Genomic DNA, 72,089 nt, shown 5'->3' with positions numbered 1-72,089 from the left:
ATCACTGTCAGAAGTTTCTGAGTCATAATCCTCTTGATTCAGTTATGCTGAGTAAGGTGGTTTCCTAGTGCAAGTAGATCAGTCTAAAATTCATTCTAACCCTGACTTTCTGCAATCATTCCTTGTGACATATTTTACTTCAGAACTTTTTAGTGCAGATAGCTTGCATTATTTGAGAGTATGGCCTCATTAGGAAACTGTTAATGTCTTCTTCTTGGAAGTGGGAGACTCAGTCTTCATTGCACAAGGATGGGGTAAGTTTCTGAAAACAAAATATTAGATCAGACACTTGGGAAATAGTTTCAGGGTGCATCTTCATCCACTGAATGAGTAAAAGTTTCCATGAAACTTTGGTCAAATGTGGCCTTTCTAAGATCATCCACTCTGGAGTCAGTTCTCTTTGAATCCCAGCTCTAATTCTTGCTTTGATAAGCCACTTAAAACTCCATTGCTCAGTGTTTAATCTGTAATCATGGGGTAATAAAGGAACCTTAATCATAGGTTTTTAATCAAGATTAAATGCTTAAACATGTCAAAAGCCCAAGAATTGTGCTTGCACATATTGAACATTATTTTTATTGTTGTTTCTTCTAAGAAAATAAACCACCCCAGGTCCTCCATCCTCTAAATGGGCATTTGCTTTGTGCCCTAGAGGGTTTGAACGGACTCAATAATGCTGTTTCATTCCAGGACATTTGGGAGGAAGTTAGGGTTAGTTAGGGCTATTGTTGGTGACCAAGAAGCTGAGAAAACTTACTGTAACGCTTGATGGATTATATCAGGTCTTACCTGTTCCCTTATGCCTCTCCTTACAGCTGAATCCTGTCAAGAGGCTCTGTATTATTCCAGGACTGATGCTGATCTTGGGCAAAAGGAACTTGACCAGTTCCTGTATGACATGCTATTCTTGAATAAGACATCTCACAAATAACCTGTCCTGACTATCCACACTTGTGCTCTGTTCCCCATGTCTGTGATCTTTCCAGAGTGTGGGTTATTCCATCCCAGCTCCTGCTTTACCCTGTTTCTATTTCCCACTCCTACTCCAAACCTTCCTAAATACCTATTGGGTCACTAGGTCTCCACTAGTTGTGATGGATTCCCAAAACTCCTCCTTCCTCCATGCCTAAAACTCTGAGCACTTTGCTCATAGGTTGTAATGTCACTGTGACCATCCTGTCCTTTGTACATTTTCCTATTCTTATAAGCCTGCCTACTCTGCCTCATCTGTGGACTATCTTGTCTGCCTATGACATTGGACTTTATTTTGGTGTTTAAAGCAGAGTGTCTTTTTTTTACCTCCAGCTGCTTCCTGATACTGTTGTTTCATTTAAGTGGGTAGAGATGCTATGTGTTAACCAAAACTCATTTCTTCTGCTTTGTGAGGGTAGAGTTAGACTACATGTTCTAACTTCCCTTACAGTTAGATTTGCTCCAGCAGCCACAGGAAGCAGAGGCTGCCAGCGTGGCCATTTGCAGTGCCCAGGCTGGCCAAAGGTGGAGGTATGGCCGCCCGAGGGTGGACCCCAAGGATTACATGCAAGAAAATCACCTATGGGAATCTGGGAGCTGCTAGGATTCTGAACCGATTACCTGAGACTTTCATGAAAACCGCCCCCAGCCAGCCCCACTGAGTGGCGCCCAGCGGTGACTGAGAAGAGCCTGGATATGGAGGCAGGAGTGGAGGGTCATACTGAGGTCCACGGGCACTAAGCAATGTGGCCTTGTCTTTTGTCTTCCCTGGTTCCTTTGGCATGCAGGACCTCTGCCTGGCTGAGTGTTTGGCTCAGCAGTTTCCAGGGCAATTGGCAGCCATGTTCTCAGTGTTCCTTTGCCTGCACACCTTGGCCACACGGGTTGGCTCTTGAGGAATCCCCTGGCGCATGCCACAGTTGCTGTGGCACTTCCAGGTCTGCAGATCCTCGTGAGTGATGCAGGTGGAAATCAAGGAAGAGATGCTCTGCTTTGGGTTTTGCTTTGAAGTTTGAATTTTGCTTTTTAAATTTTTTCTTTATTAGTGAATCAGAGTAAAATACATCAGTGGGCTTTGTTTTGAAATAATCCCACAAGCAAGGAAGATAATGTGCTCCACCTCAGGCCCTCAGCCTCCCCTCTTCTCCCTCCTCCCACCCTGCCCTCCCTGCTTCTCTTCCGTCTGTTTATTTATAGTTTATTTATAGTTTGTTTCAACCTTTAATAGGAAGCGGCACATGCTCATATTTAGAAATCGCTTTTTTCATCTCCTTCCCACATCTGTATTTCTGAATATTGGCCTTTTCAAAAGCAAAGGATGCTCAAACATTTCAGATTTTTTTAAAAGAGTTCCACCTGCTCTGTGCGCTCTCTGCTCTCTCCTCTGTGTTCATGGTCCTCCAGGCCCACATGGGCATCCTCTGTGGACCCGAGGGGCCAGAGCTTTGGGTTTGTCTCTGCACCTGCAGCTGCTGTACATTTCCTGGGAGAAGCAGGATCTGGCAGGGGCCGTACGGTGGCTTTTCTGTGTGTCCAAACCCTCGAAAAGCCCAGTTCTCAGGGGTAAGTCATGGCCATGGTCCTTGCCTTCAGACTTGGTCTCCTCGTGGCTGGAGAGTCCCTGTGCTGGGCGGCAGCCCTTCGTCCTGGACCACAGGTGGCATGTTAGGTGTTTTAGAAAGGGGTTTCCAGCGAACCAGTTTGGAACAACCTGGTTTATCAAAGACCACTGGTCTGTCTAATTTCCCCTCTAACTAAAATGACTTAAATTACTGTCTTTCAAAATAGTAAGATTTTTAAAGGTGGTTATTTAATTAGAGGGCCGTGGAGAGACAGATGAGCCTAATAGCCCACTGTATTTCATGAGTGATCCCACCTGGAGAGAAGGCGGCCATTCTTTGTGGCACGGTGAGATCATTGATGTCTGTCCTTCCCTTCTCAGGCTGAGTGCTCAGCTAGAACCTTTTATCCGATACTCACTCTTTCTTCTTCTTCCTCCCTTCCTTCCTTCTTTTCTTCAGGGAGAGGGATGCTATTCTACATAGTAGAAAAACCAAACATTGCAATAAAAATGGTCCTGAGTTTATGAAATGTATCAGTTTGTTATCTTCCTTTTGTAAATCACAGAGAATCCAATTAAAACAGGTTTAAACAAACAAGCTGAAGTATTCAGGGGAAGAGTGGACTGCAGGTGCAGTAGCATCCAGGGGTTCATCAGGTACAGTCCATCTTATTTTATTTTTGCCTTCTGCTGTGTGTGTCCCATGGTTAGACAGGCTCTTCCCCCACGGAAGCGGCTCCAGCCTCACGTCCCTCTTGGTTTAGAGCCAGAAGAACAGAACTGTCCTCAGGGAGTTGTCAAGCCCTGGATGTGTTCTAATTGCATCCTGGGTGGAAGTGGAGGGGCCTGGGTCTTCTGGACTCAGTCCTTCTTATGCCTTGATCTGCAGAAACGGCAGTGCACACAGCTGCAGGCGGCCAGCAGGTCCAGTGTAGCACTCATGGACACGGGCAGGCTGTCCCTGCCATCCTGGGAAGCATCGGGTGTGGGGAGGAGGCGCTGTGTCCAGCTGACGGCAGGTTTTTCAGATGTCACAGGAAACCATTTCAGGGCTTTAGACTGACAGCACTGGGGAGAACAGGAAAGGGTGAAGCCTCACTCACAGACCCTTGGGCAACGGGCAGAGCCACCACCAGACCCCAGCCTCATGTCTTCCGAAGCACGTGTGCTGTGTACTCCTGCCGTGAGTGTCACCTTCCATAGGATTTGGGCATGGCAGTGCCACTCTCCGAGGCCACTGAGCTTATTTTCTGTGGGCTCCAAGATCGCACACCCATCCCCCTAACAACTCCTCTGGTTGGAAGGGTGTGGCTGACTCACAGCCTTCCCCCTCCTCGATTCCCATGAAGCTTTACTCACTGAGGATTTGCAAATGTGCAAATGTGTGCAGACACCATGGAGAGCAGTGTGGAGGTTCCTTGGAAGAATAAAAATAGAGCGACCATATGGCCCAGCAAACTCTCTTCTGTGTATATTCAAAAGAATGAAATCAGCATGTGGAAGAGACATCTATACTCACGGGTTTGCTGCAACACCCTTCACGACAGCCAAGGGACGAATGGAATCCGTTTTAATGTCCTGTGGATGGATGGATGAATGGATGAATGGATAGATGGATGGATGCCTAAGCAAATTGGCAGGTGTACTGTGGAATATTATTAAACCCTGAAAAGGAAGGAGATGCCGGCACTTGCAAAAACTTGGATGAACCTAGAGGACGTTGTGCTGAATTCCATAAGCCAGGCACAGAAAAATCTGGCACTACCTCACTTACATGGGCAATCTAAAAACGTGAACTTAAGAGGCTGAGAATAAACAGTGGTCACCAGGGATGAGGGGCGAGGAATAGGTGCTGGTCAAAGCTACATGGGCACGTGTATGCAAGGTGAGTGAGACCTGGAGATCTGCACCCTAACTGCCTATAGTGAGAAATGTGGTATTTTGCCCTTTAAATCCTGTTAAGAGGACGGCTGTCTCTGGTTAAGTATTTTTGTAAAACAAAGCAAAGCACACAGGGGAGCCCAAGGGACTGGCAGGAGGCGGTGAGGGTGGCCAGGGTATTCCAGGTGTGTGCAGTGGCCAGCCCATGTCAGATAAGAGCAATTATTTGCTTCAATTGTGCCTAGCAGCTAGGGGGAAAGTCTGTGTTCCAGAGACTACTGCACCTTGGAGGGAGTCCAGCCATGAAGGCAGGGGTCATGGATTGGCAGTGCAGGTGGCTTTTCTGGGGTCCAGGAGGCACGGCTTGGGCCTGAGCTCTTAATTGGACTCAGCTGCTCAGGCCTGAGCCTTTCCACCTGATGGGAGCCCTACATTTGGGAGATGTGCTACACATATGCACAGAGACCTCTGGCCCAGGGTGAGAGCTGGGAATTTGGCCCCGCCCTGTCCCTCAGGCCCAATATAAGGTGCAAGGAGGGCTGGTAGCTCTCCTCTTTGATCTGCTCAACTTGTTTTTATGGTAAGTAGATTAGTAACAAATCCCCTGTTTTTTTTTTTGTTTTTTTTTTTTTGGTGTGGGGGTGGTACTGGGGATTGAGCCCAGTGGTGCTTAATCCCTGAGCCACATCCCTGGACCTTTTTACTTTTTTATTTTGAGACAGGCTTTTGCTAAGTTGCTTAGGGCCTCCCTAAATTGCTGAGGCTCACTTTGAAATTGTGATCCATCCTCAGCCTCCTGAGTCTCTGTGACTATAGCATGACTCTCTTTCTCATGAAGAGGGCTAGAAAGTTGATTGTGGTGGGTTTCCTTTTTATTTGTAACTTCGCTATCGAGATCTCTCTTTTTACCACAAACTGTTTTCTCCAAGACACACTCACTGGGCATAGGCATGGATCAGAGCCTTAGGTACTTTGGGGATGGTGGGGACAGCCCAGTGGGTGTTTCTGCAGAGCTGTGCTGTGAGCTCCATCCCCCTCCACACAAGGGGCAAGTGTAGGGAGGAGGATGTGACCTTCCAGAGCCACCCACAGAGCTTCAGGTGAATCTGCCCATTAGGTGGACATGGCCTCAGGGCTGCTGGCCTGGATTCACCCTGAAGACAGCGAGGCCTTGGTGGCCTCACAGTGGGCGGCTGCACTGGAGGGGCAGTGGAATGAGGCATTCCACTGCTGCAACCACAGGGGATGTGTTGGCCTGGATGGGGAGCTGACCGGGCAAGAAAACCTGAGTAGTGTGAGGTCCTGCTCTTCTGCAAGGACAGATGCCAAGGGAATTGGAGCAGGAAGCAGGAGAGGTGGCCTTCTCTGAGCAAGGCTGTGCTTTTGGATGGTCACTGAAATGTCCACTAGAGAGCCACATTCGCATACCCGTCAGGCCCTCCGAGAGCGAGCCATGAGCCATCGAACATCAGTGCCGATCAGGTGAGACCCACTGCTTCCCTGACTGCCCTAAGGTCAGGACACTAGGGATGGGGAAAACTGCTCAAGGTCGGGGACAGAGGATTTAGAGTCTGACCCCTTGCAGAGCCCATGAGGACGGCAAGCCCCTCAGGTCCTCAGGCGCGCAAGGCGGACTGTGAGTCAAATCAATGTGAATATTTAGGATGTTGGCAGTTGTTTAAATTTATTTTTAAAAGCAGCTTTACTGAGGTGAAATTGATATACAAGAAGCTGCACATGTTGAATACAGACAGTTTGGGGAGTTCGGGTGTGTCAAGCACCTGTTGACGCCATCCCCACCTCCAAGCAACAGATGCATCTCCAGCACCTGTGCGGGCGGCACACCTGTGCAGGTGTGGGTGTTGAAGGCTACTTGACAGGAGAGCAACGCTCCTGATGGTTTCTAAGTGAATGATCCCCTGTTGTTTACTGCAGGCATGATCCTGTGGGGTGGATCTCTAGAACTTGGCCATCTAAGTTAGCTGAAACTTTGTACATTAGTAGGCTTTATTTTTACAGAAGTTTTGGATTTATGGAAAAAGGGAGAAAACTCCACCATTCTGATAGAGTCACTTCCCCTGCAATTTCCCCATTATTAACGTTTTGCTTGGTTGTTGTGCATTTGATACAAGTAACAGACCAATATTGACACATTATTGTTAGCTAAAGTACATAATCTATTCAGGTTTCTTTAGGTTTTACCTAATGCCCTTTTTCTGTTCTGGGATCCCATCCAGGAGACTGCCTTACATTGATTTGTCATGTCTAGTCAAAGTAATTTGAATTTGAAATTGAGACTGATTATCTTGAAGATATCATAAGATTATAATTATCTCGCTCTTAAGGTAAAGGTAGCTATTGTCATGAAGAAATCCCAGATCTCAAGAGTAGAACAAGATAATTAGGGTCAGCAGACTTATTTCTTTGTGGTGCCAGGGTCTGGCTCTCTTTCCTGGTCCCTGGGAGCCCTTGGAATTCAGCCAAAAGAGCAGGAAGCACTGGAAGGTGCCTCAATCCCCAGTCCCCCAGGCCAGGGCACGACAGCTGTCCACTCCTTCACTCACTCATATGCATGAGAGAACCAGTGCATGGTGGAGCCTGGCGGTGGGGAGCCGTGTGCCCCAGGGTGGGGAATGGGCCTGTGGCAAGTCCTCTCTGCCACATAGTGTGGGTTAAAAGTCCAAGGGGCTGGCTGAGCTTTTACTCAGAGGAGAGCACGGGGAAGGGGTTAGACAAATCTAGGCAGGCTCCTGGAAATTTTGGAAGGGGGAGAGCATGTTGCATTGTGACACAGTGAGGGGATGGGCCATGGGTTTGGGCAGGGTTGACATGGCGCCTGGTATGACTGGAGAATTGGCCAGATTCCAGATCATGGTGTCTTGTTTCCAATTTAACCTCAGGGTGATAATGTGACATTGGAGTGTTTTAACCTGTGAGTGATGTCATTAGTTTTATAATTAAGAAATATACTGACCAGGTATAAGATAAACACATACTGGGGACCTCATGTCCAGCAATGTGGCTGTAGAATTGATATTGTCCCTGTTTGTCTGAAATAAACTGAGTAGTTCCCAAGTACTCTCACCACCCTGCAAAAAAGAGGAAGTGATGTGTGTGCTAATTAGTTTGATCACAGAAATCATTCCACAGTGGAAACTTCTAGGATGTAATTTCTATTTGTCCTTCATAGTCAATAAAATGCACAAAAATGCAGAATATGAGGGTCACAGGGTGGAGAATAGACTGGGCAGAAAGGGCTGGACGAGCTCAGCCAGGCAGTGCAGGGCATCTGGGAAGGAAGAGGTGGCAGAGAACAAATTAGACACCACGGCTGTAGAGGGAAGAGGGGGCTCGAATGTACTCCTCTGTCGCAGCACCAGGGAGGAACTGGCCCAAGTTCCACCCCTCAAGGAGCCTCTCCCTTTGTGCTCCCAGGGATTGGGATGGACTAATTCAGCCTTCCATCCCCCTCTCAATGGAAGCTAAAAGCCCCTCAATGAACAATGCACAACTGTTACCTTGCACCACTGAGAAAGAATGATGCCAATTGCAATTTTGAGACCCCATCGAAAGCACGACGCATCCCATTATTAGTAACATTGTAAAGTGAAGGAATTCTCGCTAGGTAACTTACTAGAATGGAGAATGGAATTCCCTGGTCATTGTGTCTTTGGCTGTGTCTCTTTACCTAGCCTGTGAGTTCTGCAAGGGCGCAGACAATGCCTTCATACTTCTGTAAACATCTCGGGCCAGCTTTAAACCAGGAGCATGGTAGTTGTTGCATAAAGATAAACTGAGCTACAAGGAGACAGTGTGGTGGGGAGGAGCTACTGTTTCAGTGTTAGGAGAGCATTTTATATTTTGGAAATGAGGAATCTGTATATTGTGGAGAAAAAGTGGCAAAAATATCAGTACCAACTTGCATTTAAAAATAAAATTGAGATGACTTTAGAATTCTGGAAGAGTTGCCATGTTCCCATACATCCCACACACAGCTTGCTATGTTAGCATCTTATAAAACCAGAGAACAATAGTCAAAGAAATTCATCGAGGTGCGCTAATAGTGACTGAATGACGAGATTTATTTGGAATTGCTTTTCCCACTGTGTGCCTTTACGTTCTAGTAGGAGCTGAGTCTCCTTAGGCTCCTGTGATATAATGTGCCATACTTCTGCCATTCTGATTCTGGGAGGGGCTGAGTGCTTTCCTGGGGCTTTGAGGGTTCCTAATTTTGCAGCTGGGTGGCTGGTGGTAACCTCTCTTGGTCTACTGCAACTCTGTGTCCAGAAGTTCCTGTCTTCAGTGGGTCTGCTGAGTGCTGGATAGATTTGTGCTTTGTTAGCTCTGTCTTAGGAAGGAGTCAAAGTCCCTGCTTCTGAGCAACCTGTGAAATTAACAAATAAAGATTCACTGAATTTTCAAATGTTCCTTTGCAAACTTCCATTTTATATAGATAATATCAGAATCTTGGATAAAATCTAAACTTGGGCACTAATGGATTAAATTTAGAGTTTTGCTTAACTCCTTCAGTTATTCTCTGGCTTTTGATGCCTCTAGTCACTTCAGGCAAAGAAACGTAAATTGTAAAGACAAACGCCCCCCTCCCCCCATGTTATTCTAGTTTGAGGGAAAGCTAAGTACCTTGTGGAATCAGAGGGTGGAGAAAGCAAGCAAGACAGCAAGGAACTGTCTGGTGCTTCTTCATTTGCTGCTTTTGGCCATTCAATATTTCAAATTAACAGAGCAAAACAAATAGAAGCTCAAGGCTGGTGCACACCCTGGTACCCTGGGGAGCAGGCAAAGGTGCCAACATATTTGTAAGTTTGTTTCCCTTTTAAAGTGATGTGTATTGAACCAGTGGATTTCTGAGCCACAAATATTGATGACCATTCAAGGTTTTAGATTCATGACACCATAGTTAATGACCCCGATGATCAATAGGCATTACTTGCATTTTAATTTTCTTATAAAGTCAACCCAGGAGGAAAATAATAGAAGAAGCCTCCTGTTTAGCCTGACCAGTGAATACAAGGATCTTTTTACATTGACAACTCAAATGATTACTCTGTGCCTAAATTCTCTTTGCATTTGATCTTTATTACAATGATGATCAGATTAGCTGACAGTCACTGCATAGAAAATGATAGATTCTCTGCAACCAGGCAGGATTTGGGGTGCAGTTTGCAACTCAAAAACTAAATCAATTCATCCTAAAGGATTATATCCTTTCTATTTACAAAATTGAGATGAAACTATTTTTATAAAGTAGTTCTCAATTGCCTGGTTTAGCATACACTTCCAAATTTGTGCTCTTTGGTAATGAGAAAGGGGAGAAAGGAGGAGGAAGAGAACAGAGTGAAACTGAAGCTCTGAGTGTGGGTCCCCCACCCTTGAGTTGCAGGTGCCCCTGGGCTTACCTCCACCTCCTGTATTTTAACCCTTTCGGGTTGTGCAGAGCATTGCAGTCTCCACTTGAACCTCTTCCTGCTGTTAATAACCTAAACTCCATTTTTTAAAAATTCACATTTTTGTGTTTTACTGGAGGGTCAAACTTTTTCCTCCTTTTACAGTGATTGTCCATAAAGACAAAGGAATGAAGGAGATCACCAGATGTCTAAGAAAAGATGAAGGATTTAGGTAATGAGATTGAGAACAGAGAGTTACTGCCAGGCTTCAGAGCTTAGGTGGCCTGTGAGACCCTCTCAGCCTCCAGAATGCAGGGGCCAGAAACAGCCCCGCTGGCCCCTGTCTCCAGGGTGTTGGTCAGCACCCTCGCTGTTGCGGGTGGTGAGGTGCAGACCCACCCTGTGGGCCTCTGGCTGAAATGTGCACTTTTTAGGTGGATGTTGAAGTGTGCTTGAAGGAGACCTCATTCTCTCACTTCATGATTTTTAGGAGCAGGAGATGTTGAGGACGCTCCGTGGTGATGGTGTGGTGTAAATTGTGGTGGTGTGTCTTGTCCTGCTCCATCATTGTCCATGGGTCTTAGGCCCAGAACTCATTCATGGACTTTAAATGTTGACATTTAACTCTAGGCTGATAGTTTTTCTTTTTAAAATAAAGATTTCATGCTGTAAAGTAATGATTCATTTTTAGAAATATAGTGATCTCAGTTTCCAAACAGATCCCTTGGCTGCGAAGGTCATGAGAGCTTTGGTACAATTTTAGAGAGAGGATGCTTCCAAATGGCATCTTCCTCTGACCTCAGAGGAAGGGTGATGAGTGGGTGGGAATGGTGGATTCCATTTGTCAGGGCAAACTGCGGTGTAAGCCTCCCTGTGCTGCCTCTGAGGGCAGGCACAGCTCAGGGACCGAGAAGAAAGGTGGGTGGTAGCAGAGGGGTCATGCAGGTTTATTGAAACTTAGTTCCTCTGGCCCACATAGAGCTCTCAAATTTAAGCATCAAAACTTAAGTCATGTTTAACAGGACCTTCTATAAACCTGTCTCATCTGAGCAGAACACCGTGCGTACTTGTGTATGTGTGTGTGTGTGGGGGGGCATTCAGTGGTCACTGGTGATTTTACTGTGAAAGTACTGGCTGCATTTCTAAGTGTCTGGCCTCCTGTGAGCAAGTTTTTTGAAAGCTCCTTTTCCATTGTTACTGATCTCCCCTTCACGGTTTCTACTTTCCATGCTCATGGAGGGGCTTCTATTGGGACAGTGCCTCAGGTAGCTTCCTGGGGAAGGTAGAAGCAAACCTCTGCCTGAGAAACTGTTGTAACCTGTGAGCCGGAGTAGTCGCAGCCACCTGTGGCCTTTAAATCCAAATTAATGAAAATTAAAAATCTTTCCCTCATTTGCACCAGTGCCGTGATTCCTAGAGAGGCCAGAAGGCTCTGCTCATCTGGCTCTGTGACTGGCACCTGCTGCCAAGCTGGCAAATAATCAAGCAATTTGCACTTGTAAGTGTGTCCACAGAAGTAAAAATTGGTTCTGAGGCTTAAAGGACTGCTTGTTGTGTTTTATCCGAAGTGCGTGAGAGTGAATCCTCAGGCCTAGTAGGTCTGTTCTGGCTTCTAGGTTTTGAAAAAATGGCTTTTAGTCATTCTATTGCATAGAGTGGTCCATCTCTTCTCACTGGATATTCTCTTTCTCCTCCTCCCTTTTCCTCCTCCTCATTCCCCTGCCTCTTCTTCCTCCTTTTCTTCCTCCTCCACCCTCCCCCTCTTCCATCTTTCTCTTCTCCTCTTCTTCATCCTCTTTCTCCTCCATTCTTTAGTCATACATGACAGTAGAATCCATTTTGATAGAATTCACAAGCATGGAATGGTCATCTTCTAATCAGGAGCCTGTTCTTGGGGATGTGCAGAATGGTGGGGTTCCTGTGGTGTGTTCATGGCTGGATCTTCTGAGGAACATTGCTTCCTCCCCTGACAACCCTGTGTTCTGGGGGTTGTGGGAGGCCTCCTCCCGAGACATCCCAAGTCGGGTCCTTTCCTGAGTTCTGCTGTGTGGCCAGGCCAGGGGCCACAGGCTCTGGAGCAAGCCATAGCCACTTCTCTGTGTGCTTCTGTTTCCTTGACCTTCTTTCTTCTCCTGTCTTGGAATTCTGTGAGCACCGTCCTGATACGTGGCAGCACCATGCAAATCTCTCCAAATCTACAGCCCACTTGCATCTCCCCTGCAGTTGGCAGGTGAGGATGTTTTCACGTGGGGGATTCGCTTGAAGAACCCATATAACGAAACACTGCTTTCTCTTTCATATTTTGAGGAGGAATTTTTTGGGCAAAATTTTTAATTCTGCTCATTTTGTTAAAAAAACAACAACAAACCTACGTTTTATCTTCTTAATATTATGATGGGAATGTTCCTGTAATCCACACCTTGACTTTAATGATACAAACTACTTGATTTCCATTGCTAATAAGAAGGCCATTTGGAAAATATTTTTGCTTAATACATCTAATTATTTCTCTGGTTGAATGGGAATTTTGCTCTTCTAGAAACCTTTTAAGACTAACAAGAGCCCGACTGTTCCTCAAAGGTTCCCTTGCCTTCCACAACCTTTGTTCTTTCCAACAGCCTAGAGAGTGCCACACGTGCCTCCTCCTCAAATGCTTCTTAGTCTATGTCTCTACAAAAGGAGTCTCCCTTTTGTCTTTCTCTATCAGCACTTCATTTTTTGAGACTGGAAATATCAAACCCTGAATACAATTATTAGCGTCTTTAAAAATGTCTTACCACCTCATAAATTCTAATTTTCAAACCTGGCCTTTATTAAGGGCAAGGCCTGTGGTTTGGCCATGGCATTTGGACTGTGCACTGACTTTATTGTTTGAGGGTTTTTCTTTGTGACATGAGGAGCTGTGATAAACACAAAAGTGAATTATTTAACATATTGCCCTGCGGCATGCTCATAGTCAGTTGAGACTCCCCGAGGTGACAGAGTGGGAACAAAGGGAGATGGGGACGGCTCTGCATACACTGTACATGCACTTCACAGAAGGAGGAGGGGAGAGATGCTGTGGTAGGGCCTTCAGATTTGCCAAATAGAAATGCAGGACCCCGGTTAAATCTGGAACTTGGGTAGATATGAAAAGGGCTAGTGCAGTGCTCTCCTCCAGGATACATAGGGTGAATTTATAGAAAAATTCCTGCTTTGTCTGAAATTCAAATTCAGCCAGATGCTCGGGAATGAAAGGTTAATAAAATAGGTACTTGTCACTCTGTTTTTCTATATGCTTAACAAAACACTGTTGAAATCTTGTTCCCAGGATGTGTTGTCCCCAACTGTGAACTCTTTGCTAATCTTGTTCCCAGGATGTGCTGTCCCCAACTGCCAAACTGCAGGATGCACTCCCTCACTCGGTTACAGGCAAACTGCCCACTCACCCTGACCCATCAATGAACTTCCCTCCCTGCCCTCTCCAAGAAAAGTATATAAGCTCTGCTCAAGCGGTTCTCAGGGCTCTATCTCTCATTGCTATAGAGAGAGCCCTAGCATGCTGGTCTCCAAATAAACCCACCCTTCTGCTTTTGCATAAGAGAGTCTCTTGTGGTCTCTACTCCGACGTTTCGCCATACCCTTACAGGGACGTCAGCTAGAAACCCTATTTATGGTGAAGAAAGTCTTTGGAAAGGAAAATAATTGCTTAATAAATATATTTCACATCTACAGGGTCTCGGCAGATAGTTTAGGAACATAAAATGACTCTGCAGAAGTGAGAACGAGGAGCAGCTGTGAAACCAGAATAGATGAGATACAGAGCTAAGGTCCGGGGTGACGGCGACCTGTGCTTCCCAACTCCCTCCCTGAGGGTGGGAAGTTCTGGACTCTTGGATGCACAGTGCCTCCTGTGCCATGAGGCCTTCGGGTGGGCAGTGAGGGCAGTGGCGGCCTCAGCCCCACCACAGTGTCCTCTTAGCACTTTGCGGACCATGAGCACTAACCTGCTGGCCCTTGGCCTTATGCCTGGAAATGGATGGAGGGGCCCACAACAGATTCCAGGCACATCCTGGGGGTCCAACGACTTGGTGCACGTTCCCCAGAGCTACAAGGGAGCCTATCGATGTGTCTTTCACACTGCAAGTTCTGGTCAGAGCCTATTTTGTGCTCTAGATCATCCACAGCTCTTAGCAATTGCCTCGCCCACACTCAGGTGGAAGAATAGAAGCATTTGTTGGGGGAGGGGGTGGATGGCAGTAGGTGCACTGGTCGACTTAACTGTTGTGTAGAATACAGGGATGTGGTATTTGTGCCTGTGTGTGAACAGATGCACGCACATGTCACTTAGCACAATGACGGCTGTTGCAACAAACTCCTGAGCACATGCAGGTGCCACCATGACTGAAGACGAGTCCTAGCTTCAACAGGTTTCAAGTGCTGGTTCAGGGCGTGGGGTGGCTCTTTTCTGAGCAGTGAGTACAGGGGTTCAGGCCCTTCTGCCTGTGGCTTTCACAGGTTCACCACGTGGCCTCCAAGGTGGGAAGGATGATCAAGATGGAGAAAAGGAGTGAGCAAGTGTGGGAAGCTGAGTGGGCCTCATAACGGGTACTCACCACACCACAGGCAAGATCTGCTGTGTGGCCCCCGGGGAGAGTCCAGGGAATATGGCCTTGGGCGGGCATTGCCTTCCAGCCCCTAGGAATAGGAAGTGGCATCTTTGGGTGGATGGCCACCCAACCCTACTGTGCCTGTCCACTTACTAAGCCAGGGAAGTAGATGGCTCTTGACAGGAATGCCCATGACCCTGCCTCTTGACATTCATGCTGTTGGGGCTCAGAAGATGGAACCTCGAAGCATGGCACTTTGGGAACAGAGGCAGCTTCAGATGTCTTTCACTGCCCTTCATCCTCATGCCCCACCCCAAGCCCCCAGGAAAGCCCTAGAAACTAGAATTCTTCTTCCTCAAGGCAGTTTATGGACCTGGAGCCCCCTCTCCCAGACAAGCCAGAAAGTCCCACCTCTATGTCTTCGAGCTGGTTAAGAAGAAACACTCTGACTTCCCTTGTCTGGTGGTAGATCCTAAGATCCCCATTTTGGAAGAGATCCTGCCTGCCCTTGGAAGGAGAGAAGGCTGCACAGAAAGGCCAAGAAGAGCCGAGGGCTGTGCTGCCCAATCACCCTCTGACTGCCCTGCTCCACGGGACCCTCTGTCCTCACGCTGATCTTGTTGAGTCGGTATGACACATGGCATTTTTGCCAGAAAGGAGTGGTTGAGAGGTGACGCCAGCAAGCCCTTTAGATGATAATGGTTATGTTAAGCTGTGTATATTAGACCCCTGCTGTCCACCTCAGCCTGCTACTTTGGAGTTCTCATGCTACTTTGGAGTTCTCGCAGGGATTCATGGAGAGTTGTGATTTGTTGGGGAAGTGCCAGAGGAGAGATTTCCGGTTGGTGTGTGGTTCCTGGAGGAGCCGTGTGGTATTTGGTGGAGTTCCCAGGGAGTGTGCTGGTGGAGTTCAGAAACAAAGTTTGTTCCTGCTTCAGTGGCTTGTGAATTGTGCCCAGCCAGACTGTGGCATGATCTCATGGGGATCGCAACCCCACCAGATCTGAGGAAACTTTGACCAAGCACAGCAAAGACCCTGGGCCTCGGACCAACACTGTGTGGAGTGCTGAGTGTTTCCAGCCACAGAATAGGCCACCGGACCTCAGGAATGCTGGAGCCTGGCTCTTGAAATCACTCCAGTCCTGTGAGAAGCCCGGGGCTAAAACTGTCCCTGCAGCTTTGTGAGAGACCTTGGAGCAGAGAGCTCAGCCATGCTTGGATTCCTGAGCCAGGAAACCCAAGATAAGTGTATGCTGTTTTACATCACAGGGTTTTGGGGAACTGTGATGTGTAGAAATAGGTGGTCACACACGTGGACTTTGAGCAGCCTCATATTCTGGGAAGGCAGGACCTGCGAATCTCTGCCACAGTCAGCACAAAGGACTTGCTGGGTGACGTGGGACTTACCCTGTCTTGTAGAAATTAAAACTGGTTATCTCCTTAGTCTTCCTAGGGTCCTGTGACCACCTTAAACAATCAACAGGACATTCTTAAAGTCCCCCAGACTTGCTTTAATGTCCTCTCATTTACCTGTTGGGGGAGAGGTTACAAGGAGAATCAAGCACTCGGTACCGGGTACCACACAAAAGAGCCCACAGCAGCTTGTGGTCACCAGGCCAGAAAGGTACACAGGATGCCAACAGACCACACAAGCTGTTCCCAGCTGCAGGTGACTCATTATGGAGGTGAGGATGGGCCGTGGGAGGCAACAGGGCCGTGGGAGGCAGCTTCCCTAGTGTTAAGAGGGCCAGGTGACCCTGTTCCCACTGGAAGATGCAACGGGCTTGCTGGAATCCTTCTGCAGCGGCTGCCCAAGGATAACAGGAGCTGGTGTGTCGGGAGGCTCCTGGCCAGGAGATGACTCTGCAGGGGCAGGTTGGAAGGGGGACTTAGGGTTAAGTAATTCGAGTCTTTTTCAATTTCCCCAGATGTCAAGGCCACGTATAATATTGGGCCTTAATTTTAGGACCTATATTCTGTTTAATGAAAAAGTAATTTTTGTGAGGGAAATGGGGTGATATTAGAGAATGAAACTGGAAAGGTACATAGAAAATAAGTCACATTGGAATGTCCCCCACATTTGGTGGTTTTTGTGTTGTTCCTTTCCATCTTTCCCTGGTGAGCATTATTTGCATAACAAGGCTTCAATCAACCATCATTCTTGCACAAACCAAAGGAGTTTTAGCCCCTTTTTCCGAGTTGATTATTCACACTCGTGTTGCTTGTGTACATGTAAACATTCCTTCATCTTAATTTAGTTCAAAGCATGAAAAGTACCGATGTGTAATTAATTGCTATTCTTTACAGGATGGGATGGAAGCCAGCGTGATTGGGTCAGTTGTTACTAGGAGCTGAGTGTCTTTTCCATTTAATAAGGAAGAGTAGACGGAAAGCCTGTGGACCCAGACTTCACTTTCCATTCTTCCAGCATGTTCTACTTGAGTGTTCTCTGCTGCCAACAAGGAGCTAGAGATGGAGGGAGAAGTGGAGAACAAGCACCACCGTCTCCCCAGCTAGGGCTTCTCTGAAACTCTATGCAGAAAGCAGTCAGCCATCCCTTGGTGTCTGTGGAGGATGGGGTCTGGAAAGGACCCTGGGGATAGTGAGCTGACCTTCAGCATCTACGGAGGACAGGATCCAAGGAGGACCCCTGGGGATGTGCCCATCCATGGCTGTTCAAGCCCCCTATGTGCATTTGCACAACCTGCACATCGTCATGTACTTAGCTGATAACTAGCTTGCTTCTCACCCCTAAGACAGGAATGCTGGGTAAATGGCTGCTGTGCTCTATTGCTTGGGGGAGAATGGTGAGGAAAAAAATGTCTGAATGCAATTATTTTTTCAGAATACTTTTGATCTAGGGTGGATATCATACAGATGCACATAGAACCTACAGAGATGAAGAGCCAAATGTTTGTGATTTTTTCTCATAGCCTGTAATAATGAAGAAAGACCAGAGTGCAGTGGTTTACACATGAGGTGTCCCTCAAGCTTGAACAGCCATGGCTTGTACAGCCCTGCATGGGCACACCCCCGGGGGCCCTCCCTGGGCTCTGTCTTCCATAGACACTGAAGGTCAGCTGACTATCCCCAGGGTCCTCCATTTATACCACAATACAGGAAAGCTTAGCAGTGACAGGATTGGGTTATGAACCTGATAGGGATTAACTGGGTGGTCACTGGAGGCAGACAGGGTGTGGCTGGAGGAGGCAGGTCCCTGGGGACATGCCTTTGGGGTTTATATCTCTGCTTTCTGGTGCCATGTCCCCAGTGCTTCCCTCTGCCACACTCTTCTCCCATGATTTCTGTCTGACCTCAGGCCCGAGCAATGGAGTTGAAGGACTGAGACCTCTGAACCGTGAGCCCTTAGACACACCTTTCTCCTCTACTTGTTCCTGTCTGGTCCTGGGGTCGCAGCAGTGAAGAAGCTGACAAGAACAGTCTTCCAGCCATTTCCTCCCTGCACCAGGTTGACCTTCTGTGCATTGTGCTCCTGCCCAGGACAAACAAAATGGCAAAGATTCCAGTTCACTCACTTCTAAAAAGTGCTTGTAACCCTGCCACGGTGAGCCCTCTATGTCACTAAGCCACGTTCGATTGTTTTCTCCTGTCTCTCCCGCGCCCATTTTATGCCAAGTCTGGTTGGTGTGAAGAGCCTGCTGTGCCAGGTTCTGGTCCAGCACGGCTTCTTGGGCACCTTGTCCTCTGCATGTCCTCCGCCTGTCCTCACCCAAGAGCTCAGGGTGTGGTCACTGTGGCGAGGCTTCTCAGACACACCTAGCATCTCTCCTGTCCTCTGCATTAACTCTTCTGGCAATGGTTGCTTCTTTGATGTGACGACTGAAGATGGTTGTCTGCACCTGGGCTGTTGTGAGGGCCTCCTCGCTGGCCTTTTTCCTTCATGTAAAACAATGACAGGTGTTCAGCTAAGTTAACTGCACAGCTGGGTGGACTTCACTGCCACCTCTCCATCCATGCATGTATCCTGCCTTGATGGCATCTGCCCTCCCGGCTGCTGGCTCTCGCCCTCGGCCTCCCCTCCCTCGGCCCCCATCTCTTTCCCTGATCAATTGTCACTGGCTTCGCTTGCCCTGCCTGGGTGGCCCAGCTGAAGGCGAGAGGCACTTGAACATATAGCTATTTTACCCTGGGCATCCAAGAGCAGTCAGACCTAGACAGAGTCCCGTTTTCACATCTTATTACTCATGCACCTCCTTCCTGAGAGGGTCCTTAGTTTTTATTCTATATCCCCAAACTTCATGTCAGCTAAAAAAGGGGAAGGGTTATGACAAGGACCCAGTTCCTGCACCTGAATCTTAGTGTGTTCATCACGGGGTGCAGCTTGTGTTTGTTTCTGTGTGACACTTAACTTGGACTCACAAGGAAAATCTGTCTGCATTTTGCGTGGCCGGAATAGTCCTGATGGAAGATCTAGATTACCATATGTGGGATGAAGGGGATTTTGCTGTTTTGGTCAGTTTCATCTCTGAGTTGACCCCTTGGTACCGTCACCAAATGACAAACTGGTTTTAAAATCTTGCCAAAGACGAGCACAGAGGGGTTCTGGATTGTCTCATGCTAGCCTTGCAGGGCTGGCTTTATGCCTGTCCCCTGATCCCCAGCAGGGTTATGCCCAAATTGGCCATTGTGAGTGCATTTACACCAAGTGCAGTAGGAACGCCACAAGTTGGGGCTCTTCTCTGCAGTTGCTGAATCTGACTGGAACACTGCAAGGCAAGACACTCCAAGGGAAAGCTGTTGTTGATCCAGAGAAAACAAATGTAGGATTTTTTAAACAAATTTGAGAGACTTGTGAATCTGCAGAAAAGCATAGAGTGTGACAGGAGATACCTGTGTCCCCATCACTGGGCACTTTCAAATCTTTATTTTGCCACTTAGTTTAAGAGACAGGAGAAGGAGAGAAAGCAATTGAGAATATGAACATTATGTTTGATAATGAAAAAATAGCAATTTTCCAATTCTGCAGTAATCCAAGTGTCACATTAGACTAGTTTGGGGTCAGACTACACTTAAAATTTTGCATATATTTTGATTAGATAATTATATGCACTCTCTGTGCCAGCTCACTATTTTTAAAGGCGTCATGTAAAGTATATGCTATTTTTTTTTGTTTTTTCACCAATGTTTCCAGTATTCTTTAAACCCCATTTCCATGAACAGTGCTGTGCTGAGACCAGCATTTAGAACAAAATCCATCCTCTTTCTTCAGAAATTCACAACATTGCAGAGTTAAACTTATTTTTTAAATAGTAACTGCTGTTTGAAAAAAAATTTAATGCTCCTTTTTTAATATAAAGAATAATATTAGCTGAAAAACACACTTAAGAGGTGGCCATGTGGTGTGCGCTGTCCATCTAGTGTCTCAGATATCCTTCCAACCACCCAACGGGACAGGCAGTATCACTTCCCACATATTTTGGATGCAGAAACTGAATTTTCCTAAAAGACACCTTTTCATACCTACTAAGTGTCAGTGTCAGAATACAGTTGGTCCTTTCTGACTTGGGGGTGTGCTTGTCACCACTGGGGCACGTCCACTCAAGTGGTCTCTGCACGGAGTGGGGGTGAGCCAGAGTGTGAGGGGCCATCTTATATGGGCCCCTCTTTCCACCACGGCCTCCAGTGGAGACCTTTACACAGTGTGGAGGAAGAGGGCACCACAGTGGAGGGCCACCAGGGGGCCAGGCACTCCTGGCCAGTGAGCACCTTTAGTCTTTTTTCTGATTGCCCCAGTGTGAATCTGCGATGGCTGTGAATTAACATTTTTATAAATGCCATATTAATGTGGCTAGTGCAATTTTGTAGAGTGTTTGTGCATGGACCAGCAGCGTTTATTTAGAAAATGTCAATATTTAATGTACTTCACAGTGCCTGTTGCATTGACTTTTCTCTTGAAAAGCGGGTCTGCTGGGCTCCTCTTGTCCTTGGATGGGCCCTGATTTTGTACATTAAGGTCGCTGGTGTGGAAGGCACGTTGCACATAGGTTATGATGGGAGTAATGGGAAGGAGGGGCCACGGTGGGCTGAACTGATCATGGGCAGTGTTTGTGCCACCAAAGTTAACTTCATCTGATAAAAATGTACAATCCAAGAAAAATGAGCGCATTCCCCAGTGCCCCCTACAGCCCTGTCTTCTCTTGGAGACAACCTTCCTTCTGTCTTGAGGCAGTGTTCACCTCTGTGGAGGGAGAGGAGCCTTGCTCTCCCTGGTTGGAGAGGTCACAGCCAGGGCAGGCAGCACACCTGGGTGAGCGGCCGCACAGGGAGAGCCTGGCAGGCAGGCGAGGACAGGGCCTCCCATTTGCTTTGTGAGCCTGCAGCCACAGCCTGAGGAGGCTGAGCCTCTGTGGCCAGGTGAAGACTAGCTGCCCAGCCTCAGGCCTCTCACTTGGGTGCCGCGGACTCTGGGCATTGGCCTTCAGCAGGGGCTGCTGGACTTGCTGTCCCCCCTATTTGCTCCACGGAGCCTTTCAGCATCTCCTATCACAGAAGTCAGTACCCTCTGTGAGCCCCATTTTAGCAAGAGAGGCCCGTCTTTCAGAGCAGTGTTCTCCATTCCACGATCAATAACGTATTTCCCAGGACACATTTCAAGAGCACAGATTTAGTGTGGATAAAGGGGAGCTTGTTGACATTTTGATGTTTTGGTGCATTATGATGTTTATGTTGTGGAACTGTCATTTCCTTGCTGGGCCCATCTGGATTTTCCCTTAGTGCTGAGAGGTGCGAAGCCTCCGAAGGCTGAGTGTTGTGGAGTTGGGTATTTTTGAAGTCAAACATTTTCTCTCTGGGGCTATGGAGCTCACAACTCCATAATAAATATTCCTCCAAGTAAAAGATCTTAGTAGCCCAGAGTTTTTCTTCTGGAGCTGAACATTGGTTTGGGTGCCAAATGCTTGTTATGTAACCTGTGACTTAAAGGTTCTGCAATGGCTTTCAATATCTCAATGGGCATTTCCTTAACCTTCGAGGATGTCCAGCGCCCCCTGGTTGTCCACTGTGTAACCTCCACCAGCACTGATCTCCCTTGACATGACAGCGGCCTGTGGCTTCTTCCTAAGGAAGGGCTGGGTGCCCTGATGCCCCCAGGTCCTCCATCTCCAACCCCCGCCCCAGAGCACCCAGCACTCAGATTATCAGAGTTTCTGATATGCCTGTCTGGAGACCTAAACTGAAGGAACTTAAATTGCCCAACAACAGGTTTGATCTCTTGAATCTCATGATGCCACAAAATACCCAACTTAGATCCTCTTGCTGAAATAGGCAGTTTGCAACTTTCTGTGTTCCCAACTTTAAGTCTGGTTATTTTTCTAACCCTCCTCTATCCCTTAGTGTCTCTTTAAGTCTTTTTCCACAATAAGAGTGTTGCTAGCCACACTGAGGCAAGACAGTAGTGTACTTGCATTAGCGTTACCAGAACCCACAATTAGAGGAGAATCATTTTTTTTTTATTCAAACGAAACTTCCATTTAACAGGAGTGAATTCCTTGTACTTAAGTCAAAGATAACACTGAATTATGGCTCCTTTGCAAGGAGCAATGCAAAATTAGCTGCTGGGCCCGTTTCCAAAGGCAGGGTAAATTTATGACACGTTTGATATCGACCAACAATATTTTAAATGCATCTTAAATTTGTCAGCACTGCTGGCTACATGGAATTTATTAGATCAAATGCAATCAAATATAATGAAATAGATTAGATCTCTTTTTGAAATGTTAGTAGACAGTATGGTGGGTAACAAAAAATGTAAAACTTGTCTTCCCATATAAATGGTATTTTCAAATTTTTCATACTAAGAAGTTCTTCAGTACCCCAAGTTAAAAGAATAACCCCAAATAGTGTTTTTCATTGGGGCATTAAAACTAGGGATTTATAATTTACAGATAAATCTATAGAATTTTATTTTATTCTGTGACATTTTAAAAATTTCTAAAATAAGTACTCTGTTTGCGATTTTGTGTTTTATACACATAGCAGAATACTGGCTAGGGATTGTTTCCGTCAAGATTCATGATGATTTTTGACTTCACTTGTTCCACGGTGAGGTGCCAGACCACCAGGGGGGAATGAGGTGGTTGGAGAGAGGGATGGTCCATGTGAAGGCAAATTAACTCACCCCATAGATGTCCTGGTTCTGTGGTTTAAAGTGTCCCCGCAGTTCATGTTTTGGGAATCGCTGATGTGATAGTACCGAGCCATGGACCACAACCAAGGGGCTCGGTCACAGGCTCTGCAGGGGTGGGTGCATGCTGTCACTGTTGCAGCGAGGTCATTATAAAGCAGCATTTGGCCCCTTTCCCCTCTCGCTCATGTAATGCCTTCCAGCTTGTGAGGACATGGTAGGAAAGCCTTCGCTCGCCATGGCCCCTTGATCTTGGATCTCCCAGTCTCCAGAACCATGAGCCAAATAAGCTTCTGTTCAGTATAAATCACCCAGGCCGTGGTGTCTTTGTGTCAGTACAACTTAGATGAAGACACCTTAGAACCAGTGAAGGCTCCCGGTGATATTGCAGGCAGAATTAAGGAAGCAGATGGCACTGGGTGGTTCAGTTGCTGACTTTACAGGGTGAGCTTGTCCTGGTTTGCCTGCATGAGCTTGGTGATGTCATCAGTGTTCTTATTAGTGAAAAGGGGGGAGTGTCCTGTCAGAGACACAGAGTGAGAGAGACTTGAGCAGCCAATGCTGGCCTAGGCAGGGAGTCAGGCAGCCTCTAGAAACTGGAAAAGCAAGAAAATGAACTCTACCCTAGGAGTCTAAGAAGGGACAGAACTCTTGATACCCATTTCAGTCTTCTCACTTCCAGAAAAGTAAAAGGAAGTTGAATGATTTAAACACACTGTGTGGGTCATTTGTTGTAGCAGCAGTAGCCGACTTGCACAGTGCAAAAGTGGGGGATGCAGGAGGCAGGTCAGTGTAGGAAGCCACTTGGTGTGTCTCAGCTGGAGAGTTCTCTTCTATCCAGTGACACTGGACCCCCTGAGGGACACTGGAAAGGGATCACAATATGCCCCTTCCTGCTAAAAGACCATCTGCTAATATGGTATGGAGAAATCCCCTTTACCTTTTTAGACAGAAGCAGCAGGGACCAAAGCGGATCAGTAGGAGTCTCATGGAAGCTGAGAAGCAGATCAGAACAGAAAGGCAGCATCAAGGCTCTGAAAATTAAGCTGCCTTTCGGGCCAGAGTCCACAAACAGGCCAAAACCACATGCTGAGACACAACAGGCAACTGCCCACTAAGAGAAAAGATTTGAATAGGACCCAGGGTCACCTAACATAATAGGCAAATTACAGAGGACAAAATAGAATTCACTGTCATATCAGGACCCCAGATTAACAGCTCAAATGAGTAAAAAATTGAGCAACTCATGTCAACACCAAGATGAACCAGGTGTCAGCCTTATCTGAAAGAAATTAGGAGCAACACCATAAAATAAGTATCCAACAATTAGGAACAGCTGTGAAAGAAGAAAATATGAAATTTGTGAGTACCAGAAATAGCAGGAAAGAACCATTGGGAATCCTGGAACTAAGAAAGATGGTCATAAAGAAACCTGGATGAGCTCAGCAGTGGAGTGAAGACAAAAAGAGAGAATATGCAATTGGAATAACAGAGAAAAAGTCTTACAAGAAACCCATTTTGAATTCCACAGCCTCAGTAGGTTGAAAGTAAACTTATGGAAAAAAATACCATCTATCATTATAAAAAGAAGAGGAGGAGGCTGAGCAGAGGAAGAAGAGGAGGAGGAAGAGGAGGAGGAGGAGAAACAAGCAGCAGCTGGAGGACTACATTAGTATCGGGTAAACAACAAATCAAAGAAAATTGCCAGAGAGAACAATGTTACATGATGATAAAAGGCTAAATCTGCAGGAAGATGTAACGATACTTCTTATGTATGCACCAAGAACCAGCACCTTAGAACGCATGAAACAAGAACTGATGGTGCTGAAAAGAAGGCAGGAGATCCACAACTGAAGGGGGGCATCAATAACTCTCCCAGTTACTGACTGAGCAACTAGACAGAAAATCAAAAGGGACATGGAAGATGTAAACAACACAACTGGCCAACAGGATCCAGTTGATACTCACCCCAACAACAGCAGGATGCTCGATTTTTTCAAGTACCCATGACATTCCCCAAGGGAGATCACATTCTAGACCATAAAAAAGCTCAACACATTTAAAGAAAGGAACTCATACAGAATATGTTTTCTCACTCGTAAGAAACCAAAGGAGAATTCATCAACAGAAGACAACAGGAAATCTCTAACTATATATACAAGTATATATATTATGTATACTTGTAAAAAAATCCATGTGTAAAAGTGGTCTAGAAGAAGTAAATAAAAATCATAGCACTGAATAAGAAGAAAACACAGCTTATCAAATTAAGTGCTAAGAAGAAGCTTTATGGTACTAAATGCTTATACTAGATGCAAAGAATGTTCTCAACAACGTAAATTCCTCCCTGACCATACCAGAAAATCAAGACAGAAATTCACCTAAAAAGGAAAAGGGGGGAAAAAGACAAAACTATGATCAGAAAGCAATAAAATTGAAGGCAAGAAATAAATGACCCCTCCCCAAAAAATCGGTGAAACAATATTTTCAGTGTTTGTGTATCCTTAGCTAGAACAAGATCCAGAAAAATCAGTTCCTTCTACTTTAGGATTGTTGGAAACTTTTCATGTTTTGAAGTTTTTGCATAGTGCCAAACCAATTATGGCAGATAAAAAGTCAACTTAAAATTATTCATAATTAAAACTCTCATTAGTGGCAGTTTCTACATTTGATATGCCACAGATTTTATAATCTGTTTAATATCAGAAGATTTTAGGCATCACCATTTGGGAATTATGCAAATGTTGAAATGGAAATAAAACACTGTATTCCAAACAACAAAAAACCCAAGTTGAGAATATTAATTGCTTTTAATTATAAGAAAACTAGCTGTGTCACACATGAGATTCAGCAAGTTTTTTAAGTTCTCTGGAGGAAATTTCTCATCTTTGAGTTCTGTAGAAAGTTAAATCCACTGTGTTTGATTTTTCTGTGGAAAATCAGAAGAGCCTGTTATACTCTAGGGCTGGCCAAGCCACAGGGAGGCCAGGGCTGGAAAACACCCTGAGACTTGACTGTATCTTTTTTTCTCCCATATTTTTTTTAAATTGGTGCATTATAGTTCTATGTAATGGTTGGATTTATTACATATTCACACACACACACCATATAGCAATATAATTTGACCAATATAACCCCCAGTATTCCCCGTTCCCTTCCCTCTCCACTCCCTTTGGTCCCTTTCCTCCATTGATCTCTCTTTTCATGAAATTCCCCTGCCCCAATACCTTTATTTTAATTTTTCCTCTTTTAGCTTCCACATATGGGGGGAAAATATTTCACCCTTAACTTTCTGAGTTTGGCTTATTTTGTTTGATATAATCTTCTCAAGTTTCATCCATTTCCCTGCAAATGGCATAATTCCATTCTTCTTTATGGCTGAATAAAAGTTTATGATTACACACTTGACCATATCTGATTCTGATGTTATGACCTTGGAAATGTGAGTTACATAAAAAAATGGAAAGAAAGGTAGGTGTGATAAGATCATATTGTGTACATGTACAAACATGTAACAACATCCCACTATCATGTGTAATTATGATGCACCAAAAATAGGAAAGTAGAACAGAAGAAGATCAAGACTTGGACTTGAGAGAGACCCTGAGGCACTGTTCTCAATGTAGTTTGTGTGTGGTGTGAGGTAGAGATCTATGTGAATTTTATTTTCCCACAAAAAAGACATCTATTTCTTAAACAGATATTCTTTCTCTTATTTGTACCGTCAACCCTATCATCTACCAAGTACTTGTATGTGCTTAACTTATTTTCTTGGCACACCAGTTTATTTTGTTGATCTAGTTTACTAGGTTTGCTGTTGGCTTATCCCAGTTGACTCCTCTTGGCTCCAAGCAAACTTTACTTTCAACTGACATTTAGTGCACACTGGAACCTGTTAAGCATTTTGCAGTGTACCCAGCATAAGGCCGTGTCATGAAGTTGGGTTAAAGAGTGGGCTCTGTTATGCTGCCACTTATTAGCCAAGAGTATTGGGAAGTGAGTCCTAATAGAACCCACTCCTCAATCCTCTGTTCAGATCAAGTTAGAGAAAGGATATAAAAAAATCTAAGCCTAAAATATCCAAACCTATTTGTTTGTCATATAAAAACTGTTTCATGAGTGATAGTTAATATTATTTATATTACTCAAAATACTGAACATTATAGTACCTAGCATGTGATAGTTTTATTATGATTATAATAGTTAATATAAGTAAAACATCTATTACAAATCAATACCTATTACATGTTGAATGTCTAGTAAATGTTTATTTTCAGCCTCCTATTTCTTTTCTAATGCTTGTCCTTCTTTGGACATGTCTGTGGTCTTATTAGGATTATTTTTGGGGGGGCTATAAAATAATATGCTACAAGACAGGAATTAATTTTTTTTAAATGATCTAATGTGATCTTTTCAAAATGCCAATCAATTTTACATCTTAAGGTACCATTCTTCAGATTTATTATATTTTTAACAGCTTTTTTCTTGTTTCACTGAACAAATTGTTGAACATGGAAATTTAGACCGAGTTGGTGTGTTGCAATGTTCTGCATGGGTGAGCACCAAAAATTCACAAAGTACTTCTATTAAGGCCCAAGATGTCTAACTTTTCTCTAGTCATTTCCTCTTTATCTCACTCCCCTGCTTCCTTTGTAAAAGCTCTATCTGAATTAAGCATCTGCTACTGCTTCTGATGCCAGTTCAAATCGGCAGGAGTGAAAAAAAAATACTACAAAAAGGGAGAGATCTATTTTTGAAAAAAGAAGAAAAGGTTCATCCTTCTGCATCTGGGACTCCATTTTGATGCTTCAGAAATTCCGTGGACCTTGAATGAAGCTGAAAGAGCAGAGTGTGAGCTGGAACTGAGAGCTTGGCTCCATGGTAAGAAGGACCTAGCTGAGGTTGGGTCTGTGATGCTGCGTGTGCATGAGTTTGTCTCAGACCCACGGATGTCCTGCGAGGTGGAAATGCTCGCAGTGGGATGGAGTGGAGCATTCGCAAGGTAAACAATACGGAAGGGCTGTGCAGACGCCTCGGCGTATGAGAATGTCCACATCACACGAACCATCTGCATTCCCGGGAAACTACATGTGTTCTCTGTGCACAGAATAAGATTTCATATTATGTAAAAACAGAAGCTTCTGTATCACACCAACTACATGCTTAATGTATATATAACAATGTTTTAGATTTCAAATGCACAAAATACCAGTACCTGCTATTCCCATTTTACATTTGTGCATATAAACAAGACTGCACATTTGTAAGATCTTGTGTTGAGCAGACAGCCCCAACAAAATAATTAAAGCAACTGATTTGAAACTGTTTTAGGAGAATTTATGCTCCCAGCTAAATCCAAATGCTGGTTCCCAGATTGCTGGGTTCCCTGTTGTGTCTTGCCCAGATCAAGTGTGTATTGTAGGACCAGGTAAGCAAAGACTAAATGTGATAAATCCCTCACTGTATCTATGGCCTGTGTTCTAGAAGCATAACCCATGATATTGTGCTCTGAGGTTGCTTTGATCTGTGTACCAGGTTGTGGGAGGTGACTTTGGACCATGTACTAGCACTAAGCTAGCACAGAGGAGTGCTGGCAGTGGCCCATGGCACAGAATGGTCAGTGGGTCTGCTCACCAGGTTTTTTCATCCATTCTGCCCTCGATTTATAGGTGCAATTTGGGAATTTCTGTCTGGTCATTTTAATTGTTGGGTCTTCGAAGGCCTTGGAAACATGGCTGCAATGCGAGCTTCTGTCTGTCATTTTGTATGTTTAAATGTGAGAACTTGTTCTTTATCTTGCCTGTGTTTACTCTGCATTTTTGTTAAGTCTCTTAAAGGGGCAAGTGCCACATGACCATATTAAAACAGTTCATGCATGCAAAAGGAGTTTGTTAGCCCTCTGGTTGAGAAGTTGGTGGGAGACCACCAGGTCTTTATCTTTTTCTCATTTTCATAACTTATCTTGGTCTGTGCTGGCATCTATCTAGGGCAGCTTTTCTTCATGAGCTGAAAACACAGCCCTGGGTAATACCAGGCTCACATCTTGCTTATAACGAGCAATATCAGAGGAGAGAGTGATGCTCTGTGGGCCGGCAGCTGGGCAATCTTCTTAACAAAATCTATTTGGTTCTGCTAAGTTACATGCCTATTCCAGTTGTGCCTCTGGCTTTAGGGACAGGAGCAAACATGACAAACAGGCTGAGTCACAGCTCATAGGATAGATGTAGAAAAACAGCCACAGAAGGTCTGGGGCTGGACTGCCTGAGCACAAATTCCTGCTCAGATCCTTAATAGCTCTGCAAATTCCAGCAAGTTGTTTGACCTTCCCTAAATAAAATAATACTACCTGGCATGCAGGATTGCTTTGAGGATTCAGTGATCTGTGTCTGCAGAGGACTTGGAACAGTACTTGGCACATAGTAGGCATAACATGGCCCTGGGGTCACTGTCAGCACAGACGGTTCTCCTTGTGGGGAGCAGAGCTCTGTGGCACTAACAGAATCAGGGGGACTCCTCAGTGACAGTTTGGCCATCTCTTTCCTACAGCCCAGAGTTAGGATGTGGAGAGAAAGTTAAGTTTTAAGAAAACTTGAATTCCATGGAAAATCTACAACAAATCGTGGTGTCACCAAATTTCCACATTGGAATAAATGTCCTGAGCTCGGTTTCCAGCATTTCTTTCCAATGTTAGCACTTCAACTGGGAGCCCTTTATGTGACTTGAGCTGTGAGCTTGAGGTGAAAATTGTCTTATATTGTGAAAAATACACCTGAGATATACACTTTTTATTGCATTCAACAGCGAATGCAATAAAACAAAATCCTAGTTCCTTAAGTCTTTGTCTTAACAAAGTCGTGTGCTTTACTTATTTGAGAATGAATCTACACATGAAATTAGGTAAAAGATGCCTAAACTGTTTTATCTACATGAGATATGGATCTGTTTCTGTGCAAGTTGGCATAGTTTCTAGAAATTGCTGAGAATACTTTGCTGAGAAATTATTCTTTTCTTGGAGGCCAAAGGTCAAAGACAAATCAACCAATGGAGGGGGTGGTCCTGGATATTCTCTATATTAGCCACTTTCTTGCTCTGCAGCTAGATATTCATTATGGGGCAAAAAAGTTTATTTTGTGGAGGCGGAGCTGAGGAAGACATTTGTTAACATCCCCCAGAGGCCCCAGGGGCATAAGCTGAGGGCCTCCTTTGCTTCCAACCAGCTCCCAAAATATGGAGTTGTAGCAGAAATGTCAGTCTGAATTAAAAAAAAAAATCCTCACATGAATAGTTTATTATTGTTATTATCTGTTTTCCTTCTCCAACATCCACATTTTCACCACCAACAGCCAACAGGACAGGGATGAAGATCTATGTACATGAGTCTTGGCTTCATTATTCATATTTGTTCTATGCCTTGGCCTGCAGCTTGGGGAGCTGTGTACCTTCATCCAGAAATTTACTTATTGCTCATGCCTTGATTTTTTCTTCTTTAGCACAACGCCCAGCAACCCCCAAACTCTTGCCGTCAAAACTGTGGGGAGAGATGGTGCCTTCAGAGTGGCAAGAAGTGTGTGCACATGCGTAGGACTTCACCTCCCAGAGGAGGGCTTGTATTTTCTTTTACTGAAACAAAGAAAATATGATGGGTGCCTAAGCTGAATGAGAAGCACATCCCGGGACGTCACTTACTTGGGAATGAATTTGTCTTTCCATGTCAAGGCAGATTTTGCTAAGAATAAGGACACTGGGTCCTCCCACCTTGGTCACCTTGACCTTGGACAGGTGCTGCCAGATCCCTGGGCCTTACTGTTTCCAATGCAAGAGGGTGCCATGCTCCCCGTGCCTGTGTGGGAGGTACTGTGGGGTGGGGCTGATGGCCCCCGACATTGCTTGAACTTGAGATCTATTCCAGGGCCCCTTCTCCAGGTCTTGGGCTTTCCTTCATCATCTTTAAATCAGATTTTTTTTTTTTTTTGCTAGGGAGAGGAAGAACGCGGTTCTCAGAGAATTTTTCCTGCCTTTCCAAATCTACTACCTCCCTCACAGCATTGAAGTCCTGGTTGGGAAATCTGGGTTCCCACACTAATGTCACTGTCAGCTCGCTGTGTGATTCTGGCTTTCTAACTTGTTACCTTGGCATTTTTCACCAGGGATTATTAATATGAGTTTTATCTAGTGTGGAAATGGATAATTAATTTTTGCTTATTCAAGTCCCTGGAAGCATTAGGCATTCATTAAGAGAGAAATGCATGAGGGAGTTATAAAAAAATAGTTGACTCGAGTCCCAGGGATGGGCTTCTCTAATTTTCTGGTTTTTAACAAAGGAAAAAAGGGAAGTTGATATCACGACTATGGCCATGCCTGGCTTGGGTGCTGACCTTTCCTGCTCCTGAGGTCCCTCCCTGGTTCCTCAGACTGGGACCTGCATGGGAAGCACTGTCTTTGCAGGTATAGCTGATGAGTCATCCTGGAGTAGGTGGGGCCCCTAATCCAGCATGACTGGGGACCTTATCAGAAGAGACATTTGGACACAGATTCAGACATACACACAGGGAGGGTGCCATGTGGGCCCTGGACCCCACTGCTCCAGGCACTAGGAGAGGAGCTGGGGTAGACCCTTCCCTGAAGCTCCCAGCGGGAGCAGGGCCCTGCTGAGGCCTTGTCTTACACCCTGGACTCCAGATCTTTGAGACGCTATCCGCTGCTCCAGCCACCCCATATAGGTGCTTCCTGGTGGCTCCTCGGAACCTTGGCCCTCTCTGGGCCATCACCACATCTTCCTGCCCAGCCCATCTGTTTTGCTTGGTGACAGGGAATTCCTTCCCCCACATGTCTTCAGGGACCAAGTGGAGCTGCCCTCAGAGACCAGCCTGCCACACTCCCTGCTATAGGGAGGCACGTGTGTGGTCAGGGACTTTGATCCGAACTCTGGGCACTTATTATTAGTGTGATTTGGAGAGTGCAGTGTGTCCTAAGACCCAGTTTCCTCATCTGGGAAAGGGGATGGTGACTTCTCATAGTGTTGTCCTGAGCATTGAGCGGCATAATGCTGAGAAGACCTTGAGTGCAGGGCCGGTACAGAGGCGCGTTCAGTGAAAGGCAGCTGTTTAAGGACACTCCACGCTCCTCGAGGTCTGAAGAGCATCGTGTTCTTCTACTTCTCCTTTATTGGATTAATTAGGACGCTGATTTACTTCCTCTTAAGTAAAATTCTGAGTTTATCTGGTGGCTGGTGTTAATTATCAATCAAGTTTTCTCCTTAATCCAAAGTTGAGGGGGATCTGGGCTGTTTCTGCTTTGTCACTTGGCCATTCCTGGGTGCAGCATCCCTTCATTCTCAGGTGGTGGCCATGTTGCTGGGGTGGGGTGTGGGGGAATAGGGTCAAGCCTTGGAAAAGACCTGCCATAGTCCAGTGGCCAGAATATAGTATGGTGGCCAGTGCTGATGACCAGGGCTGCTGGGAAATGTAGCCCTTATCCTGAAAAGCCTGTGAGATGTGTGTGTCCTAGTAGCCGGGATGGGAGGGATGGAACTGGGGGCAGCCTGTCTGCACCTCAGCTACACATGAGCATGTCCACGACCATCCATAAAATGTGGTGGAAGCAATGAGTGTCACTGGCTCCTGGGGGTGTGGCTGAGCACTGGCCTGGTAAGGAGCTGTCCCTCCAAGTCATGGTCCACAAACCACAGGGGGTTTAGAAATGAGTGGGCACTGGGACCTCCCCACCCTCCATGGGTTCCCACTTAGTGGCTACTGCAGTGGCATGTTCTATAATGTGGGACAGATGGCACTCTGGGGAAGCAGGTGAGATCACTCAGCCTAACTGCTGGGTGTGCAACCCCTCCCCACCCTGGCCCCCAGGCTACAAAATTACAGGAGGGGAGAAAGTTGAGGTGGGGTGATGGGGAAGATGGAGGGCAGTGGCCAGCAGACTGGGCCTGGGCTTCCACGTGTCTCTCCTGTCAACCTGGGTTTCTTAAAGGTCAAAAAAAGCTATTCTGTGGTGGGAAAAAAAGTGTTTGGAAAAAGAGTCTTGGGGCTCCTACAGTACATACTACTTTTATTTCTATCCATCATAAATGTAAAACCTGACTTGGATGCTAAAATATTAACAGCTTCTCCTTTTTCTAGGAAATGTTCTTATTTTAAATATGTTGAGGTACTCTGTAAGTGGGGGAAATATATTTCTGACTAAGTAACTGGGTAGCTTATCTGTCAAAGACCTATGTCAAAAAGAAGAAAACATGAGAAACTCTCATTCACTGTCAGCTTGAAATGTTTGATAGGCTGCAAGGTGTTGCAGAAAAAATGAAGTAGGAAGTATTTGGTTAATTTTCAGCTTTGGGAGAATTTTTGAATTTGGTTTAAAACTTTCAGTTAGAAATGTCCTACTGCATGAGTAATTGCATAGTTGTAAGGTTAAATTGCTTCTAGAGTCACCAGTGTTTAGAGAACAACCACAGAAAGAGGTAAATCAGCACATATGGGGGAGAAGCAAAAATTTTCTGTTCCCCTCTGAGAGTGGGAGATGATCGTGTGATTTGGGGGAGCTGTTACAACAGAGTCACCAGTAGGAGTATTGGCCGGGAATCTTGTGAAAGAGGCCAGCTGGCCAGAGCAAAAAGCTTTAACTGCAAGATACCATGTCATTCTGCAGGGAACAGAAGCCGAGGGGCAGAGGGAAGGACTTGTCTGGACCCAGGAGATCTTGCTGCAGATAAAGAAGCTTCTTCTCCTGCAGGCCCTCTAGAGAACCCATGGCAGAATCCAAAAGAAAAAGGCTCAGTTTTAATGCCTGTCATGTGTGTTGGATAAAAAGCCACCTTATTCCAGTGCTAAAGAAATACAACATGCACCATCTATGTACTTCCCTGGGATCCAGAACCCTTAGCTGGTGCTGTTGTCCAAATATCTGTGCCCTCAGGAAACTGGACAGTGCCCCACCCACAACCACGCCCACCTGGGAGTTTCCTGTTATTTCAAGGCAGGGATTCCACAGGCCTTGCTGAGCTCTTAGACCAACTCTGAGCCCTGACTTGGCACTCAATAGATACAATATTGAGCCAGAAATGTTTAAATAGGTGGAAATGTGGGTGGGAATCCTCTCTGCAAGCAGAAGAAACTAACTAGGGTTAACCTGAGCAAGAGGTGATTAGTAAGGGATCAAAGCAGAAGTGGGAAGCTCTCTTTTGGCCCAGAATTGTCAGCTGAGGCAGCCAGGAAGATGGGAAAGAGACCTCCCTCCTGAGCATGCCTGTGACCCAGAGGGATGAGGATAGGGCATCTTCAGCATGAAGCAGAACATAAGCTCTTTCCAGTAAGTTGTCTCTCCATTGAGAAAGGCACATTTAACTGGCCCAGTGTGGTTTTGCCAGAAGCAGAATGGACCACATCTAATGTGGCAAAGTATTTCTAACTTAGGTGAAGAAGTAGGGTGCTGTTAGGAAAGAGGAACTGGGCTGGGAGCTGCAGGGAGACACAGGTAAGCCAAAAAGCCCAAGATATTGGGTGCTAGTCCGTTTTTTAAAAAAAAAAAATTCTCAAGTGAAAGCCATGTGGTCCGAGGGGCCAGTGGTATCTATGTGCTGCACTTTAGCCACTCAGTACCCCACAGAAGCCAAGGAATCGCCACCCTTCTTTGCTCTTTGTCTTCAACATCGGCAGTACTTGAGTTCGTGAGAACAGATCGCTGCATCTCAGTTAACTTGCCGTCACCATCCATCTGCCGTGGATTGCTCTTCCTCACTGGCTTGAGAAGAAAGCTTTCAGATGCAGTTGGTTGCAACAGAGCATGCTATGGGTTGTCCTTTGCCTTCCCAGCCTGGGGGCTTGGGTGACAGATCAGCTTGATAAGGGCACATTCAAACTGGGGTCATGGAATTCTGTCACACTCATTCTGAATGTTAGTTTTGCTATATCTTGTTTCTTTAGAAAGCAAAGCCCTGCTGCCCTCCCAGACACATACACTCACACACAGAAACTACCCCCCACAGGGCATCATTAATTTGAACTTGAGGCATTTATGAAATGTATCATGTTCATGATTTTGACTGGTCATTAGGTTAGAACTTTAAATCTGGAAGAAAGAAAAATAAAATGACTTTCAGATTTGCCTGCACAAGAAGAGTTGGGCCCCAGAATAAGCGTTGAGGGGACATAAATACTGACACCACAGTGAGCAGATTCCCCCACCGAAGGGCCCAGCTAGCCTGGCTGTGTGTAGGTGGTGATGGACAGGATCTGTAGGATTCCGTTGTTAACCATGTTCCAAGTGATTCGCACACTCAGAGTGGCCACCACCCAGTGTCCTGTGCCCTGTGGGGTGAGCAGCATCTGAACCCACGAGTCATGAGTCTGTAACCCTGACTGAGCCCATTTCCCAGCTTTCCTCTTTTCTGGGGCATGGTAGCTATTTATGGCTTAATCGCAACCTGACTCTCACCCATTCTCTAATTTCAGAAATCTTTGCTGAATGCCAAATGTATTTAGGTCTCATTTCAGGGACAAAGGAGCCACAGGGATCCCTGACCTCAGGAAGTCTCTAGTCCACTGGAATAGATCTGAGTTTGTGCTACATTGACCTGGAGGGATGTCCTATGGTTGGGATGTAAGAGCACAGACTCTGCTGCCAAGTCCAGCCTGCCTTGCATTGGCTGTGTGATATCTGCATGTTGCTTAACCTCTCTGGGTACCACTTTCCCTCTGTGTGACATGGGTACACCTGCAAAACCTCATATCTTAGGGCCATGATGGAGACCAGATGAGGGGATAAATGCACAGCTCAGCCAGCTCACATGGAGTGCCTGATGAGCTCTGGCTGTGACTCCATTCCTCAGGGAACACAGAGCCTCCATCAGTGATTGCAGAGGGGTGGTGCTTACCTGGCTCTCTAGGAGGATGAATGTGTGTCTTAGCAATCCCTTCACTAGTATGAAGCCATTAAATGACAGGACACACTTTTGCATTTTTAGCCATTATTTCCCCAAATGACTTTTTCATTTACACTATCAATCTCCATGTATAATTGGGGTTGTTTAATGTACAGCTGCACGTAACAGACTGCTAAGATAGCCCAGCTCAGAGCAGCGCTGCTGTGCTTATGTCCATAATGAAAAAAATGTGTATGGGTCCTGATTTTTTTATATTTTTAATTCAATTACAGAAATTTGATAACAGAATTTATAAAGTAGTATTGGTAATCTTGGTCCTAAATAAGTAACAGATAGCTAATTAAATATAATACAATCATTTAAGATAAGTGACTAATATGAACTTATTGACTATTTTCTATCCTGCACAGTCTTCCCAGAATTTGCTTCATCTTAAATCACTGTGCTTTATAATTTCAGAAATCAACAAGAAAAATCTAGGACATAAAATTTTATCTTTTGATATAAATTCAACAGATATGACTGGCTAAATAAGGGCTTTTTGGAAAGAAACGGAAAAGATGCTGGTGTGCTGAGCAAATATCAGGAGCCAAATAATTTGTCCCGAGTTTATTTTCATTTTCTTTTTTGTGTGCACTCAAGGGATGCAGTTCGATGCTTTGCTATCCCTTATGCAGGGGTTACCACAGTCAGGCAGATGAACACCCTCTCCTCTCACAGTTTCCTTTTCTGTGTATGGAAAGAGCACCCAAAAATCTGTTTTCTTAGCATAAATTCCTTCTGTGACCCAATGAAAACCTGGACTCCCTCACACAGGGAGAGAAGCAGCGTTCAGGTGTGCAGGGTTCCCAGCAGAAAGGAACAGAGGAGATGGGGGGACAGAGAAGACCCAAGCCAGGCATTTTTTGGAGGGGAAGGAGTGGATTAAATAAGAGGTTTGGAGAGAGCAGCCAAAACCCACTTGGGTCAAGAGAGTTCCTGAGATAAAGCGGGTGGTGGGATGTTGAACATGGCCGCCGGATGGTGAAAACAGAATTTGCTGGGAGTTTTTTGGATGATGCAGTGACTCTTTTGCCTGGGGTGAGGCTGCTCTAGAGAGGGGGGACATGGTTGTCAGAATCACTGAGTGACTGAAGCCCTGTCCCACTGTACACAACACTCCCAGGAGTATGTGGCCATGTTCAGGGTCCAGGCTGTGCACGTGACCTCCCCAGGGGCTGGGGAAGGTCCATGGTACTTAAGCTGCACCTAGACGGCTCATTGTGGCTTAACCAAAATGAAATTTGCTAGTTGCATTAGCTGGGCCTTGCATCTGGAGACAGAGGTGGCATTGTGGACCGTGGCGCTCTTCAGAGGCTGGAGAGCACAGGTGGCACCAGGGAGAGGAGTCTGAAGTCTCGAGTTGGGCAGACTGTTCCTAGTCTGTCTCAACTTTTGGAAGCCATAAGGCCGAAGAGATCCCACGAGTGGCCTTGTTTCTGTGCTCATTGGTGTTTGTGGAAAAGGTGTCCCTGGGCGCGACTGCCCCCAGCAGCCCAGCCTCACCCTTGCTAGCTGGCCCCACTCCATGCCCAGTGCTTTCTGTCCATTTTGGTCTTGGCCCAATAGTGTTTCTCAAACCCGGCCATGTGACCTGAGGCACAGTTAAAATTCATCCAGCCCAGGGTTTGTCCCACAGACTGATTCTGCAATGAGCCCCGTGGTTTGCTCCATTGGCACAGTGCTGTGGGGGCCATGTGCAGCCAGGGCGGAGACCCCCGGGCTCAGTGCTGATGTCCTCCTGGGGAAGACCCACTGTGTGGACCAGAGGTCATGACAGGCCATGAAGGAGCCCAACAACGTGGACATGTGACAAGGATGAGGACTTTAGATACACTCCCAGGTAACTGTTTTCTCAGAGTATTCTTGTGTACATGTCACCATGTGTGACTGGGGTGGGTGGTCCCTCTGAGCCAGGGCCAGGAGTGTGTTCCTAGTGATGAATAGATGTTCTGATGTCAGGGTTGTTCTGTGGCACAGGAGGGTAAATGGCAGCTCTGGTGAAGTTCAACAAGGGGACAACGAGGGCGGAACACTGGTGGCCTCCAATCTCCTGTTGCCCTGCTCCAGCTCCATTTGAGATCATGGAAAACGATGAGTTCTCCTAACTTAGAAAGTTCCTGTCCTCGGCTTCCTCTTGCCTCTCGTGGCCAAGATGCACAGGCACTTGGGACACTTACAATGGATGGTTGTTGGTATTTTACAAGATGGCACAACCATCAGTGCTGACGGATTTGGGAGTATCCCTGCTACCTTAGCTGTCACTGCTGGGTCTCCCTGGCCCTCAGCCCCATAGCCCCGCGTCTGTCTGCAGGGATTTTTGTCACTGCAGGCACTTCTATGGCGTGCATGTGGCCTTCTGTGCGTGGCTGCTTTCCTTCAGTGCAACATTTCCTAGGGTCACTGTGTTCTTCCACATTATGGTCTGGCCATTTTCTGTAACCTGGATGACCCCGTGAGGCTCACACCGGCGGGCGTGCTCGGGGTTCCACCTCTGGGTGTGATGGAGAATGCTGACATGCAGCTGTTTTCAGTTCTGTTGGGGAGCTGGTGAGAAGTGGCCCTTTAGGATCATAGGGTAATGTTATATTTAGCTTTTTAAAAACTTGACAAAGTGTTTTCCAAAGTAACCGCAGAATTTGACATTCCCCTAGCAGCCCTGGGAGCTCCCGTTGCTCCCCACCTCCCCTAGGCCCAGGGTTGCCAGGTGTCAGATCCATCTCCCTAGGGGTAGAAGGTGGTTTTCATCGAGGTTCCCCCCTACATCCTGGTAACTAACAAGCTGAACACACACAGTCATGGTCAGCTTCATGTCGTCTTTTTTTTTTTTTTTTAAGAAAGAGTATGAGAAAGAGAGAATTTTTTAATATTTATTTTTTAGTTTTTGGCGGACACAACATCTTTGTTTGTATGTGGTGCTGAGGATCGAACCCGGGCCGCACGCATGCCAGGCGAGCGTGCTACCGCTTGAGCCACATCCCCCGCCCCTTCACGTTGTCTTAAGGAAAAGGCCTGCTCAGATGTTTTGCTGCTTGCGGCTGGGCTGTCTTTGATGGTCCATGGGTCATGGTGCTCTTTACATATTCTGGATATAAATCCTCTGTCAGATATGTGGTTTCCAGGTATTTTCTAACTACAGCAAAATCCCCATTTCACTCAGAATTTCTGGACAGTTTTCCAGGGCTTTGCAACTAGTAGGAAGACCCGTGGGCAATGCCTGGGAGATGCTTGGGGAGCACTTGGACAGACAATACAGGGGCCCTTACCAGCCAACAAGAAGAGGGAAGTTGGAAGAATCAGAGGGGCAGAGAGACAGGAAGAAATTAAGTACCTGGTTGAAATCATGGAGTCAGAGTCCCTGAAATGAGCTATAAAGTAGAAATGTCAGGGCAACAAGTACCTTTAGGGAGCGGAGGATGAAGAGGGCTCCTCTGATTCTGGAGGTAGATGTTTCCAGATGCTCATTGGGTTCCAGATATTCAGCTTTGGGTCATTGAAGGGACCTCATACCTTTCTTTGGCTGGGTTCCACGGCACAGCAAGCCATAGCGGGGTGTCTGGAGAGGTCATTAGTACTGATGTGGATTCATCCACAGGGCACAGGTCTAGTCCCCTGGAATAAGGCATCCAATGAAAGAATTATAAGTCCCTGTCCTCACGATGCTTATAGTCCAGCTGGGACACACAGCTGACATCATAGTGTAAGCACTGGAGAACTTTAATGTAGGTACATCATGAGAATTAGGCAGTCAGGGGCTGTAGGTGGGGGCTTATGGCTTAGGTAGATGTCGTTGGCCAGTCTGACAAAGTCACTCTTGAAAGAAGCCTAACAGGTGAAGGACTGAGCCTGGATCTCAGGGGGGAGCTTCCTGTGCAAATGTCCTGAGGTGGGCCTGGTGCATAGCTGGACAGTGGGGAGGTGAGCGTGGCTGTTGGGTGAGCAAGGCCATGTGGGGTGGGGAAGCTGCAGGGCTTCCCAGGGTCCATGAGGACCATGGTCTCTCTCCAGGTGGAATGGACTTGCGGGCATTGAACAGTGCACATTGAACTGGCCGTTGAACAGTGGGGCCAGGCATGGTGTCTGCTGTCACCAGGTCCCTCTGGCTGTGGATGGAGAGCAGGTTGCAGGGTGCAGGCCTAGGTGCAGAGCAGAAATAGCCATCAGGAGCCCCGTGCAGTGGCTGGAGAGAGAGATGATGGGGCAGAGCAGGCTGGCGGCCATTGAGGATTCGGCAAAATTCAGGAGATCAGACGTGGGGTGGGGGGCACAGAGTCAGAGGTGATCCCAGACTTCTACCCAGGTAACTCAGATGGACTTGGGTTTAATGGGAAAGAGAAGGTCTGGGACGGGGGTGTGTGTGTACGCACGCGTGTCCACTGCTCAGCTTCTGACAGGTTCACTGGGGAGGGTCCATTCACCATCCCTCCTGATCAAGGGTGGGCAGTGCTGTGTAACTCGTCCTGCCACACCCACTCAGTGCTGCTGACTCTGTCTTGGGGAAGAAGAGCAGGACCATCCCAGGACTGGCAGGAAGGTGGCGAGTACAGAGGGAATCCTTTACCGCCAGCTGCACAGGCCTGGGGCCCTGGGCCGAGGACCTTGCACGCAGGTGCTCTTGGGTCAGCCGTCCATGCCTCAGCCTCCTGAGATTCCTGGTACCCTGAAAGTCTTGTCCCCTCTCTCCTTCCCTCTCTTCTTCCTTGCTCTGGGGAAAGGTCACAGCCCAAGTGACTCAGGGCCTCTTTTCATCCTCCGGTACCTGCCTCTTCTTCGACACTGGGTCTCGCTGCCAGGAGAGATGAATGGGCCAGAAGTGTCATAGCTTGGTGGCTCTTAGTACAGTGTGTGCTAGCAGCTGCCACCCATCCTACCTGTGCCCACTGTGCCCCCCTCAGATGCCAAGGCAAGCCCTCTCCTCCCAGTGTGCCCTCCCCCTAACCAGGAGGCCAACCAGGTGCAGCTCCCTCAGGGGTTCAGAACTGGCACCTGCAGGACCCTCTTGATGTGAGTGTGGCTGGGATCCAAAGAGTAGCCTCAGGTGACCGCAGAGGGGGGACAAGGGGACCCAGGGGAAGTGGGAGTGTGAGATGGTGGCATCAGGCAGGGTCTCATGGCCACTCGGGCCTCTGCTGACCAATACTGATCCCTGGGGCAGTGGTGTTGTGAGGGCTTCCAGAGAGGGTGGCACAGGGCTGATTGGCCATGCTAGATGACTGCTCTGGCAGAGGCCTGGCGCCCCTGAGGGCTGGCACGATTGCGTGGCCACCTACGGCTCTGCAGACTGCGGCTGGCTGGTGTGCAAGTGGTGACAGTGCTGTACCATCTGCACAGACACTCATGTCTGCTGAGCCTGGGAATGGAGGCGCATTGAGGAGCCCTCAGTGACCGTTTGGTTTCTGGTAGTGACCTCAGGTGTCCCCCACCTTTCCACGTAGCTAGGCTCAGCTGGAGCAGTGGCTTCTGCTGATGAGAAGAGAGGCATGAGTGGCTTGAATCACACCTGCCCTGTCAGGTGTGGGAGGCTGGAAAAGAAACTGCCAGCTGCCTGGACGCCCGGCACAGACAACTGCTCCCACACACGGAGCCCCAGTACTTCCTTCACAGTAACTCGTTATTAAAAATCTAAAAGCAGTAGTGGCCAACGTTTACAGATTGCCCCCCACATCCAGGCACAGTGCTTGAGTTTTCAGGGTGGAAGAAAGTGGCTTTTGGATAATATATAATATATAATATATAATATATTATATAAATATATTATTTATATAATTAATATATTATTATTCTCTCTGGTCATATTTTTGTTGCCCTGGCCAAAGGCTAGCCAATGACATTGAAATAGAACTCTTCTGATGATATTTAAAAAGGCATTTGATTTTCTGATTATTACTCCCTCTTCTCTCCTTCCTCTTTTTCTTGCCTTGAAATAGTTATGATGGTGAGAGCTTAGCAGCAAATCTTGTGCCCGTGAGCCAAAGGGCTGAAAAATCAAAAGCCTTACTTTAGACTTTATTGAGACCTGGGCCAATGTGAAAATGATCTGTTCCTAAGCATCTCAGTATGTAAAGAATATAAGTGTTTGTTATTTGATCCTTAAGTGGAGCCCTCGTTTCAAAGGACAAAATGGATGCTGTTTTGGGAAGGAATCAGCTGATGAGTAGGAACCATTGTCTGTGCCCTCGTAGGATTGTTTCTATTTGGGCCTGTCGTCTCCATCAGAAGTGTCAGTCTCCGGGAATACGTTGCTGTGGATTATTTAGAAAATGAGCATAAATCACCCCAAACCATACCTCTCAGAGATAAGCATTGAATATATATTTGGGGGAATAATTTTAAAAATCGTTTTTCTTACACCAAGCTTAGTATAGTTGAGGTCGTAACTTGCACACGCACACACACTGGTGTGCACCCTTATCTCTCATAAATCTGTCAACTATGACAACGTGCTTTTATGTTCATGTCCAAATTCCCACAAATTCTAGTCCCTGGTCACTCAAATGAAAACTCAGGTGCTTCAAAAGTTCTCTCATTTTTTTTTCTGTGAAACCCTGGTGGCATGTCACCAGCCCTCCCGTGTCCCAGAGGCATGTTCTTCCCCTGGGTACCACAAGCCTTCTGCCTGAGCAGGCTCCAGGGGCCCCACAGAGTGGGAAGTCACCAGTGACCACGCTCTTCCAAGAGCTGCCCAGGCCACCCTTGGCAGCATACCAAATGGTTCTGGGACCCTCTGTTCCTCCCACTGCCAACGCCTCTGCAAAGATGGTTTCTCCATTCTTCCTGTTGCTCCGGTTGTCACCCCCTGGCCTCCTGTGATCTGTTCTTCCTCTTACCCCATGTCCACCAAGTCCAGAAATCCTTTGGCTTTACTCTCCAAATCTGTCTAGATTCTGACCCATGAGGCTGATCTGTAACCTCCCCCAAACTGTCATCTTACTTGGGACCTGGGAACACATCATCTCCCACAGAAGAGTTGATTTGAGGATGTGGCTAAGGTTCCTAATGTGGGTAGACGATCCTGGGTTACCCAGGGACTCATAGTGGGCCTCAGAAGAGGGTGGCAACAGGACCAGAGCCAGAGAAGGAGTGAGATGGTGGGAACAGAGGAGATGGAACAGTGGGGACAAGATGACAGAGGAATCTGAAGATGGGACCCCCCCTGCTTTGTGGATGGGAGAAGGGACCAACCAGGCAGAGCTCAGGCAGCCTCAGGAGCAGGGAAAGCTTAGGGGATGGTCCTATTCTGGAGTCTGTTGAGGGAGCACAGCCCTACCCACACCGTGACCTTGGGACTTCTGATCTCCAGTGTTGGGAGAGAAAATTCCTGCTGGTCAGCCAGGAGCTTGGGCTGATTGGTTACAGCAGCAGCAGGAAAGAGGTCCACTCTCACCTGGCCAACTGCCCCCCAGGTCCTGCAGGAGCCTCATGACTGTGCTCCCTGGCCAACCTCTGCTTATGCTCAGCCAGAGTGGACCTTTGGGACTTTTTGGGTCCCATCATGGCTGTCCTCTGCTCTAAGCCAGCAAGCCCCCCAGTTTCCTCCTGTGAAAGGCAACGCTGCCCTTTTCCTCAGAGTGCTGCTCCAGAGGGTCACACCTGCCCCTCCTCTGGCCCTCCTCTGGCCCTCCTCTGCCCCTCCACCTGCCCCTCCTTTGTCCCTCCATCTTCCCCTCCATCTTCCCCTCCATCTTCCCTTCTACCTGCCCCTCTACCTGCCCCTCTACCTGCCCCTCCACCTGCCCCTTCTCAGGCCCCCCACCTACACCCTCCCTCAGCCATCTGCATCAGCCTTGCAGTCTCCAGGCCCTTCCCAGAGCAAGAGGGCCTCTTGCATCGCAGTCTTGGAGCCGCCATGCCCTCTACAGGATGGACACATTTCTCATGCAGAACCAGCTTCTGGTCAGCCACTGACTTTTCCATCGTGTCTCCATCTGTGGTTTCTGTGCTCTCGACGGCCCCCCTTCCTGTCTGTGGTACTTGTCACTAACATCCCTTATGATTTGCTTACTCATTAGCATCCTGTCCTCCATCAGCATATCAACCTCACAGGAGAGGGACTGCGGCTTTTAACCTGCATGTTCCCACGAATGCACCAATGTAGGGCAGCCCACGGTGTTCCCGTGGCCACCAGGACTCCAGGAAGACTGTCCATTAGTTTTATTAAAATAATTGGCTTCCTGAAAAAAATGAGTGTGACTGTGTACACGTGCCTTAGAGCATCGCCTGGGGCCGGCTGTGCTCTCAGCTGTTCCTGGGTGGGTATGCAGCAGGTCCCCTCTCCCCTAAGCAGACATAAGTCTAGTGAGATGCTGGTGGGAGCCACACCCCAGGCTGTCACTGTCCTCCCCCATCTTCCCTGCATCCACTGAGCAGCAGCCCCCAGTAAAAAGTCGGACCCACGACACGCATGTGAGGGCAGGTGCAAAGGTCCCTCCTGGTGCCGCTGGGTGTGTGTGAGCCTGTGGAGCAAGCTCTGCTACACCTGCTGGAGCCAGCTCCCCAGAACATTATCCTGGCTTTATTTTTTATAGTATTATATATAAATCATTTTATTGCAGCTATTAAAACAATCTGTGTAAACATAATTTTTATGACTGCAAGATATTCTGGCATATGGCGACACTATCACTTACTTGACTCTCCCTGTTCTTGGATATTTAGGGTGCCTCCTGGTTTTCATGATTATAGGTCTCCTCAATGTCATGAAGAAAGCCCTCTTGGAGGGGAACCTTGATGTTGACACAAAGGCTGTGCCATCTGCAGCGGGGAGATTTGCCCTGACCTGTGATGGCAGGGAACGTTGTGGGCAAGGAGTCCCAGGGTCCTGGGAATGGAGCCTTGGCCCCAGGTGAGGGCACGCGGTGCGGTAGAGCAGTCCTCTTGAGTGGGCCCACAGGTATTGATCAGCAAGCAGACCTTCATTCATCTATTTCTCCTACAAATGTTTGCTAAGCACCTAATATATGCCAAGTCTTTTTCAAACACGGCTTTTTCAAGGGATGTTTGCTAGCCTGGCAGCAGCACCCTGAATAACTTACCAGAAGTGCAAATTATTGGGCATCAGGCACAGGATTGCATCAGAACCTCTAGAGGAGAGGACCAGCATCTCCATTTAACAGACCTTCCCAGAGATTCTGGTTGGGGGTAAAGTTTGAGGACCATGAATGTAAAATGGCCCAGCATTACAACTGTGGAAAAAGTCTGTGCTTCCTGCGAACTTGTGTGGTGGACAGCGTGCATTGAAGTACAGGAAGTAGATCAGGTAGTGAGTTTTAAGGAGGAAAATATAGAAGGATAAATTGAGCAGGTGCCTGAGGAGAGGGAGGACAAGCCCTTTGGAAACACGAGGGAAGGACATTTCATGGGGGATGCAGGGAAACAGGCATCAGTGGCCTGGGCTGACAGAGCATGGACACTGAGCGTATTGGCCACCACTGAGCTGCTGGAGTTTGCTATTGGTGGAGGGAGGGGACCAGAGATTGGGAGCCGGGTTGGGGAGTATCACACAGAGTGTCCCAGGAGGCTGGCACAGGAGAGCGGTGAGTGTGTGCTGAACACTCTTCTGAGTTTTCCAGCGGAGCAGGCATCAGCTCCTGGAACTGCAAACCTCCAGGGCAGCTTAACTCGTGTTCTGGGCAGCTGGGTCGCTCCCTCCTTTCTTCCCTGTCTCTGAGATGCCACACAGAATGGAGAAAACTTAAAAGCTTTGTTCAGTGGGTTTAAAACAACTGACAGTGTTTGAAATAGCAGGGTTGCAGACACGGCCATCAGAGACCCCGGAGGAGCATGGTCATACACCTGCAGTATCAGGCAAGATTAAGATGCTCTGGGGACTCTTCCTGAAGTCACCTCCTTTAGAGTTTCTTAATTCCTTAAAGAATGACTGGACATCGTGTCCCCAAACATCTTCTCTATTTTTGAGCTGTTACCTTGGAAATGGAAGAAGGAGCTGAGAATAAAGACACTGAGTGGATGTGTTTTAATGTGTGAAGGAATCACCAGGAAGGTGCAGGTCACCTTCGCTTGCTTCTTGTGAAGGTGTTATTATTGTGCCTTCCTAGAAAAGCTTGCTTTGATTGACATTGAAAGGGGTGTGTCCCTAAGTAGCATCTCAGAGAGGAAGTGAGACAAGCTGTACTTGAGGGGGTCACCCAGGGTGAAGTGGTGACTTCTGGCCAGGGGCTGACTCTTGAGGCAGGTCCATTTGGTGCAGAGAAGCTACCACTGCGTTTGCACACTCAACCAGAACATGGTGTTGACTAAGAGTCCTGGCTGGTGACATTAACATTAGATGGCAATGGCTGACACTTCATTTCCCACCCGGAGGGACTCTATGTGTGGTCACAGCTTTATACAAGAAAAAAGAAAAAGAAGTTACTTTCATTTTGATGTTGATTTTAGTGACTGACTTGGACCTTGGGCAAAATTTGAAAAGTTCTGGATGTCCACCTTGAGGCAGCACCTGGGACACACTTCACAGTGGGCGGATAGTATCAGTGATTCACTGTTTCTTTATCCAGGAGACTGAATCCAGAGGCCACGTCCAATAATAGCGTGTGGTGGAGGGAAAGTGATTCGGTGGTTGTCCTTTCCTATTCCACACTGTGGGGTGGAGTGAAAAGGAGGCCAGGCTCCTGTTGACTCACCTGCAGATCAATCGCAGACAGATATTTTAAAAAAACAGTGCTCTGTGGCCTTCTCATTCTATGGTAAGATGCTGTGGATTTAGTTTGATAACTAATTTTCTTTTAAGGCCTGGTTCTAAGCAGCATTTTTGAAATAGCATATGTTTGTCTAAATATGAGTCCTGGCTAGGTGTCTCCAAAGTCAGGTGTATATTATGGGGAGGAGGAAGAAACGGGGAAAGGGAACCTTTTTTTTTTTTTGTCTGACTACTATTTATTTTTTTTAAATTTATATATATAAAAGCAGAATGCATTACAATTCTTATTACATATATAGAGCACAATTTTTCATATTCTGGTTGTATACAAAGTATATTCACACCAATTCATGTCTTCATATGTGTACTTTGAATGAAAGTGATCATCATATTCCACCATCATTAATAACCCCATGCCCCCTTTCTTCCCCTCCCACACCGTTGCCCTATCTAGAGTTCGTCTATTCCCCCCATGCTCTCCCTCCCTAGCCTACTATGAATCAGCCTCCTTATAGCAGAGAAAGCATTTGGCATTTGGTTTTTTGAGATTGGCTAACTTCACTTAGCATTATCTTCTCCAACTCCATCCATTTACCTACAAATGCTATGATTTTATTTTGTTTAATTGCTTAGTAATATTCCATTGTGTATATGTGTCACAGTTTCTTTATCCACTCATCTATTGAAGGGCATTTAGATTTCTTCCACACTTTAGCTATTGTGAATTGTGCTGCTATAAACATTGATGTGGCTGTGTCCCTGTAGTATGCTATTTTTAAGTCCCTTGGGTGTAGACCGAGGACATGAATAGCTGGGTCAAATGGTTGTTCCATTCCTAGTTTTCCAAGAAATCTCCATACTGCTTCCCTATTGGCTGCACCAGTTTGCAGGCCCACCAACGGTGTATGAGTGTGCCTTTTCACCACATCCTCACCAACATTTATTGTTGTTTGTCTTCATAATAGCTGCCATTCTGATTGTAGTGAGATGGAATCTTAGAGTGGTTTTGATTTGCATTTCTCTAATTGCTAGAGATGAACATTTTTTCATATATTTATTGGTTGGTTGTATATCCTTTTCTGAGAAGTGTCTATTCAGGTCATTTATTGATTGGGTTATTTGTTTTTTGGTGCTTACTTTGAGTTCTTTATATACCCTAGAGATTAGTGCTCTATCTGATGTGTGAGGGGTAAAAATTTGCTCCCAAGATGTAGGCTGTCTATTCACCTAAAAGATTGTTTCTTTTGCTGAGAAGAAACTTTTTAGTTTGAATTCATCCCACTTATTGATTCTTGGTTTTAATTCTTGTGATATAGGCATCTTATTAAGGAAGTGGGTGCCTAATCCCACATGATGAAGATCAGGGCCTACTTTTTCTTCTGGTTTAATTCCTAGGTCCTTGACCCATTTTGAGTTAAGTTTTGTGTATGGGGAGAAAGATGGGTTTAATTTCATTTTGTTGCATTTGGCTTTTCAGATTTTCCTGCACTATTTGTTGAAGATGCTCTTTTCTCCATTGCATGTTTTGGGCACTTTTGTCTAAAATAAGATAATTATAATTTTGTGGGTTAGTCTCTGTGTCCTGTATTCTATACTATTGGATTCTTTTGCGCCAATACCATGCTGTTTTTATTACTATTGCTCTGTACTATAGTTTAAGTTCTGGTATAGCAATGTCACCTGCTTTACTCTTCCTGCTAAAGATTGCTTTATTCTGAGTTTCTTATTTTTCCAGATGGATTTTTCTATTTCTATGAGGAATGTCATTGGGATTTTGATAAGAATTGCATTAAATCTGTATAGTGCTTTTGGTAGTATGGACATTTTGATATTAATTCTGCATATCCAAGAGCAAGGTAGATATTTCCATCTTCTAAGATCTTCTTTGACTTCTTTCTTTAGGGTTCTGTAATTTTCATAATATAGATTTTTCACTAAGTTGATTCCCAAGTATTTTATTTTTTTGAGGCTATTGTAAATGGGGTAGTTTTCCTTGTTTACATATTTGAGGATTTTTCTTATATACAAAAATGCCTTTGATTTATGGGTGTTGATTTTATATCCTATTACTTTGTTGAATTCACTTACTAGTTCTAAAAGTTTTCTGGTGGAACTTTTAGGGTCTTCTAGGTATAGAATGATATCATCATCAAATAGTGTCATTTTGAGTTCTTCTTTTTTTATGTGTATTCCTTTCATCTAATTGCTCTGGCCAGTGTTTCAAGAACTATGTTAAATTAAAGTGGTGAAAGGGGGTGTCTGAGAGGGAACTTTTTACCAGGTCTGAAACCCATGTATGGCCTCACAAGTAATCATCTCAAAAGACTATCACTGTATTTGGACGTCTATGTATAAAAAACATATATTGAATATAAACATTTAAAATATTGCATGTTTTAATGACATTCTTTGATTTTAATAGAGTTACGTGTTAGTCAGCTTTTTATTATTATGACAAAATACCTGAGAAAGTCAACTTAAAAGAGCAAAGGTTTGCTTGGCTCATGGTTTCAGAGGTGTCAGTCCATGTGGTTTGGCTCTGTCACTTTAGGGCCTGTGGGAGCTCAGCACATCATGGCGGGTGTGCACAGAGGAGAGGGCCACTCACTTCATGGCAGCTGGCTGCAAAGAAAGGAGAGATGGTGTCCCCATGGTCCCCTTGAGTACACACTTTCAGTGATCTAATCCTCTCGACGAGGCCCCACTTCCTGAAGGTTCTACCACTTCCGAGTAGTATCAAGCCTCAGTCTTTGTGGGCCTACTAAAGTCCATACCCAGCTTTAAGTAGGCTTACCAATCTCTCTGAGCTGGGATTTCCCAGCCTTGGGAGATAAGACCTAACCTTTCTGGAACTCTGACCACCCCAGCCTGTCACACCCCCTTCCACTGAGTCAAAGAACTTCATTGACTTATCTTTTCTAGAACTGAAGCAGCAACCCCAATGTCAGTGGGATGGCCAGGGGTCTCCTCTAGGAAGCTCCCTGTAGGCATCCATCTCTGCCTGCAGACTGGGAGCTCCATGACCCTATGCAGCTTGTCCTTATCATGCTCGGTGTGTCCACACGGGACTCGGTGGACACAGTGATTGTTTAAAAGTGGACTCATGGGGACACAATGCAGCCTTAGGATCAGTGAGAATATAGATGCAGACAGGAAGAAAGATAGTGTAGGACATGAGCCAGCTGGGAAGTCGACTTACAGTAGTCATTTGTGGTCAACAGGCAGCATCAGTGACCCCAACATTGTAGTTTCCTGTTCCTTCTGGTTCTGAATCACAGCCCCAGCATTGTGACTGGCTGACAGGCTTCTTTACCTGAAGGAATCCCTTCCTGGAATCCTCTCCTCCTCCTGGCAGGAAAGAGCTCCCACCGCGCTCTCCTGCAGGAATTTTCCCCACTCCTTGCACAGTGTGGGGTGCGGGGTCCTCCTTCTTCTGCCCCACAGGCAGACCACTCAGATGGGCAAAGCACTGGGGTCTCTTGGGGTGGGACACCAAGGTCTCCAGGGACACAGCAGAGGATGTGGACATGAGTGGAGACAGCTGTCCTGGACGGCTGAGAGCTGTCCTGTGGAAGGGCAGGCCCACGCCAGGCCATCACTGCAGGCCTCCTCTGAGGTGTCCAGGGAACTCAGAAATCCAGGTGCTTTTATGTAGCCATCACCTTTTAGAAATGGTTAAGCACCACGTAGGAGTGTGCAGGGGGCTTCCAGCTCAGCAGGCCTCATCCTCCAACTCCTGCAAAGCAGTTCTAACACTTGGCCAGTACTGAGCCACAGCAGGTGACCTGTGTTAACACTGTGACTTGGGGCATTTTCTTGAAATTTGGAGAGGCTGAGGGTGGAATAGGGTGCAGGCCACTGAGGTGGACACCAGTGCAAACTCAGGCCACCAGGCTCAGGTGAGCTACTTTGGTGGCAGTGCCTGACACTACTGCCACCAGCCCTGCTGGGAGGCTGAGCATCACCAGTGACACCTCACAGGGACAGGTGGGAGCTGCATTGTGGTGCTGTGCTGGCTCTGTTCTCTGTGCTTTGTACCTATGCCATCATTTTGCTTCAATCCACCATTGTCCTGAGCCAAACGGCTTCTGTGAGTCTGGGTCCTGTAGACCCCTTCACTCTGAAGGCAATCTGAGGGATGTCTGGCCTCAATTTAAAGGAAAATGTCCATGTGTGCTATAGGCAGTTGTTCCATGATAAAACCAGCTCTAAGCCACCTTTTCAGCATCTCTGATTCATCATATTCAGGTACCAGGTGTCCTTATGGTGAAGCTGAGTGTGAGCTCAACTGAGGCTGAGTGGCCTCGACTGGCTTTGCACAGTCTGTCCCTGCTGTCTCCTCCACCCAGCTGCATCCCAACAGGGCAGCACCTGGGAGGTTCATGGTACCAATCAATTGTGTCATTAGAGATAATACAGATATTGGAAACTGGTGGTCCTTGAGCTGCCCCCAAATCATAGACCTGCTCGATTTGACCTGCTGCATGAGAAATGGCCCCTCAAGGAGCCTGCTCTCAGCTCAAGGGTCCACCTTTCCACCAGTCACTTATTTACTCCACCAGTACCAAGGGGGCATCTCCCAAGTGCCAAGCTGCTCAGATCCCTAGAGATACAGCTGTGAACACAAAATTTTTGCCCACAGAGAGCTTTCCTCCCAGATGGGAGGACTTGGACAAGAAGCAGTTCAAAAATCAAGGATGTTCCAGGAGCTGATAATTATTAAGGGAAAATTATTAAATAGGAAATGGGAACAGCTTCTTGGGGGAGAGAGAAACCAGGTGCACCTCACTTTGGAGCAAACACCTGAAGGAGGGGAGGCTGTAGCATGTCTTTTGGGGTGGAAAAGGGCCGCAGGTGGCATTAGGGCAAATGCTATGGTCTTTAGTGGAGGTGTTTTAGACTCATCCTGGGGTCAGGTGAGAAGGAGAGCAGAGAAGCCAGGCTGGGAAGGGACCGCAGGCCTGGGCTTTGGCTGTTGCTCTGATCAGGACGAGGGTCTTGGAGGGTGTGGGGCAGAGCCTGATGAGACCTTTTTGGGCCTCCCTGGTAATTCTGCCCTGCAGTGCTTTTCAGAGTGGCCCTGCCCCACCTTGTCTGCCCTGTTGGTTCTGAGGCCAGAATTGCCTGTCCCAGGACATCATCTTTCTGGCCCTGCAGCCATCCACTCTGCAAACCCAATTGGCTAGTAAAGGGCAGGACTGAAAGGTGTCTGGGGTAAAAGGGAGGGTTCACTCTTTCACGTCCCCTCTGCAGAGGCCCCTCCTTATTTATGGGCTTTTCAGATTGGGAAGAAATTAGGTCACAATCAGGACTGAAATATTTTAAAAGGAGAAAAATGCAGTACAAACAAAAGTTCATGAATAAAACATCATTATTATTTTATCCTCAGACCCTGAGGATTTTAACTGAAAGGCCAATAAACATACCATTGTGGGTCTTTCCAGAATTTAGAAAGTTTCTGGCAATACCGGTGACATTTAGACACATACATCCTGATGACAATTTAAAGGTCAGAAAAGGCTCAGGGTCAGATGTTCTTGCCTTTGCCTTCAAACAATATGGAGTAAACCTTGCCACCTACTTCTTAGCTATGCTTGTTGGAGTTTAATAAGCCTGCAGCCAGGTTTTGGTGGGACTAGCCTGGGAGCTTGCTCTGGGTCTGGGCTCCTCACTGGTGATTTCTGGACTGTCCTGATATTCTGCACTTGCATGGCCCTTCCCACCCAACAGCCTCTGTGGAGCAGAATTATCTTGTGGGGCTGGTTCTGAGACCAGGACCCAGGCTGGGCTTCCTTTTAGCTAAGGAGCCAGGTTGAACAGTACTACAGGCTGAAGCCACCCCACTGTGTTTAGATTGAGTTGATTGCCCTCTGTCCTGTAGTAGCCCCCAGCTTTTGAGTTTCATCCACTTGCCCCTTTCTTGGGAACTTTGCACCCACTGTGCTGATGTGCAACCTGACACCTCTTTCCTCAGGTCCTGACCTGGCTGCCTCCCCTCAGATGCTTCCCCCTCCATTGGCAGCTCTGCTGTCTGGAGTGTCTACCCAGCCACCTTCTATACCACCACTCTTTGACCTCCTGTGTAGATGTACCTCTTTCTGAAATTACTGTGTCTGGTTCTTTGCTAATGGCTATGTCCTTCCCCTCCCAGTAGGATCAAATAGCTCCTGTTTAGGGTAACAACTCTGGTTGTCACCAGACTACTCCTGACTCCTAACAGGTCCTCAATAAAGATCTGTTAAATAAGTAAGTAGGCTGAAGCTACTACACAGCAGATGGTCACCATTTCTACTGAACTGCTGATGTGACTTTATGCAAACATCTGCCCGACTGCATTTCCCCTGAATAATGCAGCAATAAATATTCTTGTGTATATAGTTCTGGTTGCTTGTGAAAAATGTAAACTGGATATATCCTTAAATGTGGATTACTATGTGCTTGAAAGTTTTGGTATTTCCAAATGTTCTTCAAAAAGTTAAACTAATTTATAACCCTACCAGAAGGACAGGAGAATATTTGTTTCAAATGCTGTAAGCAGATGGGATGGTATCAATGTCTGGCCTTTGGAATGGAGGTTGAAAGTAGTGTAAAAATGTGTTCTCCTTCTGGAGAATTTCTTGGGATACAAGTCTCAGAGATATTTCAGAAACTGAATATGATAAACATTTGTCAAAGTGTGTGTGTGTGTGTGTGTGTGTGTGTGTGTGTGTGTGTGTGTAGACTTGAATTCATAGAAGCTAAGCTCCCAGACATACTCACAAGCTGCAGGGAGTGCCATGCTGATCTGGAATGAATTTCCTTCAGGTAGAGTGCTGGAGGGCAGTCAGGAACTCAGGCCCTACTGAACTCCTCTGAGGCTCAGGATTGGCAGCAAGGTCACTATTATTAGTCCTTACTGGAAGAGAATCCGAGGGTATCATAGGACATGACTACCACAGATGAAGAAAAGTTATTTCAGGTTTAGAGGATGCCTGAAAAGCATAATATCTGGTTATTCAAAATTCACATCAATGTGTCTGGAAATATTAAGCAAGAATTCAGATCTGGCACAAAACCTGACATTCTTTAAAAATTCCAACTTTAATACTAAAAATAATGTTTGTACTTAACATATAAATGTATTTTCAAATCTCACTACAGTGCCCACTTAAAATGTAGTCATACCCCCATTTAATAATTCATCATAATTTTAAAGCTTTAAAATGGACAGATTTTGTCATCACAGTGGTTTTGCCACATTGACTAATAAACAGATACTCCTCTGCCTCTTTATGAGGATTAAATTAGATTTACACAAATGTATTATTTTCCACTTTGAGAAACATATTCTTAAAAAAATTGGCCTCCTCTGTATTAAAAATTTGTCAGAAACAAAAACCTTGGTAATCCTTGCCTTGAATAAGCACTAAAATGATTTTGAAATGGCTGGATTATGGCAGAAAATGAAGAGGTTAGAAGTGGATGAGCTATTTTAAAATCTGCATAATGTAATAGATTTTTACTGAGTACTTAATAAGTTAGTACTTCATGTGCTAGGAAATACGTTAAATGCTTTGTGGGCATTTACCTGAGTTAATACTTGAAATAATCCCAGAGATGGAGCCATTAACTGAAGAGGACACAGGGGCCTAGGAGGTCAAGGACTCCTTCTCCACTTACACTGTCAATTCCAAAACCAGCCTTGAGCAAGGCTCATTCATCTCCTTCTCCCCCAAATAAAAAAAGTAAACAAATAAGTAAAAAGGAAATCAGAGAATTCTGGGGAAGGGACACAAGCTGTCACCTCTATAGCCACAGTGTAGACTAATGTGTGTTTGAGAAAATTTCTGAGAAAAGAATCATCCTGAGCAAAAGCATTAGCCATCTCTAACACTGAGTGTATCAGGCAGCTCAGGATTCTATAACAAAATATCATAGACGGGTGCCTTTATAAAACAAAAACCACTTCTAACGTTTTAGAAGATGGGAAGTCTAACGACAAGGTCCAGCATGAGCAACTTCTGGTAAGGGCACTCTTTCTAGCTTACATATGGCCACATTCTCACTGTGTCCTCACATGGTGGATGGAGAGGGAGTTCTGGTTTCTCCTCTCATGAATACACTAGTCCCACCTTCTGACCTCATCACAAGATAAGTACCTCTCAAAGGCTTCACCTCCTAATTCTATGTCATTAGGATTATGGATAAAATATCTGAATTTTAGAATTTTCCATAAAACAGAGAGGGGGAAAAAGGACAGAGGATACCCTACTTTGAGATGAGAGGACAAAGGGAATGTCTCAACCTCAGGTTGTAGCAAACAAAAAGAACCCTTCCACCCTCGACCACCAGGAGTAACAAGGGTAGTTACCTTCCCCTGACTCTGGAGATGGGAACCTCTCTGAGCTTCAGAGGCCCAGGGGTTGCCTAAAGCTTACGGTGAAGACAGGATAACAAACACCCACACTTGGCATAGCCCGTGTCATGATGACCTGAAGCCAGTGATGAGCAGAGCACAGAAAACCCAGACTTGCTCCACCCTGACTAGGCTGATGCACCCCGACCCCAGTAGCAGAAGCTCCTCCATGAGAGTAAATGACACACCTACCTCGGTGACTATGTCACACAGTGTCCAGCTTTCAACCAAAGATGATGAGACGGAGGAAAAAATAATGACAATGATCAAAAGCAACACACTCCAGAGAGAGAAACCCATCACAAAATCAGATTCAGAGTTGACCTGGGTGTTGGAATTATTTAAAAAAATAAAAGAAAAATAATGATTAATGTGCTAATAATTATAATAGTAAAGGTGGGCAACATGCTTGAACACTCAGAGAATCTCAGTGTAATGTGGAAATGATGATGATCTAGGAAGCATAACAGATGAAGAATGCCTTCAGTAGATTCATCCTAGATTGAAATGGTTTTGGAAGAACACCGAAGCACAGGTTGGTAAATAGAAACCCACAGAAACATGAGGAGGAAAATCAGGGGGTAGCAGAGCATCTGAGGAAACTATATTAAAGTGTCCTAAGACCCAAAGAAAACAGAAGAGAAGCCAGATTGACCTAAGAAACAGAACTAATTTTACAGCTGGCTTTTCCTCAGAAACTAGGCAAACTAGAAAATGGGTGTGGCTTCTTTAAGATGTTTTGGAGGGAGGGAGGAGAAAAGCTGTCAATTCCCTAATTCTGGGTGCAGAGAGACTGTCTTTTGAAACAGGTAAAATAATAATAAAGTTTTCGGGGAAAATAAAGCTTTACAATTATCAGCATATCTGTATTACGTGAAATGCTAACTTTAGGTTGAATATTATGTTCTTCAGGTAACAGGAATAAAATGCTAGAGAGAGCTTTCCTGTACACAAAGAAATAGAGACTCAGGATAATGGCTAAAGGCTCTTAATTTTAATCATTCTAAGCAACAATTGCCACCTAAAGAAAAAATACCAGCATGAATTATGGCTTTAGCAGATGTAGAGATAAATTAAGCAACACTAATACTAACAGAAGACGAGATGGGGGTGAGGCTCTTACATCACTTGTGAAGCAATATTATTTCAAAGCAGTCTGTGGTTAATTAAACTTATGCACCATAAACCTCAAGGAAACCATGAAGTTTTAAAAATGACTAAATAGTGAACATGAAAATATATTTAAAAAATCAAAATTATCCAGAGAGATCAAGCAAAAATAAATTACAAAATCAAGGAATGAAAGGAGAAATAAGAGAGGCAAATAGAATGCACATTTTATGTGGGGGCAGATCTTCAGCCAACCATGATAATTACACTAAATGTAAATGATCTAAACACACAAAGTGTGGATTTTCAGATTGAATTAAAAGTGATCATATATTATCTGCCAAATAAAGCACTTCAAATAGTTTTCGATAGACTGAAGGCCAAGGATTAAAAACAAAAAATATGTATGATGAAAATACTAGGAAAATGAAAGCTAAAGCAACTGTGTCAAACCAGACAAAGCATCTTTCTGAAGGACTATTTCCAGGGTTAGAGTGGCATTAAATGATGGTGAGGGGTCAATCTGCCTGGGAGGTTTAACAAACTGAAATGAATGTACCCTTAAAAACTGACTTCCCAAACAGTCAAAGTCAGTAATAGAACTGAAAAGAGTAACCAGAGGAATGCCAAAGGTTCAACTGCCAAGCTGACACTCTTCTTCCAGTGACTGATAGAAAATCCACTAGAAATTGGTAACAAGTTAGGAGCCCTGAGTGATTAGGAGACCTCATCTACTTCAGTGAACTTGATACTTATTAACATTCCACTCACTAATGGCAGGATGCTGATCTTTTTCAACAGTTGGCAAGATGGAAGCTAAGTCCAACATCGATTTCCCTTGTGAACACTGAGGCAAGATCCCCATGAAATAGCAGACAAGAGATCATTAATATTGATATATTACTATTAATTACCCATTATTAATATTGTTATAGAATCATTATATTGGTATATTTCTAATAATATATATAGAATTGTAACATGTTCTGCCCAAGTTGGCCACACCCTAAAATACAGTGTTGTTTCAACAGTCAGTCATCATAAAAACCATTTAACAAGAACAGATAAAAATCCAGTCTTGGTATCAAAACTTGCATAACCTAGGAATACAAATGTCATTGTCTTATAAAGACACCTGGACTGATGGCCCAGACTGACCCTGGGGGTCTGCCTTCCCTTATGGTCCTGAGCAAGAAAGGGTGACCCACCCTCATGGCACAGAGGAAGAGTAGTTTGAGGAGAGAACTAGATGGCATGCATACTGGAGAGGAGGGGACAGCTGTTGACAAACAGTGCATTGAAAATGCAAAAGAATCTCCAAAAGCTACTGAACTTGCAAGTGCCTTTAACTCCGCCAAGGTACACGTGTTTACGTGCAAGGATGGAGTGTATGCTCTTTGTTCTAACAACGGACATGGGACATTGAAATTCAGCAACGTCTTCCACAATAGCAAAAGATCTTGGAGTTCTTAGGTTTAAATCTAGAATAGATGAGCATGTTCTTCAACTTGAAAATTATAAAACAGTGGTGAAAAAAAATCCCTTAAAAAACGTGGCGTTCATGCCATGCTCACAGTCGGATTAGCTGTCAGTGCATGCCCACATAATCTGTAGGCTCAGTGCCACCACCACCAACACACTGAAAACATTTTTATAAGATATTGACAAGATGGATCTAAAACTTATATTAAAAGGCAAAAAAAAATAGAGTAGCCAAAATGATTTTTAAAAGAACAAAGTGGAGCACTTAGACTGTCTGACCCTGAGACTTCCTATGTAGCTGGGACAGTTAAGACAGAGTGGTATTTGCAGTTCTGCAGCTGTCAGTCAACAGAATGAAATGGAGTTCAGAAATGGCTTGCACATGTATGGTGTACTGAGTTCTGTCAAAGTTTCAAGGGCAATTCAAAATATAAAGGATGTCTTTTTCAAAAAAGTTTTTGAACAAATGGACACTCATAGGGCTAAAACGTTCTTCAAGTCTTAGCTTATACCATATAAAACCCCCCAAAAATCATAGCTCCAAATGTAAAATGCAGAACTACACAACTTCTAGAAGAAAACATAAGAAAAAAAGTCTTTTTTTTGACCTTGGTCTAGGCAGATACTTCTTATATATCCCACTGAAACATAAAAATTATATAAATGGGACCTCATTAAATTTAAAAACTTCTGCTTTTCTAAAGGCATAATTGAAAGGATGACTGGCTGATACTGACTTGGACAAAATATTCATAACACACATATCTAATAAGACACGTGTATTGAAAGTGTATAAGGATCTTTCAACTCAACAATGAAAAAATAAAACAATTTAAAAGGGGGAAAATATTTGAATGCATGTTTCACCAAAGATGATCTGCTGATTCCCGATGCACATCAGCATATGAAAAGGTGCCGAATCTGATAGAAGAAAAAGTTGGTTATGATCTACATACTGTGGGATCGGGCCCCAAATTCCTCAATAGGACACCCATAGCGCAAGAGTTAACAACTAGAATCAACAAATGGGACTTACTCAAACTAAAAAGTTTTTTCTCAGCAAAAGAAACAATAATAGAGATAAACAGGGAGCCTACATCCTGGGAACAAATCTTTAATCCAAACACTTCAGATAGAGCCCTAATAACCAGAATATACAAAGAACTCAAAAAATTAGACAATAAGATAACAAATAACCCAATCAATAAATGGGCCAAGGACCTGAACAGACAGTTCTCAGAGGAGGACATACAATCAATCAATAAGTACATGAAAAAATGCTCACCATCGCTAGCAGTTAGAGAAATGCAAATCAAAACTACCCTAAGATACCACCTCACTCCAGTAAGATTGGCAGCCATTAGGAAGTCAAACAACAATAAGTGCTGGAGAGGATGCGGGGAAAAGGGCACTCTTGTTCATTGCTGGTGGGACTGCAAATTGGTGCAGCCAATTTGGAAAGCAGTATGGAGATTTCTTGGAAATCTGGGAATGGAACCACCATTTGACCCAGCTATTCCCCTTCTCGGTCTATTCCCTAAAGACCTAATAAGAGCATGTTACAGAGACACTGCTACAACGATGTTCATAGCAGCACAATTCACTATAGCAAGATTATGGAATCAGCCTAGATGCCCTTCAATACATGAATGGATAAAAAAAAAATGTGGCATTTATACACAATGGAGTATTACTCTGCATTAAGGAACGACAAAATCATAGAATTTGGAGGGAAATGGATGGCATTAGAGCAGATTATGCTAAGTGAAGCTAGTCAATCGTTAAAAAACAAATACCAAATGACCCCTTTGATATAAGGGGAGTAAACAAGGACAGGGTAAGGACGAAGAGCTTGAGAAGAAGATTTACATTAAACAGGGATGAGAAAAGGGGAGGGGAGGGGAGGGGAGGGGAGGGGGGATAGTAGAGAATAGGACAGACAGCAGAATACATCAGACACTAGAAAGGCAATATGTCAATCAATGGAAGGGTAACTGATGTGAAACAGCAATCTGTATACGGGGTAAAGTTGGGAGTTCATAACCCACTTGAATCAAACTGTGAAAGATGATGTATTAAGAACTGTGTAATGTTTTGAACGACCAACAATAAAAAAAAAAAAAAAAAAAAAAAGGTGCCGAACACTGGGGTCACTGAGAAGTAGAAAATAACTTGATAATGATATTCCACTTCATACTTACTAAATGGCTAATATTTTTATAATTCTGACAATAGCCAGGGCTCCTAAGGGAGCTGCAGGCGTTGCTAATGGGAATGCGGAGTGGTATGGAGTGGGGGGCACTTGGTGGTTCCTGATGAAGTCCATCACATCCTTACCAGACTGCCATCGCCTCTTGCACCTCTACTCCTAGGTGTTAAGCCCCAGCAAAGAAATGCTTCAGTGAACATTAAAACTCATAATCTTCAAACACTATCTGTGTGTAAGAGCATGGACACGTGTGCATGTGTGTGCATGCATGTAAGTGCATGCATATGTTTGCATATGACCTGGGTCCCATGGTCAGTGCCCTTCATTACTTCCCTGTAGTAGGCAGAGGTCCACTTTCCCCTCTCTGCAGACTCAAGTAACTCAGCGCTTTTTGATTATGTTCCACCCCCTGAGAGTCAAAGTATTTTTTTAAATTATTATTTTTCTGAAATCCATTTAGTCTGTTTTCCTTGTAACTAAGAGCTTCGGGGGAAACTGACACCAGGCTTTAGTTCACTGCATTCTTTGTTATCTTAGGAAGAAGCTACGTTGGCTGCTCTTTTGTTGAATCATCGTGTTTCAGGATGCCCTGCAATCAAGTTTGCGTGGGCAAGCAGGGGCGTTTGTCTCAGCAATGGAGACTAAGGGGTGGGCTTCACCCTGTCTCCACACTTCTCTCCAGGGAAACAAAAGTCCTAAACAAGAACGGGCACAGTGGCCCTTTTGGGTGGCTACGTGGCGGCCTTGCTGCCTGTTTCCTGTCACCTGACCTCTGGGCAGAATTTGGAGCAGGAGGCTCTCTTCCTTGGCTAAACTAGACTTCTGTGACAGGAGTCATTTTTGGTTCACTTCCTATCTCCCAGCTACTCACCACCCCTATCACTAATCTTCACTCCTCATTCTAGATTTTGGAATCCCTCAGGCATCAATTCTGGACCTTCTTTCCATTGACACGTACCCCAAGGTTGTCTATGTCTGTCTCAGGGCTTTAAATGCCAGGTGACTCTTCAGAGTCCCTTGGTAGCCCACATCCCTTACTGAAATACAGACTTCCACTTCCAACTGCCTAACATCTCTCGCTGCCTGGTGAACAGCATCTCAAGTACATGTCTAAGATCAGCCCATAAGTTACCCACTAAATCTGTTCTATGCAAACATTTCCTCATTGCAGGAGATGCTAACTCCATGCTTCCAATAGCACACGCCAAAAGCTCTTGGTCTCCCTGAACCCCTTTCTCCCTCCCACCCCAAACTCTCCAGAACAAATTCTGTCCTGTCACTCCCCCCAAACACACCGAAAATCCAACAGCTTCCCTCTATTTCACCTGCCCTCCTTCTGGCCCATGCCACATTTCCTTTCCTTTGGGTTATTGCAGGAGCCTCTTGCTGGGTATCTTACTCTTTTCCAGCCCATTCTCCATGCAGCAGCCAGAAGGATCCTGCTAAAGCACAAGTCAATCATGTCCCCCAGTTGCTGCAAACCCTTCAGTGGCTCCCTCTCCTAGAGGCATTGTTTCCAGTGGATGATTTTTGAGCATAGAGTTTACACATGGGCCTAGTGGGATCAGAGTGGAGCTATGCTGGGTGCGACAACTTTTAGGGTGCATCTGCCAAGGTCAGACTGGTTTACTTGAATGACAGCAGTGATGGGGATTATCTGGGTTGTTGATAGTATAGAAGAAAAACATCAGAGAGTCTCCAGATGAACAATGAACGTAGTAGCTCTGGGGAAACCAGGTGCTGTAAAAATCAACTCTACCAATTTTGGCTTTTGAGATGCTCCATGTAGGACTTAAATTCTATGGAAAAATCCAATGGGCCTGGCCTGGTCACGCTTTTATCTCTGGTGATGGATTTACCATCACCGGCTGGGTGAGGCCTGCAAGATGGTTTGTCCAGAGGAAATGAGAGGTCCTGACTCTAATGCCATCAGACAAAGATACAGGTGGAAGGGAAATATAAGGAAAGGCTTGGCTGCCATTCTATATGGAAGCCCTTAAGTTTGAGAATTATTTACTTTCCATACAAATTAGAATAGGTTATCTCTTAAAAAACAAAACAAAGCAGAAAAACCCCTTTCCTGGCATCCTTTCTAGAGTAGGAAAGAAAGAAATGGAATCAAAGAGGATGCTCTTAAAATTCACAGTTGTAGTGAGAATTTCTGCCCACGAGTCCTGAGTGGTTGTGACTGTCTTGGATTACTGTGGGGTTTTCTTTCCCTCACTAGTTTCTTTGGAGTTTGGCATAAGTAATGAAAACATGTGTCACCTAACACTTGTAGCATGGCTAAATAAATATATAACCAAAAAAGCAGTAGGAGATCTTCTCATTTATTAAGACACAGGAATTGGAATATAAAGATCATAACAGCCTGGTGACTTTTTAATCTTTGTTATAGGGCAGATTTGGGAGAAGCACATGGAGGACATCCCTAGGTCTCTCAATATGGAGGTCTTAGAAAGGCTTGGGATGGATTTTGGGTTGTCTGAAGTGCTTTTGGGGAGTGTTAAAGGCACTAAGGCTTTGGTCTGGATTAGATTCTCTAAGAAATTGGAAGCAGTTCCATTAGAGGGCATCTCAGGAGTTTCTGTCCTTCTGCTCATGAGTAGTAACATAGTCCAGGCCAGTGGAAATGACAGCCATCCCAGGAGTTGATGACAAATGCCAATGAAATCAAAGGCAGTTTTCATTCCCCCTCCATCCCTGGCTGGTGTGTGTGCTGACTGCTAAATGCTTCTTGGTGGCACAAACATGTTGTTTCATTTGTCACAATTAGGAAGCCTATTTTGATGATGCACATATAGTAACCTCAGATGCACATGCTGTTAGGAAAATTTCACAAGAGATTTTTATAACTGTCATTTTCCCTCAAGGGTACAGTGGCCAAGCGACGCATCCTGAAAGATCTTATATTTTCAGCATCTGAAGTGAAAGAAGCCATTAGCCTGTGAATGTGTTTCTACCTCATTTCTTGTGTTTCCTATTTTTTTAATTGTTATTATTTTCATTAGTTCATTTTAGTTATAGATAATAATAGGACTCATTTTGACATAAAAGAGTAGATACAATTTGCTTGTTTCCTGTTTTTGAAAGTTGATAGTCATCTTGAGTTCGAGAACTGACAGATGTTTATCTAATTCATTCCTCGGAAACTGACAGAAAATAGTTCATATTTGAAATATGAGGTCACCTTCCCCTTTACACTGTGTCTATTACATCATCAAATCTTCTCCAAAACCTAAGAGTTTAAAGCAGCCAATGTTTCTTACCTCACAGTCCCCGTGGGTCAGGTCCCTGAGCACAGATGGGCAAAGGCCTGGCCTCATGGCCTGAGGGAGGCGCCACTGGGCAGGAGCCAGGGCTGCCTCATCCTGCGGCTGCTAAAGGAGCTCAGAGTCCTGGCCATCCTCCAGCAGAGAGAATGAACCAGAAAAGATGAGTAGGGCAGAAGCTCTTGTCCTTCTGTAATGTAACCTTGGCTGTGACGTCTCCTCTCTCCTGCCATGCTCTGGGTGGTGGGAGTCTTTCACTTGATCAAACCTACCCTGCGGACTTCAATTCCAGGGAGAAGGGTCTTCGGGCATCTTAGAGGCTACCTGGCTCCTAGAACAAGAAGGTGAGAATCCAGGGGAGTTGGTAACTTTGCCTTTGCCTGGGTGATGAGCTCCTATCTAGCTCCTTGGTTTCTGTGAGAAAGAATATCTTCTCATCTGGAGAGAAATCATGGCAGCTATTTTAGAGCCCCTGAGAAATGACCCTCCTTTTTCTTTTGGGCATAGACAGAATGTAAAGACTCAGATATTATCAAACTACTTAGCACTACGTCAGTCAGGTTGGGATGGCCATTTCATCTCTGGGGCCTGTCTGTGGGCTCATGTATTTCTATTAGAATCAGAATCCTTCAGATTCCCAAGTATAATCCCTTTGGGGGATAGCAGATACATTTTTCAATTTTATCTTGCAAATTATTCTGGGGCACAGTCTTCTGGAAACATCCAATATAGGAACCTTAGATGATGATGTCATCATCCTGATCCTCAATTAACCTCCTTCTTGTCTGAAGTGGGCAAGGAAATAGCATTCTAATGATCAAACTCCATGAGAATTTGAAGCAGCATCTGCAGAACTAAAGCCATACATTGGGTCCTTGGTGAGTAGGGGGCCAAAGCCTCATGGGCCAATGAGGGTCCTCTGAAGAGCTTGGGGTCAGTAGGGGCTTTGGCCCAGCTCACACTGCTATGGAGCCACGCCTTACTGCCATACTCTCTGACGCCACCCCATAAGTGGGTAGTTGAATGTCAGACCTGTTTCCTGGTGGCATATTCTAGGCATCATAGCGGGCTGCAAGACATCTGTAAGACGCAAGGCCACCCCCTAGAACCCACTGCCTCGTTAGAGGAATGTCAGGCTAGCATGAAGGTCTTATCCAACCCTGAGCAGGAGGAAGTCTGGCAAATAGAATGTCCAACAGCTAACAACATACTGAAGTCCATCAGAGGTACAAGATGCCGGGTTCTGATGACCTCACAATGCCATGAGGGATCCAGGCTCCCACAGCTTTCCTTACTGTCACCGTAGCTCATTCTATTGTTGCTGATCCTACCATGAGCTCACCTCATGGCTTGTTTTCTCGGCGGCAGGATGGCAATTCCACATTCCATCCTCCACCCCAATGGGAGGGGAGATGGCAAAGGATGAAAACTGAGTCCTCTGCTGTGGTCATCCTGTTGACAGCTTCTGGGTTAAGCTGTCAGTCAACATCGGCTTGTATCTATTTGGTCAAAACTGTGTTATAGATGTTAGCAGAAGAGAGGCTGGGAAGTGAAATTTAAGAAATGTGAAATAAACAGTCACCAAGAAGGAAAGACTAAATATGGGAAGGCCACGAAATACACTTGGCAGGAATAGAAGACCAAAATCAAAAGATTATGGCTCGTGAAGGGCAGCGAATGCAAAGTTACCCAGGAGAAGTGGGAGCTCAGGCCTGGGAGAATTCCCACCGGCATTCAGAGGCAGGGCACATTCTACAGGAAGTGGCCTCCAGCAGGGACTTACGCAGCTGGCACTGGAGAATACAGACCTTTTTTTGGTTGTCAGAATCAGTTGCTTCTTGCGTTGAGTAATGGAGGACATGTGGAAAGATGGTGTTCTATTTTTAGGAAACTCAGCGTCCCAATTCTATTTTCACTTCAACCACAAGAAAATCTTCTTAGCTAATCTTCAGCTACTTATCTCACATCCCACCCATGGAATCCTTTTGGATCCTTTCTTATGAATAAACAGAGTCAACCCTCCATGCACACGGAAATCCTCCTGGGGAATTTTTAGAAATTTTATGGCTAGACCATTCTCCAGAGAAATAATTATGTTTAGAAGGATGTTTGGCACTTTAAAAAAAGTTAACATTGAGAACCACTAGTCTAGAATCAGGGTCAGAAGAGTTATGACCTGCAGGTAGAAAAGAGTCAGTCATTCTTACTCTGAAGATAGTTTTACTGGAACCCAGCCACACATCCTCAATGACAGCACTCACTCTGCAAGAGCAGAGCTGGGCAGTTGTGATGGAGAGCTTAGGTCTATCAAAATCTGAAATATTTACTATCTGGCTCTTTTAAGATAAAATTTCCTAGACTCTTGTGTAGGCCACAGGATGATAGCCCACAAGATTTCATCTGGAAACCCTTTAAGACAATCAGTGCAGTCCTCTCATTTTATAGCTCCAGGTACAGTGAGGAGTTAGGAATTACCGAGGGTCAGCGGGGAAAATTTTTGACCTCCAGGCACCTTCTAGGTCCAGCATGTATGTAGATGGTTCTTGCATAGAAAGTGTAAGTTTCCCCCATTGCAGTGGTCCTCCTTAACCTCAGCTTTGCTTTCATCTATCCATGGCCTGAAAATATTAATTACAAATGTATGGAAATAAATAGTTCATGAGTTTTAAACTACAGTTTATTCTGAACACCGTGAAGAAATCTTGTATTGTCTTTCTTCATCCCCTCAAGACATGAATCATCCCTCTGTCCAGTGTGTCCATGGTGTATAGGCTACCCACCCATTAATCAGCTGTTGAGTTATTGGATCAACTATGGTTATAGCACAGTTCTTGTGTATGAGTAACTCTTACTTTACTTAATAATGGCTCCAAATTTCAAGTGTAGTGATGCTGGCAAATGCCATAGTGAAGTTGTAAAGTGCTTCCTCTATGTGAAAAGGTAAATACTCTCAACTTAATAAGAAAAAAATACTGTGTGAAGGTTGCTAAGATCCATGGTAAGTTCTTTCTTTCCTCTTACTGTGTCTAATGTATAAATTAAATGTTATCGTAGATAACTATGCCTCATAAAAATGGCATATATAGGCTCCATGCCATCTGAGGGGACTCAGAGTGTGTCCGCTGTTGACAAGGGGGCTACTAAGATATTATCATGTGTAAGTATGCCATTTGTCACAGCCAATGAGCCAGCACTATGCACTGTTACTAAACTAAGGTTCACTCTCTTCAGAGTTCTGCTTTTACCTAATGTTCTGTCTGGTTCCAGGGTCCCACCATGGCGCCTTGCTCATCATGTCCCTTGGGGTCCTCGGGGCTGTGACATGTTCTCAGTCCTTCCTTATTTTTGATAACTTTGGCAGTTGTGAGGGTTATTGATCTGGGCTTGTCTGATGTTCTCCTCATGTTGTGTTGGGGAGTAGAATGACGTGGTCATTACATCTCACCACATCAAGACCTGTACTGTGGGGGCAGCTTAGCATGGTTGTGTCGCCCTTTCTTACCTGGCTTGTGTGATGTTTCTCAGGTTTCTCCACCACAGTGTCTGTCTTCCCTCCCTTTCCATACTGCACTCTCCCTAAAGAGAATGGGGATTGTGCTCTGCCTTCTGCTTGAGGATGCTTTATTGACGTAAATTATCCCTCTGAGTAGGAGACTTGTCTGCTTACCCCACTTATCTACGCCATGATTTATTTACGTCAGTGTAGGCTCATGGACGTTTGCATTTGATGTTCATTCACTCACCAGACATGTATGGAGCATGATCTCTGAACCAAGGACTGTGCCCATAGGCAGAGACAAAGCAGCCACTAGGCCCCAGAGAATGCAGGTCAGTGGGCCCAGCATCAGGTGAGAAATCAGATGCAGACATGGGGAGGGGTTGTGGTGATGCTGGCTCAGAGAGGGATTGTGGTGTAGTGTACCATGACCCATTCCTTCCTCATGGTCCGAAGGATGCCACTGTTGCCTCCGTGCATGCATGGGGAAGTGGAGGTCAAGGACTAGTGGAGCCGCACCATAGAACCCAGAAATTCTGCAGACACCTTCACCAGAAGGAGAGGACACTGAGTCCCAACAGCCAAGTTGGAGCACGTCTGGCCTGACCTTGTGCCCTCTGTAGCGTGGCTGTTTTGAAAATTCTGAGGGGCCAGGAGGGCCCTTTCCATAGGGCAGAGGTAAGCAGGAGGCTGGTCCTGTGAAGGTGATGGGTAGGACCTGTTCTCTGCCTGTACTGCGCCACTGGCTTCTTTTTGAATAAGAGTGTGTGCCTCTTCCTATGAGCCACAGGCAGGCTGTCTGGGCAGCCTGTCCTCTTCCTCCTCACGTGCTTGGCTAGTGGGGATAAATGCTGGTCTGCAGCCATGGGAGACACTTTACAAAGGATGACAGTACATGTTCCCCTCAGCCCGGGAGGTCCTTGAAGGCTGGGAGTCACAAGGAGGCTCTTGATGTCACAGCAAGGAGTCAGGAGACATGAAGAGCTGTCCTTCCTCTCTGGCTGCCATGGTCAGGACACCGAGCATCCTGCCACGGGTCTGAACAAAGAGGGCACAGCTTAGCCCACTCCTGAGGAGGCAGTGGAGAGTTGGGAAGGCAGGGGACAAGGCAGGAGCCAGAGAAGGGAGGAGGGTGTTCTGCAGACAGCCAGGGGCATGGAGGATCAAAGACCATAAAGAGGGTGTGGGACAGCTCCTGTGTGCAGGGCTCTCTGTCTAGTCCGGGGCTGCAGGGATGCAGATGAGAAGGGTCCACTGCCATTGCAGGGAGCTGGGAAAAGCCAGTGTTTGACTTGGAGAATGGCAGAGAAGGCACCATATGGGCGAGGGGAAGGGCGCTCCAGGACAGGCACAGGAGACGGGGCACCATCTGAGAGAGGGAAAGGGCGCTCTGGGACAGGCCCAGGAGATGGGAACTGTGAAGGCAGTGGAGGCTGGCTATGTGGGGAGGCAGCATGTATCTGTAGGACTACCCTGGTGGCTGTAACTGAACCACTCCTGCTGTCACATGGAACAGGGTACTCTGTTGGGTCCAGGACCCATCTGCCCCTCAGCATGGGTCCTAGTTTGCTCCTTTCTCCTGTGTCTGCCTCATTGCCTGATGGCTTCCTCTAAGGGGGACCAAGAGTCCCAGCTGCGGCAGTTCCCATCCGAGAAGCTGAGGCACAAAAAAAATCTGTTCCTACTGGGCTGGTGAGAGGCGTGGGCAGGCAGAGCGTGTGGCTTGTGTGCTTGTCCCCGAGTGGTCACTGTGGCCAAGGCTGGTGCTTGGTTTTGGGTCTAGAAGTGGGGCTTTCCCCATGATCTGCAGGTAGATTGTCAAACCAGGTATATGGAAAGGGGAGGGGCTTCTTCCCTAAGAGAGCAGGTCCTGCTTAGAGAAGGGACGTGGCCAGGTCAAAAAGAAGGGTTGAGATTCCATAAGAGGCAGGGGTTGGAAGATGAAATCAGAAGGTAATTTGGGGTCAGCTTGTTCTCCAAACTGAAAGTTCTTCATCTTTGGGCCTCAGAGAATGTAGGTTAGAGGCAAGATATCAAGAGCCAGAATTCCAGTTCTTTTGGTATTGTTTTACTCTGTTATGAAAACAAACAGTTGTTGAAGCAATTCAAGAAATATATATATATAATTTTTTTTTGGGGGGGGGAACATAGATATTGGCTTTTCCGTCTGTCCACGGTGTGCCATGCTGCAAGAACAGGAACATGAAGTGGTGTTATTAAATGGAGATGCAAAGTTTTATTTGTCAAGGTTGTGGATGGAGGAGACTGGGTGAGTGGTAGATGAGGGCACTTGAAGCCCGCCCACCCTCCCTCCTACCCACCCTGCCCTTCTGGCCTTGGCGAGGGAAGTATGGCTTCCCTGGCTGGGGTTTCACCTGCCTTTTCTGCGGTGGTGATGAGACACTCCTTGGCTTGTTCTAGTGGAGGTGGGAAGATGCCACTTTGGGTGAGGCAGTCCTGTTCGTGGTGTTTGGATGGAGCTCCAGGAACCTAGTGTGCAGTCAGGGAAACGTCAGGAAGCCAGCCAGTGGGCCACAGGCTTGAAATGCACCACAGGCTGTCCAGAGGGCAGGCAGCACCAAACCATGTTCTCTGGTTCAGCTGTCAGAGGCCCTCACGGTTGGCTTCACGCCTTTCTCATGGGAGGGGGCCAGCCAGTGCCAGAGTGCAGTGCCCTCTTCTCTCTTCTAAACTTGTGTTGGCAGATTTTGCAAAATTTCCCTCTCTTCTTTGTTTTGATTGTGAATTCTGTCTTTAAGTAATTCTGTACCTCTCTTTCAGGCACCTGCCACAAGTGGGAGCAGCATGAGGACCTCCCCACATACAGCCACTCAGTCCTGGGCTCCCAGTGTCTAGAACATGAGAAATAGGTCTCTTTCCTTTATAAGTCATCCAGTCTCAGGTATTCCTTTATAGCAACAGAAAATAGGCCAAGACAAGGAGCTTCCGAGGATACACTGTGACCTCTAGCTCTGCAGGGGCAGGCCCTGTGCAGCCTGGATTCAGGCACAGAGGGCCTTCAGTATGACAGCTTTCAGTGTCCTCTTAGTTGACTCAATTGGCATCAGGCCTACCAATGGCTAAATGGTAACTAGGTTCAGATCAATCAGATTGTCATAGGGAGCACCCAGTAGTGGCCACACTTGTCATTTACAAACTTCTGAGGGATGCAGAGAATACAAAGAGGCTGTGGACAGCCCGACTGCAGGCCAGTCATGGAAAAGTAACTTCTGCAGCCTGTCCCCAAGGTCCATGGTGAAGTGGAGCCTTTAAGCAGACTGGTTACTATTTCACGAGGGTAGGTTTGCTGAGGTCCTTCCTCTCCTGGAAGGTTCTCAGGTGTTCTCTGAAGCTCAACACTCGAGCTGGCTGCCCCTGCTTCAGCAGCCACCTGACAACTGACGACCCGTGTGTGGAGCCCTCAGCTCCCTGCCCCCATCAAGGCCCCTGTGGCTGCAGAGCAGGGGCAGCTGACAGCTACCCTCTCTACCACTGAGGCCATGGGAGCCCTTGGTGAGGGATGTTGACACCTGGGAGGTGGCAGTTACCACTTGGGGGTGGGTGTGAGACACAGGGCCCTCCTCCTAGGGTGGCTATGATGGCAGTGGTTGTGACCATTTCCCTCTGCCTGCTCCTGCTTGGGAATGGCTCTTTGCTAGAGCATTGTTGTGTCTGTGGACAAGGGTGGCAGTGCTGGCCTCAGGATTCTCCTGCTGCTTTCCCCTGCAGCTCACAAGGGCCATGCCCTGTCCATCTGCATGCAGGAGTGACACTTGATGCCTGTTTGAGATGCTCATTCTCTGTCGTTAGGGTCACTCTAGGCCAATGAGCAGATCAAGAAGGCAGGATCATGCAGGCTATGGAAAAGTCCTCTGGGCAGGACAGATCTACCCCCTGGCTCTTTGCCCTGCATCTCTGCAGTGCTGACAGCAGGCAGTGTCCTGGGTACACACTTGATACCATATCTCTTTAAAGCTACGTGATATGAGAGTATTTGAGCTCCCTTCAGCATTCTGTCATGGTTTATAGCAATCTCCCTTTTGTTTGGCCAAGTTTGCAGAGGGGGAGAGAGGAAGGGGGGGGAAGAGAAAGAGTGAGGACTGGGGAGGAGAGATCCAACGCCTATTTAGAAACCTCTGTCATTACTTGGGGAAGGATTCATGGAATGCCAGTGGCTGATAGAGATTTGTCTTCAGGAGCCTTCCCCATTGTTTGTTTTCTGAGAGGCACCAGAACCTGCATCTGTAATTCCACCCCAGCTTCTCAGCCTGCCCGGGGAAGTTTTAAACATGCAACCTGAGGTCCGCAAACACCCAACAAGGTACAGCTCAACCCCAGGCCATGCCACAGTGGTGTTCCCAGCTCTGCTTGGGCAGCACAAGTAAGCAAATGCACCAACATTCTTTCTGTTAAGTTCAAAGTATTGATGTGTTTTAGTCTCCATAAAACCAGGGTGGCATTTTTCTTCTTGCATCTTTTAAACCCAAAAGACCTTGAGCTACTTTTTAGGGGGTACTTGGGCTATATGTTAACATTAAATTCACCCCTGGGAGCCATGAAAGTGCTTAGACTGGCCTTTGAGAGGAAAGACATGGCATGTTCTTAATTCAGCTGTTTTGGAGCCTACAAGCTCCCCGTTCTCAACCCGCGGTGCAGCATGAGCCTGCAGCAGCCACATCACTTGGTGGCACGTGACCCATTGTGCAGGTGGCTGCATGCAGGACCCCTTCAGAGCATGCAGACCCCCAGAGCTGTGAGCACCATGCACCGTGACTTTTGGGAACTTGGAAGACTTCCTGAGTTCTCACAGAAATGTTTATAAAGTGCGGAATTTAGACTGAAACTCAGTCAGTACTTGGCATCCGCAGATTTTCTTATTCTTTATTGTTTCCTTTAAGGGAAATTGTTTTATTCTCTATACAAAGTGGAGAATATGAAAATAGGCTTTTAAGAGAGGCAGAAATAAGAGATAATCTCAAAATGGAGTGGTGGGGGAAGCTCGTGAAGGAGAACGAAGGCAGGGTCCCCTTCCCTGGCTCTCGCAGGATGGTCGGTGTCTGGGTTACCCTATAGCCAGCAGTGAGTAATTGCTGTGAAGTACAATTTTTTATTAAGAACAGTGACTGTTGCAGTTTAAAGTCAGGGAAATGCCTCTGTCATAAACTCCTGCTGAGCTGAACCCACAGTGTGTTGTGGGGAAGCCACTTCGGGGTAACTTTTTGGCAGTCTCTACAGAGGCTAAGCTTCATTCACCTCACAAAGCACTGGCTTTGCTCCCAAATGCACACCTGAGAGAAATGAGCACACCTGTCCCTCACAAGATGCAGCCTGGGTCTGTGTGGCAGGTTTGTAAGTAACAGGCCGACTGGAGACAGGACAATGGAGTGTCACACAGTGGCACAGAGAACAAGTGAGGCTTTCAGTTCTGGACAAGATAGAGTGGCTGAGCCTAGATTTTCCCTTCTACCAAAGAAAACAGGAAATAGACAAAACCCACAATTCCACACCAACAGCCGAGAGTGGTCCTGGATAGGTGGGAGGAGTACGGTGAGCCGCCTGGGCATGCGCTCTTGTTTGAGAAGTTTCCAGATCGGGGGTCCAGGTGGAGCTGAGCCCCCTGCCCTGAGGAGAGGGAGTTGAGAGCAGGGGATGCCTGGGTGTCTGCAGAGGGCTTCCTCCAGTGCTCATAGGCGTGTGCCCAGCTCCTCGGGGTGGAGGACAGGACTCTCTGAATGAGTCAGTGGAGGGTGCTGGGAAGAGGGTCTGTTGAGGTCCTGGGGTGGGAAATCGTTGTCCATCCTTGGGCATTTAAATGAGCATGAGTAGCACCTCCCAGAAGCGCACCCATCCTGACTAGGTGTGAAAACATGGGGAGTCCACAGGCCCTGCATGCCCAGCTTCACCCTGGCCAGTGGGTGGGACTCTCTGGGAAGGGTAGAGACCCTCCACCCCAGGGAGTTCTTTTGCATACTGTGGAGACAGAAAAGGA

The sequence above is a fragment of the Ictidomys tridecemlineatus genome, chromosome 3 (assembly GCF_052094955.1).
Source record: "Ictidomys tridecemlineatus isolate mIctTri1 chromosome 3, mIctTri1.hap1, whole genome shotgun sequence".
NCBI classification, from domain to species: Eukaryota; Metazoa; Chordata; class Mammalia; order Rodentia; family Sciuridae; genus Ictidomys; species Ictidomys tridecemlineatus.
Note: the sequence above shows the minus strand (reverse complement) of the source record.